Raw genomic sequence first — 72,089 nt, 5'->3', positions numbered from 1 at the left:
CCTCCGCGTGCAAAAGTTCTAGTTGGGAGTGTTTTTTTTAAGCCAAAGTTTTGGCGTTCACTTTTGAATAACCATGTTTCTCAAAATTCAGAAGGATTATGAGTTCGAAGCAATTTTTTTATTTTTTGGGTAATTTAGTGGGGAAGATAAATTTTTATCCGGTTTTTCAAATAGTTTAGGAGTTAGTTTTTTGAAGATTTTAGTGGAGTGGAGTCAGTAGAAATGGAAACTATAACGTGGTTATCCGGTTTTTCAAATAGTTTAGGAATTAGTTTTTTTAAAGATTTTAGTGAAGTGATGTTAGTAGGGAATGAAAACTACAACGTGGTTACCCGGTTTTTCAAATAGTTTAGGAGTTACTTTTTTTAAAGATTTTAGTGGAGTGATGGTAGTGGGAATGGAAACTACAACGTAGTTAACCGGTTTTTCAAATAGCTTAGGAGTTAGTTTTTTTAATATTTTAGTGGAGTGGTGTTAGTGGAAATAAAAAATGTTGGTGGGAGTGAAAACTACAACGTGGTTACCAGCGTTTTACCTATTTTTTTAAATAGTTTAGGAGTTAGTTTTTTGAAAATTTTAGTGGAATGGTGTCAGTGGAATGAAATGAAAACTATAATATGGTGATAAAAAATCATAAAAACTATAACGTAGTGACTAGTGTTTAAAAAATCATTCGATGCTGTTTCGGAGACTGTATTTAAAAAATCGTTCGATCCAGATTGTCGAGTACTATTCAGGCCGTTTTGGATTTGCTAATAAAGCGAGATTTGGCTGGCTCACTACACCTGATATATCAAACAGAACCGTCCGAGTCACACCGGTACTATTAGCCACGTGATTAACTTGATAAACAAATAAATGGGTGGCTAAGTCTTTTATAACCATTTTTTTTTTTTTTTTTTTATTTTTTTTTTGCAAACATCCGGTGTGGGATTGTACTTGGGGCTGTCCACCTCTCTCCCTCTCATCTCGGAGTCTCTCTTTTGGAAAACGTTTATATACGATTGCAACGTTATTCTATAGAGCTATGAATGCACCTCAAAAATCTATCGGAAAAGGTAGTTTTAATGTTGAAAAACTCTTTGATTGATCATCTCGACATCAAGATGTATGACCATGAAAAAAAAAAGATTTTAAGTCTCAAAAATAATACATTTTATAACATATTATCTACACCATTCATTTTTATATGTTTATAGATCTACTTGATTTTAACCATTTTTTAAATTTAAAATTTTATAATTTAATATAAAAATATATTTTAAGATGATCCTAATAACATTTTACATCAAAATTATATGCCATGATAAAATTTGAGGGTGCTCCGTAGCTCTACACCTACGGATGCATCCATATGCAAACCGCACCCCTCTCTTTTTGAAAGTTTAAAGAAATATAACTTTGGTTCTCAAGTATCATCACAAGCTTATCTAGGGACAATGTTTTTTGCTAAGTAAACATTAATATGACAATGTCACAATGAAATAGTCCCGGTGAGGCTCCAATTTTTCTCTCTCTCCCTAGCATCCATCACACTCTCTCTCTCTCCTTGGCATCCATCTCTCTTTATAATGTTTATATGGGTTTTATTTTTGTTTTTAATTATATGATATGAAAGTATTTTTTAATAATTTTTTAATCATATTTATTATAATATTATAATTAATAATTATATATTGACAACTAAATCTTATATGTAATTTATTAATTTATTTATATTAAAATTTATGTATTGTATTATTTTTTCTTATAGTTGTAAATTGTAAATAAGAATTTTTATATTAGGTAATATTATAAGATTTTTTTAGATTTTTTCTTATTTGTATAGTAAAATAATTATAAACTATATACCAACAATTTCAATTTCAATATACGATATTATAGTTAGTTAGGCTATGAAAATTTTTGTCATTAACAAATATTTGATAGTTTGATGTGATACTAATTCCACTTTATATGAAATATTATTATTTTTTAATCTTATAATATAGAAGTGTTTTTTAATATTTTAAATTATTTTGATATAATATTATAATACTATATTATAATTAACTAACTATATAGACATCCAGACAAGGAAATAATGTCATAGTATTCACTTAATTTTACAAAATAATGAAAGTACATAATGTATCACTCCTATTTTGTTTTAGAAACTAAAAAAACACTATTTTTAATAATGATTTTTTAAAAAACAAAATTTACCGATTTGGCCGATTTTTCGATCCGATCCATTGATTCTATGATCGGACACCGTGTGACCGCTTCGAGTCACCGATTTGTTTTTTTAAACCTTAGTGGTGACTAAAGTATCGGGATGTTTCCACCACAACCCTAACCCCTTGTTTAAAGCACTTGATATTAGGACATTACTTTTTTTGCCACAGACTTTAAGGCTTTTCTTTTTCTTTTGTCCTTTAAGGATTAATTGCTATCCTTAATTGATAGGTTGAGAAAGTTTCACCCCAAAATTTATGATGGTAAAAACAACAAGGACACTTTTTTCTTTTTTTTTTTTTTTTTTTTGGGTAATTTAGTGGGAAGACATGCTTCTACCTATGTTTTTTCAATAGATTGGAAGTTATATTTTTTAACATTTTAATTGGAGGTATCAACGGTAAGAATGGATACCACAATGTGGTAACTGGGTGTGCATTATGCTATGCAAGTGCATATAGTTTTTGGCATTCAAGTATAGTGTATTATAGCAGAATCACACTGTACAAGTACTCCCTCAAGATAAGACTAAATTAGGTGTATTTCCTTTAGACTTTATAATCCACTCGAGAATCACTAAAAAAATAATAAGATTTTGATTTCTAAACATTTAGATATGACTATAAAAAAAATTGGACATTTCGTAAAAATCTCTCTAGGTTTTACTTGAAGGAGTAAATGTAAATTTGTCTGCATCGTCCCCATAGATAATGTGTTACTTGATAAACTATATTTAGGGCTTCAATTCAAAATTTACTTTAAAATCCATAACTATCGAGAACTAAATAACCAATTTGATGATTTCCCTATTAAGGTGAGATGAGATGTGGTGATTTATGGTCTAACTCCAAATAGTCGACATAAGGCTCAGATAATGATGATTATGTCGGTAAACTTGTGGCTATACCTTGTATAAATAAAAAATTCCTTCATGAATTGATTTCATGAACACAAATGAGATGATATACCGCAATCCAAATGTTCATGGCCTGTAATGATGGATGCTGGGACATGTTTGTGGGTCTAGTGAGAGAAAGCAACTTAGACTTTGTACAATGTTGTTTAGTGAGAGAAAGCAATAGAGACTTTTGTACAAATTTGTTTAGTGGTAGAAAGCTCTCGACCCTTTCCCACATATTTTGTGGGTGGGAAAGAAGCTGAGAAAGTGAGAAATCCTCACCTTTTAATGTCCTGCTATCTAGGGATTTGTCAAAAGTACCATCTTTAATATCTGATACCACAATTTGATTTGTCTCACATTTTACTCCTTTTCGTGACCAAATTGTACGTAATTGGAGACAAGCAAAAGTGTGATTTACGTTCGGACCCATAAACTTTACCTAAAATGCGAAATGGGGCAATTTTAGATTAAAATTATACGGAAGGTTTTTTTTTTTTCAAAATTATCTCTCAATCCTAAGATGTCATCCTCGAACCACATTTAAAAAAAAAAAAAAAGAATGTTTTTTCATTAGTAGGACAACCACCCGAGCTTTATGGGCACTGCCCAAGCAATCTGAGGTTAGAATCCTCAGACTGCCCTTTGGATTGAGCGGTTTGAGATCCCCGTCCTCAAGCTGCTCTTTCTTTCTTATTTTTTGAGAAAAAACAACAGTTCGAGGAGAAGACCTGAGACTGCACTTTGGACTGAGCAAAACTTAGTTCCAAGGCAGTTTGAGGTCCCCATCCTCGTCCCATGCCTTATTTTTTTATTTTTTGAGAAAAACAACAATCCTAGGATGAAGACCTCAGTTCGTGCTCTCTGGAATAAGCATAACTCAGTTCCAGGGCGGTCCAAGGTCCCCATCCCAAGACTGCGCTTTAGTTTTTTTTTTTTTTTGAAAAAAACAACGGTCTAAGGATAGGGATCTTGGATTCCTCTACTGGGGTTTTGCTGTGCTCATAGGGAGGTTTGAGGATTCTAACTTCGAAGCTCCTAAGCATTGCCTTTAAAGCTCCGGGCGCTACCCTACTAACAAAAAAACTAATAAATAAATAAATTAAAATACAGTCTGAGATCCTCAGATCGAGAGGCAATTTCAAAAAAAAAAAAATGGATTGACCAACCTTCCTTATAATTTTTACATATAATCAAATCATTTAATATTGCAGGTAATTATTTCATATCCTTACTCAATTTACTCCAAAGCTACACAAGAGAGAAGAAAGAGGGGCATTTTCTCTTTCTCAAAGAGTTGAGACCTGAAAATTACACAAATTACAAGGGTTAGGAGAATGACATAGAGATGCATTTCTCTCTCTCAAAGATTGTTTGAGACTTCAAGGTACACGACAGTGTTTTAAAACTCGGATCGGTGGGGTGGATCATTCTCCTATAAATTTGAATGAGATCGGTGATTTGGATCAGTCTGAATTATAATCTAAAAAATATTATAAATAAATAAATAAAATAAAAAATAAAATAGAGTTTATGAAATGCAGATTTAAAGGGGTCCTAAAAAAATACTAAACAAGCTTAAAAAAGAAAAGATATATACAAGGGTTTTGAGAGGAACTTAGCCCGAACCCAGATCATCCCAGAATAAGTTATGTCTTGACTAATTTCTGTACATATCAACAATCCATAATAGAAATCAACAAATTTAAAACACTGGTACAAAAACTACAAGAGAGAAGAAAGGGAAGCTAATATCTCACTCTCTCTCTCGTCCTCTTTTTTTAGACCTTAGTGCCTAACATACAGCGCGGACACCTTTTCTCCAAACAAGATTAAAATCAAGTAGATTTATAACCATATGAAAATCTTGACAATGGACGGTCAAGATAATGTGTTGCAAGATGGACTATTTTTGGAACTCAAAATTTTTTTTTTTTTTTTTTATTTATATATCTCGATGTCGAGATGATCAATTAAAAGGTTTTTCAACATCAAAACAATGTTTTTCGATAGATTTTTTAGGTACATGTTTACTTCTACATTTTAAAGTTGCAACTTTATATAAATTTTTTCTTTTGTTGAATGTTTAAAACGTGGATTCTTATCGCCTTTTCGAGAAAAACAAAGTTCGAGAAAGAAGAAAGAGAGACCTTCCTCTTTCTCTCTCAAAAAGTATTGAGTTTTTTTTTTTTTGGGTGATTTAGGTACAGGTCTTAAACTTTTTTCTAAAATATAAAATGCTCTATTTATAGGTGAAAATTACAAAGAATATCGGTCAACCTTTTTTTTTTTTTTTTCCTTCAAAACTTCCTCTCGGTTTAATTTGCTTTTTTAGTTTTTTTTCATTAATAAGGCACTGCCCTACTACAGAAAAAATTAAAATTAAAATTTGGGCCAAAGATTCTATCCTCAAACTGCGGGGTAATTTTGGAAAAAATTTTAAAAAAGTGGTTTGACCAACCATTTTTGCAATTTCTACCTATAAATTGAGATTTCGTATTTTAGAAAAAATTTAGGGTCCATACATAAATCACTTTTTTTTTCTTTTTTTTTTTTTTTTTTGTAAATCAGTGGGAAGAAGTCTCCCTACGCATTTTTTATTAAATAATAATAAAAAGATACATCTCATAAATTTACAACCCCTCTATAAGACAATTGCAAAACATCATGACGTAAAAGAAAAAAAATACAATCAAATGGTCTAGTGTGCCAAATTGTGGCATCGAAAGAATTGAGACTTCCAAATAAAGAAGAAAAGGCTAATTTCAACCTTTATTTCTCGCCCTTTCCTTTTAGACCTTAATGCCCAAATTACAGCACGGATTGATTATTGCCTTTCTAGGTTTGGCAACAGGCCAACCCTGACTCAAAGGAGAGTTTGAGGTCAACCCTCTCGCTTACAACTACAGTAAAACGATCAACGGTCCATATTGAATCTACGCCGATCCAATGGTCATAATTGTATTTCATATTTAAATTTAAATTTTTTTTTTTACAAATCCAATCCAGTTAAAATTTAGAGCGTATACTCTTGAAAAATATGTGAACCTAATAAAAATATTATAAAATAATATATAAAAATTAAATTGACCAAAATATCTCTGAAAGTTACAAAGATACTTTGATCAAAACCTATGAAAACAAAAAAAAATGGGTCAACCTCTGGCTAGGCTAGTGTTGACCGTGCCTAGCTGTAAAGTGTAAACTATATCGGGCCTACCAAAGTCTCCTATTGATATGCAACCAAAACCCACCAACTAGGCCCATAAGGGTGGTGATGGGTCAAGTTGGGTCTCGGTCCGCCCGAATTTGAATTCACCGGACCTAGACCTGAACTCAAAAATATAGTGTGACCCCAACTTGGACCCATATAGTGTTTGGGTCCAAGATTTGGACCCAGACCCGACCCGTTGGTTCCAATTTTTGGACCCATATCTCGACCTAGATCGAGTCTACCCTCGGGGCCCGAGTCACGTTTGGGTCCATTGCCACCCCTACAGGCTCAAGCCCATTAACAGCCCAACCAACACCATAGAAAAAAAAAAAAAAAAAAGTGATTTACATACTGACTTTAAAATTTTTCCTAAAATAAAAAATACTCCATTTATCGATAGAAATTACAAAGAAGGCAAGTTAACTTATTTTTTCAAAAATGTTCCCCAATCTAAGAACAGTCCTCGGTCTGAATTTAATATTCTTTTTAGTTTTTTTTTGTTAATAGGGCCCCAAGCTTTAGGGTAGTACCCTACTAACGGAAAATTTTAAAAACAAATAAAATTAAATTAAAATTTGGTTTGAGGATGTTCTCATACTCAAAGGCAATTTAGAAAAAAATAAAAAAAATAGATTGGTTGACATTCTTTTGTAAATTCTACATACAAATAAAATATTTTATATTTTAAAAAAAACTTTAAGATTCGTATGTAAATCACACTAAAAAAGAGACTGGTTTTGACAAAAAAAAAAAAAGGCTCGCTTTCCAAAATATAGTATAATAAAGGGGGGACCAAAAGGCTTGAAGGTGTATATCCAAATTTTGCCTTAATTCATAAGAAGGCAAAGAATGAATAACACCGTTCACAGGTTATGGATGAGAGACAAATACGTTAAAAAAAAGTAAAAGTAATGGATGAGAGAGAAAGTGGGCCGATGAAGCACACGTGCGATCAACACAATAAACGTATTATTGAGTATGAAAATAAAGGAATACGACAGGGCTGACAAGCACGTGTGCGCAATGTACCTGGTCCAGAACCAGAGGCGGTTGGGCCGTACGTACGAGAAGTGCACGTGTGGAGGGTAAGACATTCTTCTTACTTTCGCTTTTGTCCCTCAACCATGTGCACCAAAAGACATTGGGTAGTTGGCATCACATCTTTCTCTCTCTCTCTCTCTAACAACCTCCTCTTTATGTTAGAGAGAGAATAAGGTGGGTCCCCAATCTAAGAGAAGATAAGCGTGTAAGCTATGGTCCCGCAGGATCACACTGTATTTCCTCCCTCGGGGAAAAGACTAAATTATGGGAAGATCTTTTTTAGGGGTTCTCTACAAAGGAGAGCATTTATCTTTTGACACGGTTTTTATGGGGCCAGCCCGCTTAAGGTAGAAATGAGGGCTTCGCAATAAATATATTTTTAAATATAATTTGATTTTAATTTTTTGAAAAATATATAATCTTTAACGTGGAGATCATGATTATGAAAAAAAAAATTAAAACTAAAAAAATTAAAAGCTAAAAATAATAATTATATTAAAAAAAAATTTGGACGGTTAGTTACAATTATTTTTTAATGGACCACCTATTTGCATCCATGTTTAAAATGGATGCTTTATACCTTTGGTCTTATTGTAGAAATACCGTCCAGCCGTAATTGTTTTTTATTTTTTATATATGAAGGGCATAATCATTCTCCCTCATGAGATGTCAAATTAGATGGCTTGGAGTGAGTCAACAAGTCCAACAATTGTTTTCTTTGGAACTGTGTCTATTCAATAACACTCTTACAACCACCCATTTAATAATTTAAGAGATAAGAATAATTGTGACATCCATGTATAAAGATAAGTGGTCTCTTTCTAGACAATCTATTTTTTTATTCAAAATGTTGGAAATCATCTAAAAATCACAAGAAGATTATACAAACGAAAACTTTTTGAATTGTGTGTTTTTTTAAACGTTTCAATCTCACCTTTCACAAAATGGATGGTTTCTATTCAATTTTGAGTTTTCTTTTCTTTTTTCCTTTTTTTTTAAGCATGTAGAGAATGCAACATAGTATAACAAATGGGTCGAAGATGTTACATCCCCAAAATTTGGGGTCTTAAAATTGCTTTTAGATTGGGTTTTGGACGAGTGGGTAAAGGGATACTATGATCCATCGGGAGCATAAAATATTTCAGCAGATTGAGAGATTTTGTAGAGGTTTTCACAATCTAGGAAGTTTTATCATGCGTATAAAGGGAATGTTTTTTTTTTTAAAAAAAAGAAAATTAAGTTTTTTATCATTTTAGGAAGCCCGGTAACTTGAGTGTGGATGAATTGCATGGAAGTTGAGAGTTTTTTTTTCTAATTAAGTAAAAATAAAAGTATATTTCTGATAATTTTTTAAAAAATAAAAATTTTAAAAAAATTTATTTTTATGTAGATATTTCTTTGCTTGAACCGAATCAGCTCCACGCTAGGTGAACCTTTAACGAAAACAGCCTGAAGCTAGGCGAAGCTAACCGAAACAGCCCAAAGCTGATCAAAACAAGAGCGTAAAGCTTTGCTTTACTTCGGTCTAAGCCTAAAGTCCGAAGGCTTCGGCCTCTTGGATAGAAATGATGCGAATCTGACAACACAAGTTGAACCAGTCCAGACTCTCTCTCTCCATCAGTTAAGTCTCAATAAGATATGCAACATAACCCAAGCCTCTTTTTTCATTAATTCATGAAGGACCCCATTGTTTACTCGAGCCCCGCCCCCCTCTGTCTCTCTCTCAAAAATAATCACAAAAAGTAAGTAAAAACAAGCTTTACGGTTGTCGGAATATAACCCTATGAGGTCCTCTTACTTTTTCATTGGAAAAGCACTCTTTAACGGAACTAAATTCTTGTTAGAACATTTAACATGGGCCCCTTGGGTCTATATCATTATTTAACTATAGATATTTGCCATATAACATAGTTATTTAAGTTGGATGAATATCTGCCATATAACATTGTTAATTAAGTGGGATGACTATTTTTCATATAGTGTTGCTGATTTGTTAGAGAAGGATAGGGCTTCCATCCCTTCTCTGGTTATCCCTGATGATATAATTTTCATTTCATAATTATCGATAAAAATTACCTTTGGTCAAAAAAAATTATTTATATAACATTTGTTATTTTAAGTTTGGTTTTGGGAAGGCTGCAGTTTTACAATATTTGATAGGGTTTACCTTCAGATCTCGGGCCCAAAAATCTGGAGAATACTTGCAAATCCATATTTACCCACCCAGAATTTGATGCACTAAAAATGCCTATCAACAAGGGCCTGAAACGAACCGTTCATAAAATACATTACAAGATAGACCATTTTCAGGGTTTAAAATCTCCAGCCTTTGTTTTTTTTTTTCCTCGTATCCACGGACGTGGAGGAGGAGATAATGGATTTGCAGGTTTTTCAGCACTCAGAAAAATTTTCAATGAGATTTGACGTGCAGCTTTATGAAGCCTCGGTTAATGCTTTAATTATACAAAATTCTTCCCAACTTTGAGCCAACAAGAGGCAGACAGAAGTGGAGAGGAATATACCCCTGGGCAATAAAGTCCTTGATTAAATATGATTAAGCATAAAAAAATACAGGTGCATATATAGAACAAAAACTTTTAAAAAGATACTTAGGAAAATGTTTTAACAGGCTTCTTTCCTGGTAACAAGGATGGGACATCTCTTAAGGGCTCTTGTTGTTGGGAAGAAAACCACTTTGTCCTCCTCTGAGGTCACAGAGCTGCCATTGAAGAAACAAAAATAAATGACAAATTGAAGGAATTATATTTTGTAAAATTATTGATTAAAAAAATAGCCTAACTCGGGAATTGCCTAAGCCATGTATAATTTGGAGGTTGGCAATTCTGGATAGAAAAACCCAGAATCACCGGAGCCTCCTAGTATTGTTAATATTATTTGTCAATTGTGGCCCAATCCGACTCGAGAATCGCCCAAGTTGGGCTAGATGAATCGGAGCCCAATTCTAATTGTACAAAACCTCTCAAGTGCTTACTGATAAATTTTGTTAGATAATTTCTCAGTAACGAATTTTTACCTGAAATTTGCGACAAGGTAGTGTAGGAAAACTGAGATTTCAACTCTTGCAAGCTCATAACCAGGGCAGAGGCGTGGGCCCCCGCCAAAGGGAGTGAAAACTGAGGGGGGATTAGTGGAAGGTAGAGTGCCCTGTGAGTTAATCACACAAGTAACAATATGTTAGGCATAAATTATATTGTAACCTCTTCTGAATCAGTGAATATAATGGCCTTTATGGCCATTTCTTCGAGGGTTAACATGAAAAAAGGGATGATATACTATAAGACCATTCTTATATTTGGTATAAGACCATTCATATTTGGTATAAGAAAGTCGCAACTACTCCTACTTGTTAGATGTGAAATGTGCCAATTTGGAATATCCAAAAAATCGAGAAATTTGTTTTGGGATTTTGAACCCGATCAATGGTACAACTCAATCTACCGGATTGATCATTTGATAGCTAAGAATAATTGTACAACTCAATCTACCAAATTTATCATTTGATAGCTAAGAATGATTGTGATCCCATGCATCAAAGATAAATGGTCTCATTGTCTACTTTCTTTTAAACATAAGTATAACAGAATCTCAAGTTTGTCGCGGAAGTCTGGAAGATAGCATAAATGAGTTTGATATATCGACCTGCCATCTCCAAGGATTGAAAGATCTGGCGTCTTTGTAAAAATCTTGGTCGAGATGAACTGCACGAAACGACACAAATACCTTCCAGTCCTTTGGGATTGTGCACCCTGTATACAACAAATCAACAGATGAACACTCAAAAGATTGAAACAGGAGAAACAGAAAATTAGTGTGGTACTTAAAGTGCAGTATATAGACAGTATATTGGGCAAATAGAGATAACCGAATCTACATACTACTAAAACACCTGGGTTGGTGTATAAACAATATGACACCAATCAATAATACAATGCGATACAGGCAAATAACCAAAATAAAAGGAGTCAAAGGAGAGTTGCAGGAAAAGGATCTGACATCCCTACCATGGCTTGGTACTGTAAACTAGACTATAAATCATAGTCTAAGTATGATGCAAATATTTTTCAAAATCGAAAAACCATAAATTGAAAAAGCTTCAGTGTGATAGACACATTCAGTAAATGAACACCCGAAAATTTAAAACAGGACAAAGAAAGAGTGAGAGTTTTCTATCTCCACCGGGGTAATGTCCAAACCTTTGATGTGAACATCACAAACAGCTCGACGAAAAACCCCACTGATGATATTTGCCACCCTCAGAGTTTCATTAATCACCTGAAAAAGTTAATGCGCATAAAGAGGATAAATTAGACATACAAATTACGCCGCATGAGGAATACTTAGGGCCTTTAAGATTTTATTAGATGTTAAGAATGAGGCTATAACAATTTTACACATTAATTGTAACCCAGCTATAATAATTATGACTAGTATGCAACTATTTTTAACTTTTTATCAGTCATCGAATCAAAATCAGATGACTGTCAACTCCAAACACTTACGGATCATGTTTGGGTCTAGAACAACAAAGAACTTACACATTGGGTAAAGGACATGGATTTATAATCAGCCCAATCCAAGGGTTCAGACCCTGCCTTCTTTCTTCGGATCTCCTCATGTTCTTCCTACAATCATCCAACCGTTCTCTTTTATTAGAAGTCATGAAATTTTAGGATCATAGGGAGAGATGACAGAGATTTAGTCTTGATTAGAGAGTCTCTTGGTGGAGAGAGCGAGTGAGCGAGTCTATGCCCCTAAAATCATCATAAAAACATCCCTTAATCTTAATCAGTGTTTCAAAATTAGTCGATCGACCGGTTGCAACTAGAGAGCGGTCCCGATTTTGATGGACTTTCCAATCCCACCAGAAAAGAATCGGGCGGGGGAATCAGTCTAGATCACAATCGCCCGATCCTCCACATTTTAAACTTCCATTATTATTATTTGTTTTTGAATCGCCCAATCTTCCACATTTTAAACTTCTATTATTATTATTTGTTTTTGCCCAGCCGATTCTTCTTTTTGGAAGACTAATTTTAGGAAAGTCATGAAATTTTGGGTCCACAAAGAAAGACGGATGGGCTTTCTCTCACGAGAAGAGAGAGAAAGAGAGTCACAAGAAGAGAGAGATGGTTCATTTCACAAAAATAAAGCAGCACAAAAATAGTAATAAAGAAGAAAAACATAAAGGATGAAAGAGAGAGAAAAGTAAGGGCATGACTTCGCATGCGTGTGCACAGACTTGGCAGGTCACAGAGGAGTAAATACCAAAGGACACCTCTTTCTCTCTCTCTTTACTCTCTACTATTCTCTTTCTCTCTCTACTCTCTCTCCTCACCCCAATACGACCATAATGCCTCTGAACCGATGAATACTAGAAAGCAGCAAGTAATATATAGAGCATACTGGGAATTATACAGAGAAGAAGAACCATTTGGATCACTCTGCGTCTCTAGAAAATCTAAACCAAAAGGCAAGTTGGATTAGACATCCATCCGACCAGGCCTTCTTTGTGCTCTCTTTTCTTGTATTTTCTCTGGCAATGTCAGGGAGGGAGAATGAACTACGAGGGGTATTTTGGTCATTATAAAAACTTTCTCTCTCTAGGTCACAGAGCTAGCTAGTGGAGAAGATTTGACCAGAAAGGGGATAGAGTCATTGTTTCTGTCTTCATTTTTCTGGATCTTTATTTTCACTTACAATTGTTGGCATTTTCGCATAGAAACTAGGGAGAAACAGAGGAGAGAGAGAGAGGGAGGAGAGAGAGAGAGGTACCTTTAGCGAGGCAAAAGCCTGAGGCGTCTCAGTGAGGAATTTGACTGCGAGGGTCATGATGGTGGATGTGGTCTCGTAACCAGCAACGAGCAGGGCAAGCAAGAAATCCACAATCTCTTCATCAGAGAGACCTTCTCTCACCAGACTTGCCACCATGTCTTTCTTCTCCTCGACATCCCCACTCTCTCTCTTTCTCTCTCTAACCATCTCCCTCAGAGCCTCTGCCACTTTGCCCCTGGCCTGCATCACCGTACAAAGGAAGAAACAACGTCACGGGTTTACTAGAGAGATGAAAGTTTTTAGAGAGAGAAAGAGTGAGATGAGAGAGTTTGATACTTTGATAGCTCTGGCATATGTGGTGCCTAAGAAGGGGAAAGGCACAGTGAAGAAGCCCTCAATCAAGAGCATGTATTCCTTTCTTAGATTCTCACTCCAATCCCCTGGATCAACGCTCATGAGCTGCTTGATTGTCAATTCGAAAGTTATCTGTAGAGAGAGAAAGTCACTCAAACATCAACACTTAGATTTGAAATCTGAAGCATAGGCGTGGAAATTGAAGTTTCAGAGCACCCCATTAACCGAAAACTACAATTCAAATGACCCATGTCGCTACTTTTAAAGAGAGAAAGAGAAAGTATACATAAGCTTTTATGCATGAAAAATGAATTTTCAGATCACCCCATTGATCGAAAACTTCGATTCAAGATTCAAGTCATTCATACCACTAGTCTCGAAGAGAGAGAAGGGGGAGTGAAATGAAATTCAGAGACCCCATTAACCAAATATCAGAATTCAAAGGATTCACAACACTTTTATAGAGAGAGAAAGTAATTTTGGCCTCCTCTTGCATAGAAACCTGACCCTTGCCCCCAAAATGAGGAATCAGAGCACCCCACTCAACAAAATTTCAAATTCAAGTGCCCCAAACACTTGTTTCCTAGATAAAGAAAGAAATTTAGAGAGAGAAAGAGAACCTTCTTGGCCTCCTCTTGCAGAAGAACACGGCCTCTCCATGAATCCAAGCTGAGGCGAACCAGTCGATCGATGTCGAGGAGAAGGTGGTCTTTGATTATTGAGGAATTGGCAAAGCTCATAGTGAGAGAATGCATTTTTTTGTGCAAGCTTCCTTTCATTAGAAGGAGAGAGTGCTTCCCTAAAAGGTTGGATATTGAACTTGGATAGCTGCTAACAAAAAGCTTGCCTTCATTTTGCAGTATGAACCTGTTCACCTCAGGGTCTGTTGAAAATATTGTTGGCTCTCCAAAAACATGTGTTGTGAACACATTCCCATACCTAGAAAGAAAGAGAGAGTTAGAGAGAGAAAGAGACAGATGCTGTCTAATTGCCAAAAAAAAGCACAAATACAAAAAAGTAAGAAAAGAAGAAATCAGTAACAAAAGGAAGAACACAGAAGAGAGAGAGGGAGAGTATATCAACACATACATATAGAGAGAGAGTAGATCATCACATATACATATCCAATGACCAATACAAATACATCAGTAAGAGAAGGAAGGAAGAGAGAGAGAGAGTAACATATGTTTAAATGAAAAAGAAAACCCACTTAGAAACTCAACAGAAAAACCATACTATGAATTGCAAATTTACTACAACCCAATGAATCTTCTTTCAAAAAACAGAGAGATTATAGAGTTGGAGAGAGAGGAAACAGAAAGAGCAATATATAATCTCAATAAAAATGGAAACCCACTAAAATTTTCAACAGAACAAGAGGAACCACATTGTGAATTGCAAGTTTACTACAATCCATCACTTCTTTCAAAAACAAGAGAGAGAGAGAGAGAGAGAGAGAGAGGTTTGTCTTTGAAAAGATTAGTGTTTTTTGTAAGACTTAGTATTGCAGAGAGTAGGTGCGCGAAGAGAGAGATAACTGTACCTGGATCTTCTGGAGTCGAGAAATGGCTCTGGATTGGTGGCTTTGTACGCCGAGATAAGTTGCAGAGTCTCTCCAACGAGAGGTAGCCCAAAGGAACCAGGAGGAAGGCCCCTTATTCTGTATTTTCTTGTTGAGAGATGAAGAAAGAAGAGAAAGAAAGAAACAAGGCCGAGCACCAGCATAAAGAGCACCATTTCTCAGTCTTGCTTCTTCTTCTTGGTGGGAGGTGGGTTTCAGAGAAAAGGCTCATTTGAAGAGAGAGAAAGAGAGGGGGTTCATTTATAGAGAGAGAAAGAGAGGGGCTGCTCCTCTGTTCACCATCAATGAAGCCCTTAATTTTGCAGAAGAATCAGCATTTGGAGTCAGAATTTATTTGGGATTTTGAACCTGGTCCTCTTCCTTAAATTGGGTGCTGCTCCTGTCTTGCGCGTGCATTTAATCTTTCTCCTAAGTCTTTGATCTCTCTCTCTCATTAAAAAAACAGCTCTATCTCTCATTCAAAGTAAAGAAGAGCTTCATCTCTCTCACAACAACTGCTCTCTCCCTTTCAACTGTCAGTAAACAACTCTCTCTCTCTCAATCACACTCTTAGAAATTTGCTCTCATTTACACACACTCTATCTCTCTCTCTCTCTTGAGATATATCCATGTATATATGGTCCATACATGTCTATTATATATATAATTTGGTGATGGAATTTATGCATAGAAATAGATAATGTCATAAACCTCTTTATAGCCAATCAATAATTCATAACGCAAGGAGAAAGAAAGGTAGAGAGAAAATAAAAAGACATCAGAGCCTGGTTACTCTGTGAGTTAGGAGTAGCTTTCCTCAAAAGGTCGTTTTCTCCCCTTAAAATGACAAAAATACCCTTGAAATCTCAGCGGAAGTAGCTGCAGTCCAATTGGTAGCAATTTTCAATAACTTTTTTAGATTTTTTTTTGTTGGTAGTTTCTTTCTCTCTTATGCACATTTAAAACGAGTAATTTATGTGGACAAAAAAAAAATAAAAAATAAAATACGAATGCGTGGAAAGTTATGCAGAAAGTCGATCAATCCTTATTTTTTTAATATTTTTTAAAATTATCTTTCGGTCCAAAAATGGCATTAACGAATTGGTTTTTAAATTTTGTTTCTTGAGTTTTTCCGTTTGTAGAGCTCCGTTTCAAGGCCCGGCTCAGTTCTAGAGGAGTCTGAGGTCCTCATTTTTTGACCGATTTTGTTTCTTTTTTGTGGAATAAATGAGTGGTCCAAAGATGGGACCTCGGACCGCTCTAGAATTGAGCCCTATCCATAGAGCGGTCCCAAGTCCCCATCCTCAAACCACCCTTTCTTTCTTTTTTGGGGAAGACAAGAGCGACAACTTTCTAGACTAAACCAGGTGAGCCGTACTAATGAAAAAAATTTAAAAATTTGTTCAAGGATGCCATCGTCAAACCGAGAGGCAATTTAAAAAAAATTTAAAAAACACGGGTTAATTGAATCTCAACATAATTTTTACTTAAAATTAGCCCATTTCATATTTTTTATATTTTGGCCGTACATAAATTTCTCCATTCAAAACTAGTGGGAGAAAACCTAGGCTTTTTCGGAGAGATCTCACTCTCTACACATCTTACACTTTTCTTAAAGAGGGGGAATGAAAAGGAGGAAAGAGTAAGGAGTAAAAATGTTTTTACGTTTGCTAAAGAAAGGAAAATGTCAATTTTTTATTCATTTCTTACACGCATGGAATACAAAAAAAAAAAACAGTTGGATGGCTAGTCCTCATCAAATTGAGAACCACGAGGTTCCACTCCTCCAATCAATGACTCTCTCTCTCTCATGAGTAGAGCAGAAATAGGAGTGTGGACTGGGCCCACCATAGCCCTAGCCCGGACTTTGTCCCTGTAGAGCTTGCCCAAGCCCGATTTGGCCCAGACCGGATGGAAGAGTCGCTGCCACGGCCCTAGCTCTATTTTGACTAGGCTAAGCCGACTAGAACCAAAGAAAACAAGGAAAACAATAAGAAAAAAGGGCCTGCTCGGGACAACCTGGCCTTGGCCAGCTTGGCTCTAAATCTGGCCAGGCTTTGGCTCCTAGGCTGGCCCTCAGCATGTGCTGGCTCAACCCGAGCCCCGCCTCGATCCACATTTTGTGCCCAACCACAAGTTCTTTGGTGCTAGGCTGCCTGGCCGGTTGCCAACCCTAAATAGCAACATGTCTCTCTTGTGAAAGGAAAATATATATTGTCTTTCGGGTTAATATGGAAGGTGTGCATTGTGATCAGTATATAGAAAATATAGGTACAATATATGTCTATGATTTATTTCTATTATTGTCATTTGTATTTGTCAATATAAGACAAGTTTTATATATTCATATTGATTAATTGACACTGAGTCCCTTCAGAGAAACCTGAAATTCTTCACATAATATTAGAGCCAGACTCATCTTTATTGTAGTCATTCCTGTAAGATTGCGTCTGTTATGTTGTTACTCGATAGTGTTCTTTTAGGTATGATCAAGTCTGTTATTTGTTAATTCATCATGTATGTCTGTTTGCGAACTACTTAATCTATTACGGATAGGAACCGAGTTATGTTGGCTCTTCCAAGTGTTATTTTGTTTTTTCGGTTGACTCGATTATTTTTCGATCTATGGAGAAGATTTGAAGTTTTTATACGTTGTTAAAGCCAATTTTATTCAAGCCTTCCGTTTTTTAGGCTTATTGATCTACCATTGCTTGAGCATGCCTTGTTTTGTTGTTCATATGTGCTTGTTGATAAAGCACCCTTAGCATGACAACCCCTGTTTCTACTAGTCATGCTGCGTACGTAAAGATTCAACTGCTCGTTTCCGTAACTTAGTGTTCAAACTCCAACTGCTCAGCGCATCTTGAGTTTTCTCTTTTTCTTTCTTTTTGGTTTTCTTTTCTTGTATAATTTTCATTACCTTAATGAAATGATAATCGTGTATATTCTTCAAAAAAAAATAAAAATAAATAAAGTATATGTTGTCTACCAAATTAATATAGAAATTGTATATTGTAATCCATATATATGAAAAATATAGGTAGAATATATTGTATTTTTATGGTACGTCTGAGTATAATACTAGTGTCTATGATTTATTTTTATCATTATCACCTGTATTTGTATATATAAGACAAACTTATATATTTATATTGATTAATGAACATTAAGACTCTTTAAAAAAATCTGGTAGCCTCTCTCTCTCTCTCAAGTCTCCAATACTAGTTGCAGCCTTTGGAGGTTCTTTGGTATTAGGTTCTCTCTACTACGAGTTGAGAAACATGTAAGTGGATTGTTTCACTCTATGCTCCCACAGGAGCATAGTATACACATCTTTTAATGACTACAACTTGAATCTCTCTTATACAATTAAAAATTAAGGTTTTGTTAGGCTACACCATTCGGTGGTGTATACTTTTAAAGTTTTCAATATTTTTTGACATTTAGATACCCTTATCCTATAGTGTAGTAACGTTTTGTTTGAGGATATTTTAAGTAATTAATTAAAGATAAAGTAGAAATTCTTAATAGAAACAAAACTATTTATTAACAATATGGGACAATGACATCACCTATACGGCATCACCCACAAAATGCATTAATTTATTTTTTAACTATTAATAAGATACCATTATTTTTTTTATAAAAATATCCATTCTACCACTCTAAATGACCAAAAATGCTCACATTTGAAAAATTTTATAATAAAATTCAAGGGCATTTAAGTGTTCAAAAATGGAAAAGACTTTAAGAGTATACACTACCAAATGATGTAGCCTAACAAAACCCTTAAAAAAAAAACTGTCTTAATTGTTATATGCAATTAGATCCCAAGTTCTTTTTAATTTTATGGTGTAGGGGCTTTGTTGGTTGAAATTTTAGGGTCATCATTTGGGTGTTTTTGACAGATTAGCATGCTTATTTGAGTAAATTATGGTTTGAGATGGGTGTCTTTTTACGTAGTGAGAAATTTCTCAAACGAATAAGTAAAAAACTATGAGAATTCATTCCGGTGTATGCATGCCCCTGGGAGGAGCAAATTGACTTGTTACCTGATATGCATCAGCTACAATTTATAGTCTCAAGAGAAGAGGGAAAGTAAGGAGATAAAGATGTGCAAGTATCTGCAGAGGCAATTGAGGGAGGGAAGAAATGGTGGGGTGGTGATGGTGATTTTGTGGGCACCTAGTCCTAGCTACATTTGTGTTCATTCTGGCACAGGAGAGGAGAATGCCAACCTGAGCCCGATAGCAAGGAAGGTGAGAGTTAGAGCAACTTCGGGTTAGGAAGAGAGTTTACTGTGCTGCTGCAATGGATATTGTGAGCCTCACTCCCACCGTCCGGAACCACCAGACTCGTTTCTCCGATTCACTTAACGGTGCCGCAGCAATCGAGATCACAACTGTCAAATGACTTTTATTGGTCTCGTAGTTCATTTTGGCCTTAGATTATATTTTTGGTCATCTTAAATTACATTTTTATATTTGATAAATCATATGAATGTCATTATTCATATATATATATAATATTTTTAATTCTGAAATGAATGCACAGCTCTAAATAAGCATCAGACTGCCAATATTTAGATTTTTTCGATACTATTGTCAAAATATGGAACATATGCGTCCATTTTCTTTCATAAATCAATATAAATCGAATTTTAGAAGTCTTCCAGTGATTTTCTTTTTACCAAATCAGACAAATTAGTCTGATCCAGTCACATCATTGGTCTAGAAAGTGACAGCTTGTGTTAGCATTCAGGAATACATGCAGGGAAATAGGAACGCTGAAAACTGGATCCTTCATAAGATTTAGTACTTGATCAGTTAGGAATAAAATAGATGGGAATACGAATCATAATATAAAAAATAAAACATAAAATACACATAGTACTATAAGACAACAAAGATTTATGTAGTTTACTTTAAATAATTACGTCCATAGACACGACAAACTGAAATCCATTATAGTAATGAAAGTTATATCAAAAACATAAAAGGTATCTTACTATTCATCGACAATACCCCATCAAACAACCCCCCTCGGAATCGCTCTGCTGACAAACATCACATGTCATTCTTCTTTCTCTTCATTTCTGGCAATTTTTATCAAACACATCGCATGGAGTTGCATGAAAAATAAAAAGCCAATTTTCTCTTTGCAACCGAGATACATCCAAAATCTCCATGAAAACTGTTTCTTTACAACAAATAAGCCTCTCTCTCCACACAAGGCCCAAACATACGTTTCTCTCAGTAGAATCTTGCTTCTCTCTGTAGAAGCTCCTTCAAAGGCACTTCCTTCTCTTTGCAGGAGGCCCAAGTGACCGAAATAAAACACACATTATTTTCTCTCTCATTACACGTACATAACATTATGAGTCCCATGTTAGATAAGAATCCCAAAGATACAACATATATCTCAAAAATTAAGATATAACCAAGTATCCTAATCTAATTAGATAAACTTATCAATCTCAATATCAACCCCATATAATATATATAATTTTTATGTGAATGAAAAATCACCATATCCTACCGTTTGGCCGACCGATCCATTTTTCTAAACACTAGATATGAAGAAACATGTAAAAAGGACACTCTTTTCATTGAATGAATATGAATATGAACCGTCTCTCTCTCTCTCACTCTCACTCTCTCTCTCTCTCTCTCTCTCTCTCTCTCTCTCTCTCTCTAGGATATTTTAAAAGCCAACTATGTATGAATTAAGACAGAATGTTGGACTGGAGAGAGTAAGAGCTTACATCGAGGCCACGTGGCTTGCTAAAAACAGTTTTGATGTGAATTATAAGAGAAGGTTATCATGCTTTCAAGTTGCCACCATTTTAAAATGAGGTGTTTTTCAAAACTCTCTCTCTCTAAACCATATGAATAAATCACCTCTTATTTGAATATTAAATGAATAAATCATCTCTCACTACATAGACAAGGAGCTCTCTCTCTCTACCTACATAGACTAAGATTCATCTCTCATCTCTCTACACAAGGACTTATTTCTCTAATCTCTCTCTGTCTCTCTCTCTCTACATAGACATGGGGTTCTCTCTCTTTCTCTCTCTCTACATAGACATGGGGTTCTCTCTCTCTCTCTAGATAGACAAGAAGTTTCATCATCTTTTGTTTTGAGTGTTGACAAGAAGTTTCATCATCGCTGAGGACATTAGCCCTTGTGAACCTCCACTCTTCTTTTTCAATCTATGCTTGGGAAAATGACACATCTGTTAATTAACATCAGTTGAAAACTTGATAGTGAGAGTGATTATATAATCTAAAATCATGAATCAAGAAGTCCATGGCAAGTAGGAAAAACCATCATGACCCCGCATTAGATAGGGATAGAGAGAGACTTTTGAAATTGTTAAAATGTTCATTAAATTTAGGGTGCGGTTTCTATAAGGTTGAGATTCTAAACAATCAAAGTACGGCGAATATCTAAATAGTATGGAACGATTATTTTTAAAAAATATATATATTTTTATCTCTAATTACGAAATTTAACGTTTTAAAAATAATATAGATCGAATAAATCTATAAATATTTGAAAATATTGAAAATTGACGGCCCAGATAATGCATCCGTGTATGTACTATTTTCCAAACATGAAATCTATTTTTTTTCATGTCTATACATCTCAAGGTCAAGATGATCGACTTGAAGGGTTTTCAACCTCAAAACAACATTTTAAAGTGGGTTTTTTAATTGCGCCTCAATTTGATTGTTTAGGGCCTCAATCATATAAACTTTTTCCTTAAATTTAGTATAATTGTTAAAAAGTTGGAAACTTTAGCACACAATGAAAAGTTTAGTATAATTGCTAAGAATTCAGGAATCTCGCTCTCTTGTTTTTCTCCTTCTTTCCTTGTGAATTGAGTACCCATGTGGTGGAAAAGGAAGAAAGATGTAGTGAGGAATCAAGGTAAATAGTAGAAAATGTCTGTGCTCTTTTGCAATGTGAAACTATCTATAATACCATACTTTTTTTTTTGCTTCGGTTGAGAGATATTTATATACCAAACATATCTCAAAAGAAAGGGGAATCAATGAAGGCTTGGGCCATTCCCCCCATTTTTAAACCAAGAGAAGAAATCATATCTCTAGACATTTGAAAAGGAGACCATGGAATCTTAGTCATATTCCTTAAAGAATAGAGAAGTATGCACTGCAATTTTCGGTTATAATATGAGAGAGAGAAGAGACTGGGCAATATTTTGAGTGAGTGAGAGAGAGAGAGAATGGCTTTCAAAGAGACTCGGGCCTTTTGGGTACACTTGAAGCCATGTTATTTGTCTAGGACTTGGGCTTAAGCCTCTTATCTGTTCTCTCTCTCTCTTTCTCTCCACAATATCTCTCCTTTTCTCTCTCCCATGTTCTCTCTGATCTCTCTCACTGTCCCTGTCGCTCTGATACACACTCTCTCTATCTCCACATTTTCTCTATTGCTCTCTCTCTCTCTCTCTCTCTCTCAAATTTGGCATATAGTTGGTTCTGCTTGAATCATTTGACCATTTGTTAAATGACTTCTGTGATTACGTGTCGATTTTTTGCTCAATGAATGATCTATCTCTAACAATTCTAGCTTGTGTTTGATTAGTGTATAATCTCTGGTTTTTTGGAGTTCTTTAGCTTTATATGAACATCTGGTTTGCAGTTTATTTTTTGCAATGCATTATAATAGAAGAATTTTTAAGTATTTCTATTTTGTAGTATCATTAAACTTTCTCAGTTCTTGGTTGTTATTTTTTGTTTAATTAAGATAGTTTGGAGTTGGTATTAGCAAGGAACTATTGTTGGTTGGATTCATCTTATCAATTTTCTAATACTCATTATTTGTTGAATCATTTTGGACTTTCATTGCCAAAATCTCTTTGATTGTTTGTAATAACAAATCAATAAGCGAATTGGCACATTGATTGCTTAGAAATTGAGCATCAGTTCATTTTTGTTTACTTTTTTCCTAATACATATTGTGACAGCAAACCTAATACAGCACCAAGTGCAAGTTAGTTCGAGGGGAAAGATAAAAAAGCACAGGGTAGGTTCAAAATGATAGGGGTGGAAACCATAAGAAAAGTTATGAGAACTTATTACTTCATTGAAAGTACAACCCTTCATAGAAAATATATGAGGACTTATAGCCTTTAGAAGAGCAAAATGGTAAATCAGGATTCGTATAACTGATTCAATTAATTATAAAAAAGATATAATGATGATACACTCGAAAATGAATGGACAACCATAAACATGAATATATGTTTTCCTTTCATGCATGTTATGGACATTGTTTTCCTAGATGGATTGTCCAATGGGAATCCTATTGAGAGAATCAACCAAACACGCATGACTGGGTTCTACTTGAGTTTTCAATTAGTTTATGTGGAAATATAGACGGTCCTATATGAGCCTTTTATTTCCATCACAATACCCTGGGTTTGTTCATAGAGTTATGAAATATACGTAACAGCCCCTTTGACTCTATAGTTCATCATCATCGTCAAAGCTTTTCTCAACTAATCGGGTCGATTACACGAATATTGATCTGCCACTCCACTCTATTAAGAATTATACTCTTAGTGAGGTTATAAGTCCTCTATATCTTTTCTCACTACTACAGTACTACTTGACTTTACAATACTATTGGAGCACTTCAATATTAGGGGTTTCTATCTCTAATCGTAAGCTCACTCATGTAGCTTGGGACCCTCTTATTCATAGGTATCAAGCTAAATTAGACCTATAGAAGACCAAGACTTTATCTTTTGGTGGATATATCACTTTAGTTAAATCCACCTATGCACATCTTCTTATTTATTTGATGTCAATCCTACAAATACTCAGTGAAGTAATCAAGCTTATTGAAAAACATATGCGAAACTTCATTTGGGGTAATATGGAGGATAACCAGAGAAAGTTTCATTTGGTGAACTGGGACCAAGTTTGTATGCTATCAAATCTAAGGGGTTTGGGTATCATAAAGCTTAAACTTGTAAACTTGGCACTTATATCCAAATGGTGGTGAACAATCTTTCAAAACTCTTCTCATCTCTAGAAGGATGTGCTAATTGCTAAATATAGTTTCAATCATCTCACCCATTTGATTAAAAAAGGTAGAGGAGGCAAATTCACCTCACTGATTTGGAATGATATTTATAGCTGCAGAAATACTGTTTTCAACAACATCAGATTCTCTTTTGGTTCAACAAATGGCTTGGTGATGCACCTCTCTCTTCTACTTATCCTAACCTCTTTGTCAGAGTTGCTCAACCTGATGTAAAACTTTCAGAGTTGATTTCTCTTTCCCCCTCTAACTGTATGATCTGGAACATCAGATGCCGCTACAATAAGCTACCTGACATAGTTATTTCGCAGCTTTATAATCTACTCCAACAACTTGAACAAGTTTACATCTCTTCTAATGCCAAAGACTTGGTTATATGGGAATAAAAAATTGGTGGACTTTTTTCTGTCAAATCAATGTATAGGCTCCTTTTTATGGATTGGATCCGTATTGTTAATACATCTTTGGGTTCTACTTGGAAATGGCCAGTATCAGTTACAATCCAAGCCTTCCTATGGGTCGCATGTCACAGGAAATGTTTAACAGTAGACAATCTTCAAAGGATGAGTAAAATTCTTCTAAACATTCGCTTGATGTGCAAAAATAATGAAGAATATTGCTCTCACTTTTTCCTTAATTGTCCTTTTTGCCTCTAGCTTATGTCTCTAGGCCTTCACTTTATTGGGTTTTTTCTTCATGACACCTTTGAATCTGATCAACATTATTAACCATCTTTCTGCCATTGGATTACCAAAAACAGGAGTTGTGATCTGGAAAATTTTCAGAAGTGCAATTTTATGGCAGATTTGGTTTGAACGTAACAGGAGAACCTTTGATGTGGTGTCACTGAATATTGAAAAGGTAAAAGATCTCATTTTACAATCTCTTTGGAATTGGTTTTCCTCTACGCCGGAAGGACGGGGTGCTCTTCAGATTGATATTTATATCAATCTGAAATTTTTGGCTCATTCTTCTTCTCACTCTAACCATCCCTTTAGAACTTGGATTGCACCTCTAGAAGCCTGCCTTAAACTTAATTTTGATGGAAGCTCATTTGGTAGGCTTCTTCGCAACAATTTTGGATCGGTTCTTTTTTCTTATTCTGGTGCTTGTAGGTCTACAACCAATCATGTTAAATTGGCTGCTCTCCTTCAAGGCCTTCATATTATCATTAACAGGGGTTTCATTGGTGATATTATAATTGAAAGCGATTCCTTTGTCATTGACAGAAGTTTCATTGGTGATATTATAATTGAAAAGGATTCCCTAAATGTTATCACGTGGTAGAAAAGAGCAAAAGATCCCCGATCCCTATTTACTCTTTGATTAATATATCAAGATCTATGTACTTGGTCTAATTTGAGGATAAACTTCAACCACACCATGCGCAAAGCCAATGATGTTGCTAATGAACTAACTAAACATGATGTTTCTCTTCCTTTTTTGCAAGTTTCTAATAATTTGATTCAATCTTTGTAATCTCATGCTCTTGAAGCATTTCTTTAATAAAAGTTCATACCATTTGTTTTAAAAAAAAAAAAAAGCACTCCAATATTGCTCGTCATTGTATGTGATGGCAACTCGGTTTGAAGAGCGGTTATTGTGTACGTGTAACATATGGAGAATTGCAAGCTCTAATGTTTCATTGGAGAGAGAGAGAGAGACCTGACTATAGAGAGGGGTAGCAACAGGTCCGGTCGGGGTCGAGTTGACCCAAAACCAGCTAGACCAAATAACCCAATATATATTTAACTACGTTTAATATATATTTCATATATCGAGACCTGAAAAGTATTACCAATCCTGGACTAGACCTGGACCCGAATAGCGTTCAGATCCAAGGTTTGGACCCAAACCCGACCTGCCGGATCCAATATTTGGACCCATACTTGGACCCAAATCATGCTACCCTCAGGCCCAAGCCAGGTCCAGGTCATTGCCACCCCCACCATAGAGACAGAATGCCCAACTTTTTGTATAGTTGATTAAAAATCCCTTTTATTGAAGATATATCAGCTTCATAGCACCCAAAAAAAAATTGAACACATGGCTCTAACTAGCTTATTCTGATTTGCTGACTCCCAAGCTCAATCAAGGTTCCCATACATTGTTAAAATTCCAAATAGATTATCAAACCAATTCCAAAGTGCTAATTTTCTTGTTCCCAAAAAAAAACTTCCAGTCTCCAAGAAAGTTCTACCTTCCAGTTATCAAACAGGCCCTAAAAGTATTTTGAATATCAGCAATCCATACCAAGCTCAGTAGGTAAAAGTCGTTCCAAACAACCGAAATATCCCAATTCCACTACTATTATTTTTTTGTTATTTAACAAGAGAGTAAAGATTAGCATTCCAAATCAAAATTGCTAATCCAAATTATACGGTTGACCGAATCGACCACCCATCCAGGTTTTGAAGAACACTGGTTCAAACCCTTGGAGGTTATCATAAACAAGCTGAGCTAACCCTTTCCTTTAGCCCCTTCTCTCACTTATTGAGAGGGCCATGGGGTACTTACCCTCATTGATGGAGCCATAGGCGTACTTACTCCCAGCTTAACCTTAGCAAGCAAAGCTAAGGTGGAAACTTTGACGAAGCTCTCTCTGCTTTGCACTTGGCTGAGGGCAAAAAAGATTGCGCTAAAACTCTCTTTTTCAATGGACCTTTTACGCTTCCAAAACAAGTTAAGTTCCCTTCTCAAAGCACGCAAAGTCTCTCTCTCTCATATATGTCAACTCACTCAACCAATGTTGTACTCTTCAACCCTCCTTCCTAGAAACAAACTTTTTTATAAAGCCTTTCGACCAACCATAATCACCAAGAAGACTATGTTATGTTTTTTGCATTGACCTCATTTTTAAGTTACATACAATGAATGTGCAATCTCTATCAAACCTACCTCTCTCCCTCTCTTTCTCTCACAACTGCCTAGGAAATATGCAACTCATATATACACAACTTTCTCTCAAAAAAGGACTTGACTGAGACCTTAACACCAAAAAAATAAGATAAAAAGAGAGCCTCACTCTCCCAGTCCAAGCCATCATTTTTTTTATACACTGTAGACATGAATATTTTGTAGAAGTTACACACCAGAACCAATTAAGCAACCAATCTACTGCACCAAGACAATCTCATCTCTCCTCTTTCTTGATTACTAAGCAAGCCACTATATGTACCTCTCTCCCCTGCTCAAAACAATCTCTCTCTCTCTCTCTCTCTCTCTCTCTCTCTCTCTCTCTCAAAACAATAATCACGAGCACATAACAAAAACATGCCCCAATAGAAATTTACAGCTTTCATTATAAAAGGATGCACTCTATACAGTGAGAGACTGCCTATACAGAAGCTTGGCAAGAATGAGTGACAAGAATCATTGGCATCATGCCCAGCAATAGAGAGAGAGAGAGAGAGAGAGAGAGAGAGAGAGAGATCTGCTTCTGCTTCTCTCTAAGAACTCATCTAACAAGAGAATCATAGGAGACATAGACAGTATCAGGAACGATAAGAGGCAACTTATCTATGTACATGAAGAGCCTCCTTAAGTTCTCCCTGGTGATGGCTTCCATGTCCATGATTTCATGGGTATCGATGACGATCCAAAGATCACCCGAGTTCACTCGCTTTAGGCTTTCTCGGCAGAAGGGGCACGACTGAGATCGTGCACGCCTGCAACAATGGAAATTATTCAAATCATCCACCACCCAAATCGCATTTTCATTATGTCCTCTATGGGAGTTACAAAAGCTTGTAGCTGTTCGTATCAAGCTCGTAACTGTTTGTATTGATCATTTGCTATTTTCAATCCATGTGTGTGTGTGTGGAGAAAGTATAACTGAAGGAGAGGCTTTCGATGCTTCCATCTTGGAGATTGATTTTGGGTCAAAAACTTAACAGAACTGAAAGTTGAGCCTTAAAAATAGACACTTACGTACCCCATACTTGAACCATTCATTTCAATTCTCCAAGAATTGCAGATCTACAATTTTTGGAGCTCCACATTCATGGATCTGAGGTGGAAATGAACTTGTGGTGATTTAGAATGCGTTTCGGGCCCTAAACCCTTCAAAACCATGGTGGACACGATCCACAAGACTCAGCATAAACATTTCGATAATTTAATATATCAAAAAAATTATCTGGATGCAAGTGAAGTTGCCAACCATGGTTGTTAATTAGGCGAATCTTAAGAGTCCAAATAATATGAATGATGAAGGCATCCAAGAATAGATTTTTCTTGGCAATGGAATGCCCAACATCCTAAACATTCTAAAAAATAAGCAACTATATTTAAATCGTAAAAACCAACCCAATGAAGAGTAGACTGCAATACCAAACATCAAAAAAAACAAAACACAATAGTCATAGAGAGCTCAAGGGATAAGAAAGAAGAGAAATAATGCATCAGAAATTAGAATTTGGTGATCCATGATCCTATCTTGCACCACAATTAGATTATTAACCTAGGTCAATTCTAGGTTTGACAATGCAAAAGGTAAGAAAGAGAACAAAAAAGCAAAACATGATTTGAGTGCATTACGCACAGCAAGCAAGGAACAGAAACCCTCTTGAAAAACTAAGGCTCACACAACAGCTAAGAAGAGTTAAGGAATATAAGATGAATGCATCATAGCATCCATAAACTATGCTGCCCATGATGGCTCCAGGCCTAAAATGTTAGAGCTAACTATATCATAAATAAAAGATTTGATGCTCCAGCAGAAGCAAACTAAGGCTCACACAACAGCTAAGAAGAGTTGAGGAAAATAAGATGAATGCATCATAGCATCCATAAACTATGCTGCCCATGATGGCTCCAGGCCTAAAATGTTAGAGCTAACTATATCATAAATAAAAGATTTGATACTCCAGCAGAAGTAAACTAAGGCTCACACAACAGCTAAGAAGAGTTGAGGAAAATAAGATGAATGCATCATAGCATCCATAAACTACGCTGCCCATGATGGCTCCAGGCCCAAAATGTTAGAGCTAACTATATCATAAATAAAAGATTTGATGCTCCCGCAGAAGCAAACTAAGGCTCACACAACAGCAAGAAGAGTTGAGGAAAATAAGATGAATGCATCATAGCATCCATAAACTATGCTGCCCATGATGGCTCCTGGCCTAAAATGTTAGAGCTAACCATATCATAAATAAAAGATTTGATGCTCCCGCAGAAGCAACCTAAGGCTCACACAACAGCTAAGAAGAGTTGAGGAAAATACGACGAATACATCACAGCATCCATAAACTATGCTGCCCGTTATGGCTCCATGCCTAAAATGTTAGAGCTAACTATATCATAAATAAAAGATTTGATGCTCCCGCAGAAATAAACTGTGGGCTTACTCCAAGCAAGTAAAAGACCTACTTCAGGGGTTCTTGTTTGACCCTAAAACACCCAAATCATAGTGTTCTTTGAACAATTTGGAAAATATAAAAAAATAAAAAAAGATTCCATGGCTTAAAAATAGTCCAAATAAACCTGCACCAACAGTGAACAGCAAGGTCTAAGCTTTTAAAAGCTCAAGATCAATTTTTTTTCCCTGGAATTGTTTGTCTGGTGCCTAGAATGTGCTTTGCAAGTTTTCAATCCAATAGGATCCTCCTAATAGGTGTTTGCCTGCCAGAGTATACTGCACGTGCCTAATAAATAATGCAATGGTCTAAGGAAAAACAAAATTTTCCTCCTATCCCAATGTTTGGCAAAGAATAGCAGGAAATTTGTGGAGATGCCTGACAAACCAGCTGGGCAACAAAGCAAACATCTTTGCCACAACCCAGGTGGCCATTTGTTGGCAAAAACCTTGACGGAAGACACCTTTGTTGCACCTTCAGTTAGGGGACTGCCTGTCAATTTTAGTAATTTATTTTTAATATTTCCCCAATCTCCACTGACCAAATGAATGGACAGTGGAGAAGACGGCATAAGAGGAAACTGTGACAATCCAAAAATTTTCCCATAGAGGAAAAACCAATTGTCTTATGCTCATTGCCGTTGGTTAAAATTACAGACGGTGACAATGACAGATGATTAGGAACACATCCTGTTTTGGCATGTCCAATTTCCATAACAATCCATCAATTCAATGGTATATTATGAGCCAATTGTGGACTGGCTTTTCCAGTCCATCATATAAAATTACACTATTTCAAGCTTTAGAATATCACAAAAAACAATGAGGTGACCATGTAGAAGGCATTTTTGTTTCATCGCCCTTGAGCTTCATCTATACGTGAAGATATAGAACAAGTCAAATCTATTATAATTAATAATGCGAACAAGTCAAATCTATTATAATTAATAATACTCACAAGAGAGTACGGAGAAGAAGAGCTTACCAATCTCGGTAGCATTTCATGCAGAATGCATGATTGCAATTAGGCAAAACAACCTTGCTGTTCACCTCCATGCATATCCCACATTCTTCTTCTCTCTCAATATCAATTTCAGAGAGTTGGGCACTTTCTCTGTCAGCTTTCTTCCTATATTTCATTATATATACATCTCTCTGTTTTCGATCGTCCATTTCAGTGATACCACTTTGAAGTTGCAGCAAAGAAGGGAATATCACAGCTGTTAATTCATAAACCACACATAAATAACCACAATTAATAGCTCTAGACTCAAATCATTTGACACCTAACCTTGATTAAGAGCTACAGTTCCCATAAATTTGCATGGGGTGCCATTTTATTAAGAGTTGAGAATGAGGTGCCATTTAAGTAACACATGTTCAAAGAAATGCATGTAATCACAAAATAGTAAAGTCTCACCCAATTCTATGCCTCAAATTTACATTAGCAATAGCATCAAAAATGACAAGTACAAAATCATATAGATTTGCAGCTGCACGTGTTTCGGCAAAAAAACTCTTACCATAGAACTCTCTTATACTTGCTTTTCTTTCATGGACTGACATGATAGTTTTGCCATCTACATAAACCTTTAGGAGACCAACACATCATATTAGAACATATGCAATATGAAGGAGATTAGGCATGAACACACACACACACAAACAAATATATATATATATATAGCAATAAAAGAAAATTAATCATATCAAATTATGTAAGATTTACAACATGAAGAATTGGATAGCATCAAATAGATAGGCAAAGGGAAATTGGCAAATTTGAACGAAGCGTTCTGCACGGATTTTAAAAAACATGTAGTCAAAGGAATCCAATCACAATGAGCCACACAAAATACATTACATGCATGAGGATAGCAAATTAGGGACACAGGGAAGGGAGCAAATGCGTAAATAGATAGGTAGAAGAGCAATAACAAAAATTCATGGGTATAGACCGAAGTTCATCTGAAGAAAGTCAATTACTTCAAATTAATCAAACAACGAAAGCAGTAAAAGAGTAGTCAAAATTAGATTGGAACAGAAGGGGGAAAAAAGAGTAATCTTGAAAATATGCATATTTAAAAAGCACACAGGGAAATGGGTACTAAGTACTTAAAAACAAATAGCAAAGTGGGCAATCTTTGTGGCCATCATCTAATGACCGTAAAGCCCATTTGAATAGAGGCCAGTAAGGAGATCGGATGTTTAGCTAAGGAGGGTTCTGAGTTTTAATCACTGAGTACCTGAGATATCTTCTTAACATCTCCCTGAGCTTTTTCGTTTGTTGTTGTTAGCCTTGTACTTTTTCCTTTATAAATGAATTTGTTATCCTTTCAAAGGAGAAAAGAAAAGGATATATAGCAAAAGAAAAAAAATCAAATCTTACATTGTAAAATATGCAAGAAAATAAAGACTAACAAATTCATGGAAAAAACATAAGATAAGAAAGCCAACCGTTGGAATGAGGGCGATGAAAGGAAAAAGTGAACTTCATGTGTGCTTTTATTTTTACAAGTGTAGCTCACCTTGTAGATGAGGATCCTCAGCAATCCAAGGGCACCTGCAAGGCTGCAATCCATCCATTGAACAAGGAATAGAAACACGTGAGCAGCCGGGCTATACGATAATCTCATTTGGAGACAAGCACCATCATACTCCCTTGGATAATCAGAAGCCCTGAATTTCCACAAGACAAGATTTAGTACATATTCAATAACAGAGACCCTTTCTAGTATCGATATGAATAGAGCTAAATGTAGTTGAGAAAACTTGCAATGCGTCACAGCTGTCAGCGAGCGAACAAGAATGTCATAGACAGTGCCACGAATTGATACTCGCTGACAATTGTTTGATCAAATATTAGACCGATGTTGGTGCCAAGACACATACAAATTATGTGTATGGGGACCCAAAGAATGCTCACTCTACTTTTTCAATCCAAAAGAAAAATAAATAATAACTGGAAAATAATTTGATGTCCTGATGAACAAGAGCATGACAATTTTGAATTTTCTGAATTCCATGTCTGCAGAATTGTGCTTAGTTGGAAAGGACTTTACAAGGCATTTACTAGAGAATAAAACAAAGAGGATCATGGTAGTCATAGACACTGAACACCCACCAGTTTCCAAAAGAAAAAAGGCCTGATTAAAATTTCTGAAGAAATCCGAAAGGTAAAATTTTGTCAATTTTGTCAAAAAAATTTACAAATCATGGGGCCAAAGAACACATAGTCAGATTGGTGTTTGGGCTATCAAGAATGCCATCAAAGTCCATTACAACAAAAATAAGAAGCCAAAATTGATTCTACTCAGTTTTTTCATACCCAACATCCTTAACCAGAGAAAATGCCTAAGCATGAGTAAAGATTAGATTTTTTTTTTTTTTGGGTGGAGAGAGAGAAAGAGAGAGACAGAGACGTCCGAGTTCATAAACCATAAATTCTGATAAATTTGGTATTAATACTTCTACAGGAAGTACCACAAAAAAATTGGTAAATAAAACCAAAACTATTATCAGTTTTTTTTCAAGAAAAATGCCATTTTGAGATCAGAGGTAAAGCAAATCACGATTGTTTTAACGTTAGGTTAATGGCGGGATCCCAAAAGGTATCAAACACCCAACAATTTGAAATTTTACTAGGCATCTATAAATAATTTATCTATCAATAAGAGGAGTCCCAAATTCCAGAATTTCTCAAAATACAATTTTTTGCATGAAATTTTAAAAACCAAATAATCCAAAAGTACCACTACTATTTTTAGATAAAATGCACCACCAAAATAAGAAATAGAATAAAAAAAAAGAGAGCCAGCAAAATAAAAATAGGAAAACTCTATCCAATAACACGATCCAAATAAATCATATTCCACAAGCTATAATCCCTATATTTAAATGAGAATGTAGAGAAAGAAAGTTGTGCAAACAAACTCATAACTCTCCCTCCTCCCTCTCTCTCTAAGCAGCCAAAAACCAGAGAGGAAACAGTGAAATTACAGAGTGTTGGCATGCTGAATATCCAATAACACGATCCAAATAAATCATATTCCACAAACTATAATCCCTATATTTAAATGAGAATGTAGAGAAAGAAAGATTGGCAAAACAAACTCATAACTCTCCCTCCTCCCTCTCTCTCTAAGAAGCCAAAAACCAATGAGGAAAGAGTGAAATTACAGAGTGTTGGCATGCTGAATATCAGCTTCGAGGGCCTTGAGAGAATCCTTAAAAGACTTGCGCATGGCGGCCACAGTCTATACTCCTCTGCAACTCAATCCCATCAAAAGGCGAAAAAAAAAAAACCCAAAATGAGAACCAAAAAAACCTCTATAAAACAGTTTATACAAGTTCCCTGCAACTTAATCCGATAGAGAAAACAGCCTAGGGCAAAGAGAGGAAGAAACCTAGAATCCAGAGAGAGAGAAAGAGCCCTAATTTATTTGCTAAGCCGTTTCCAGAAGCTGAAAGCTCGCACACGTGGAGAGAGAGAGAGAGAGAGAGAGAGAGAGAGAGAATTAGAGAGAATTAAAAAAAGAGCGGCATAGATCCGAGGCTCTAAACAATTAAAGTAGAGCCTGCCTTTAAATGGTGTCAAAAAAAAATATGGTTATATCTAAGATAGCCTTAAATTTTATCTCTAATTATAAAATTTAAATCTTAAATCATAGCGATGGATCAAAGAAATCTATAAAAATCTTGAAAATTAATTGTCTAAAAATATATTATAAGATGCACTATTTACAAAATTTGAAATACATTTTTTTTTCACGTCTATGATTTTGTGATCAATTTGAAGATATTTAAGCATCAAAATAACCTCTACTATAAGAAGTTTTGAAATAGGCTCTAATTTGATTGTTTAGAGCGTCAGCTCTATATAAACATTTCCCTTAAAAAATTACATAAAGTTTCAAAGCCAAACCCTAATTTAATGATGAGAGGCCAATATCCTGAGCTCCTTCAAAATGACTTAGCTTGAGGGCCACGCATATGATTTATTAGTACAATTATTTAATGAGGTAAATCAATTAAGTGATTAATTATTAATAATTAATTGAGATATATAGAGAAAGAGAAAGATATAATAATCAATTAATTGAGATATACATGGAGAGACAAATTAATAACTGTTAACAAAACCAGATCAGCTCTTAAGTAATTATGTAAATCAGTTAAGTGATTAATTATTAATAATTAATTGAGATATATAAAGAGAGAAAGAGACAATCATCAATTAATTGAGATATACATGAAGAGACAGATTAATAACTGGTTATCAAACAAAACCAGCTCTTAAGAAAACCAGGTGCTGCCTTGGTAAGACGGTGGTCTCTTAAATGCCCTGGGCTGGGGAGGAATTACGGGAAAGCCCTTATGTGCCTCTTTTATCGTTTTCCTTTAGCAACTTTAAATAATCCAATTAAGGCGCATTTATAAATTTTATCTTTAATTTTAGTATAAATTTTTTTTAGAATTATCTCAAAATCTATTTTCATATCTAATTGTAAAATTTTAAACTCCAAAAATGATTAAAATGGAGTTGATCTATAAACATATGAAAATCTTGAAAATAGACGGTATGGATAATGTGTTGTAAGATACACTATTTTTTAGACACAAATTTTTCTTCTTTTTTTCCATTTTCATATATCTCAACATCGAGATGATCAATTAGAGGGTTTTTCAACATTAAAACAACGTTTGCCGATGGATTTTTTAAGTGTATCTTGAATTCTACATTTTAAGGTTACAACCTTATATAAACTTTTTCCAAACTTAAAAGGTTAAAATAAGGCGCACGACAAGGGTGGCAATAGACCCAAACCCAAGCAGGGTCTCAGGTTGGGTCCAAAAATTGGACCCACCCGATCACTATTTGGGTCGGGGTCAGGGTCTAGTAGGTTCGGGTCTGGTAATATTTTTGGGTCTCAATATATTTAAATATAATTAAATACATAGATATTTTAGTTAAATACATAGATATTTTTGGGTCATATCCGTTCGGGTCTGGGTCCCACATTATATTTTTGGATCCGGGTCCAAGTCCGGGTATAGTGAATAACTGAATATGGATCCGGTCGGGTCCAGTTCAATGTCCCATATCATTTTTTCGGATTTGGGTTTGGGTCCGGCGGGACCCAGACCAGGACCCCGACCCGACATGTTGCCACACTTGTGTAGGCCTCATGAAAAAAACATAAAGCCTCCCCTTAAAACCTATAAAAAATAAATTAAAATTTACAAGCACTACCAATCATGTATATTATACAAATTATCTACACCACCCCTTTTTAAGTTTTCATAGATCCATTGGATTTATACCTCTTTTTTTTAGCCATAATTTTATAATTAATGCTGTAAATAGATTTTAGAGTCATCGTGGTGGCTTCGCATGTCCAAAATATTTTTCGGACAAGGTTTTGAGTTAAGGCTTTAATTTTCTTTCACAATACCTAGTCCTCCTAGAAATTGTATCCACTTTCATTTTTATTAATTAGATATATAAGATATTATAAATAAAAGGTATTTAATAATATATATAATATTTAAACATGTAATATTTTACCTTGGGTATATTTTGATAAATTTCAAAACCCATTTTGACATGTGATTTGATGAGCTATTTGAAATTTGATTAAAAAAGAAAGATAGGAATTTTGAAATTAGATAAAAAAATGGGTAAAATGTTAAATAATTCAAATTATTTGTGTAATTTGATAATTTTTCCTTATAATTATAATTAAGACTAGAGAAAAAAAAAACTTTTCTATTGTCCCTTGATCAATGCCCACCCTGTGTAATTTGCGTATTTTTTTAAAACGCTCTTTATTATTTGATTTAAGGCTGCAATTATAAAAAGGGAAAGTATATAAATATATTATATATCTTTGGTACAAGGTGGTCACAATTAATATTGACCATTAGATGTGAAATTGGGTGGCTGCATTATTTTATTAACCAAACTCAAAGTTCAAAATAAAATCTCTCGATCTTCATGTGTCACACCCCAAGTTTTATATATATATATATATGCATCTTCGTGTTAATTATAGGTTGTGAATAGACTTTTTATTAGAAAATTGAAATCACTTACTTTCATGATGCCGATATAGCCATAGGATGATCATATGTGAACCTTAAATAATACAAAAAGATAACATATGAACTGAGAGAGATGACTGTGAAATTTTATCTTACTAGAATGCCAAATATTTTTAATCCGCAGTGGGAGGAGAGAGTCTCATCTTCCTTTAATCGACTGGAAGCTCAATGTTCATCTATGAGAGAGTACGCCTTTTTAAGAGAGAATCTCACCCCCCTTTTTAAACTGAGCCAGAGCTTTTTATGAGAGAGACTATTGTAATACCTCAGTTAAGAAGTGTCAATACAAAATCAAAAGTAGTTGTTTAATTTGCCACTAAGAGATGGTAATAACTAACCTCTTCATAAAAATTAGAAACAAAAAATGGTAGACCTAAGGTCCACCCAAATAAAAATTGACCATCCAATTATTTAACAATTTGTTGTTTTGAAAAATTTTAAGAAAAACTATAAGTTATCGACCAATGAATATTTGGGAGTCAAAGTTGATATGAAGGGTACAAAAACAGCTATCTAGACATTCAAAAGTTACAGACCTATCGTCATCTTATAATGCTATCTTATGACACATCACTTCATGCTTATATTTATTTTTTATTTTTTATTTTATTACACTTTATTTTATTTATTAATATTTATTATTATTTTTTTTTTTTATTATTACTATTATTATTATTATGTTGGTGATTATTATTATTATTATTCAGTTTCAAAAAATTAAGGTCACATCGTGACACACCCAAACTATCAAATTTCACATCGGATGGTTTTACGCAATTGTAACCTCCTTATACCAAAAGTAAATGGTTACAGTGTATAGAATCCCTCATAAAAAAAGAGAATCATATATGAATTTCTCTCATGGCTGCAAACTGTAAAGCTTGAAAAATAGTGCAGATTTGAGCAATTTATTAACACTTGAAAATGATTTTCAAAGCTAGAACTCCTTATTGTTCGATCATAATTATCGAGACCGAGATGATCAATGTAGGGTTTTTCAGCACTAGGAAAGTCTTGCGATGATAAGAAAATTTATTGTCATTGCTAGTTATAAAACTTAAAGCTCTAAAAATTGTGTAGACTAAGCAGATTTAGAAATTACTAACCAAATTTTAAAATAAACAATCCAACTAATATGCTATAGGATATATTGTTTTTATGAGCTGAAATCCTATATATATATATATCAAGGTCGAGGTAATAAATTTGAGCATTTTAGAACAACTTTTTCTAGTGGATTTTTGAGAAGCACCTTATTTAATAGTTAGTTGTTGACATCTTATATAAACTTTTTTCCTCCTATTATGATACTCAGAAAAAACACATGATTTAAAAAATAATAAAAAAAAAAAAAATCATGCTCCATTTTGTTCTCCCTCGATCATAATAAAATACCTTTTTTCCCGTTAAACCCCACTTTCATAAGACGAATTGTATGCATTGAGATCATTATTTTTGGTGCGGTGTCTATAAGGTTGCAACCTTAAACAACCAAATTAAGGTGCACCTCCAAATTTTATCATAATATGTAATTTTGGTGTAAAAAATTATTAGAATTATCTCAAAATCTAGTTTCATATCTAATTATAAAATTTTAAACTCCAAAAATGGTTAAAATCAAGTAGACCTCTAAGCATATGAAAATCTTGCAAATGGACGATCTAGATAGTGTGTTGCAAGATGCACTATTTTTAAGACTAAAAATCTTTTTTTTTTCAAATTCATACATCTCGATGTTGAGATTATCATTTCGAGGGTTTTAAACCTGTAAGCATATGAAAATCTTGCAAATGGACGGTCTAGATAGCGTGTTGCAAGCTATTTTTAAGATGAAAAATCTTTTTTTTTCATATTCATACATCTCGATGTTGAGATTATCATTTAGAGGGTTTTTCAACATTAAAACAACATTCTCTTATGGATTTTGAGGTGTGTATGTAATTATACAGTTTAAGGTTGCAACCTTCTATAAACTTTTTTTTTTTTTTTTTTAGTGTTAAGAGGTCATAATTATTTATAACCATCTGATATGAAATCTGCTAGCTTGAACGTATCATAAAATTGAAAAAACATTTCATTTGAACTTAACATTTCATTTTAACTTTGAGCTTGATCAGTTTACTCCAACCTCATCTGATACGGTTAAGATAAATTGTTACCCCTTGTGCCAAAAGTAAACGGCCTGGTTGTATACTTTCCCATTTAATTTTCTATTCCTATGGTCAAAACTCAAGATGTGCCAGAAAAAGTCTACCGAAATTTGGAGCTTTTCGGCCCTCAGAACGGCAGGTTTTGGACTTTTTGGAGATAACAACTAATGGTATAAATATTAGAAAAATAAAAAAATAAAAATTAAACGTTTCAAGCTTATCCATTTGCCTTTTAATATTATTTGTTTTCTTTTCCAGCTCAGCCATGCATTGCTCTTGTCTTGGAATGTTTTATTTTTATTTGGATAAGGTGCATCATGCTTTCCATCCCACCTTTGCTTTTTAGTCAAATTTTGCTAATTTTATTTATTGATCTATTTAGTATTTCATTGAAGGACTATATTGTACAACAACTCCCAAGGATAAGAAAGCTAATAGTTTTTTCACGGAAAATTTTGGAAGCCTTCTAAATATAGCTAGATGATTATTTTCAAAAGAAAATTGAGATTTTGAAATTTTGAGCATTTAGATATTTCCTTCTTAAAATTGAATGGTTATTATATAACAAGGATTGTTTACAAAGAGATCTTATCTTTTGTACACAAAAGTTAAAATTATTTTTAATCACTCTTACTCATTAGATATCAAATTTGATGGCTTGAGGTGAGTTACGAAGTTCGAGATTTTTTTTTTGGACCTTTGTATAACACTCTTACCACCTTCCATTTTGAAATTTAAGAGAAAAATGATTGCGACCACCACGTACAAAAGATAAATAATTTTTTTTAAAGACAATCCCTATACATGAACATCATTTTTTTAAGGAAAAAATTTATATAAAGTTGCATCCTTAAAATATAGAAATACGGATGCATCTCAAAAATCCATCAGAGAAGATTACTTTAATGTTGAAAAACCCTCAAGTTGATCATCTCGACATAGAGATGTATGAATATAACAAAAAAAAGATTTTGAGTCCTGGAAATGCTGCATCTTACAACACATTATCTAGACTATCCACTTTCAAGATTTTCATATGTTTGTAGATCTACTTGATTTTAACTATTTTTTAAGCTTATAATTTTATATTTAAATATGAAAATAGATTTTCAGATAGTCGTAATAATTTCTTACACCAAAATTACATGTTATGATAAAATTTAGAAGTACACCTTAATTAGATTGTTTAAGGTTGCAACCTTATAGAAACCATACCTGTTTTTTAGATACATAGAAATTACGGTTTTATTTTTATATTACATTTTTTTCTTTTCTTTAAGGATGGTGGCTTGGCTCTAGAGATTACATCCCAAAATTTTGGGATCTCAAAAATAATCACGAGTTTTGCTCAAGGGAGTAGCTGAATAATATACTCCCTCATTAGTGTATTATATTTTGGCTTCATGCTGACATTTGTTCCTTCTCTTGGTCCTTTTCCACCTAAACTAATTTTTTTAATTACCGGAAAACCTCCTCAGGGCCTGGCTCCTCTAATGGGAAAATGAATTTATTTATTATTTCTTTAACATTCCCATATATATTATTTTTAAGCTTATTAAAAGCACCCAAAACCACGTGAAATTGTCAACCTCATTCCCATAATTCGCTCTGACATTTTGTTCTCTGTGAGAAAGGTTTAAAGTTTGACTCGTTGCAGCCAGAGCCCCTGTCAAAAGCAAATTATGCTGAGTTAGACCATCTACTTTGACTCTTTTTTTTCTTTTTTTTTCTATATTTGTGCATACCAAGGTTGAAATGATCATTTGGAGGGTTTGTTTGCATCATAACAACTTTTTTCGATGGATTTTTAGACGAATTTTAGTTTTATAGTACAAGGTTGACACCCTATAGTACTTTTTTTCTAACATATATAAACTATTGTTATTAGAAAAAGCTTTTTATACCCCCAATCACAATGTCATGCCTCTACACTATTACACTATTGTATTTTAATTTTTTTCTACAAGATATTTTGACACCAAAATTTGGGCTTCCACTCCTCTCTTCAACTCGCACTTGTAAAAAAAAATTGTATATTTTTTCAATACAATAAAATGACCAAAATTCCTTTGAAAGTCTTAGGAGTATTTTGGTTATTATATTTTATCGAAAATACTTTTTTAATAAATTTTTAAATGCACCCCATTGAGATGATGGCACGTGTTCATATAATTTCTATAAAAAAAATTAAAAATAAAATACTCTGAAGCATCAGTTCTAAATCAAATGGTTAGTAGCTCACTTGATCTAAAATTATACAGCTAGAGAGGGGAAAAGTATATATCTTCTATACAGTGGAGGAAGTATAGAAACCAAACCCTTGTCACTCGAGTCTCAAATAAAAAATACAGACTCTTCCAGCTCACATTAGACTTGCCTAACTTTTGCAGTTAGTCATCCTGATGCAGGACCCTGCAATCTACCAGTTAGTCATCCTGATGCAGGACCCTGCAATCTACCAGTGACTCGGGTGAGTCCAAGCCCAAGTATTTTTCTTACTAATTGATTCTAAGCTCAAAAGATAATGAACAAGTGAGTATCCAAATTATGGACCATAGGAACTAGTACACCAACCTAAACAGTCAAATCCCTCCCCTCTCCCTACCTATTTAATGTGAAATATACAGTACTCCATTAGACTATGGTAATGGGGACTACTCCACTTGATCCAGTTAATATCTTGCCCTCTACTAATGAGAACAGACAATGGATGTAGCTATGGAGTACCATAGTCCATTTAATTACAGTATAACTAAGAGAGAATTTAGATTATTTTGGGGTTTTTAACTTGAATATGTTGATATTCCTTTATTTTTATCTCTTTTTTTTTAGGGCGGGGGGAATTAACGGGTTTTTTTTTTTCTTTCTTTCATTTTTTTTTTTTCCTCTAGTGGTCAGCATGGACTTGATTTGGATTTTGGAACATAGATGATGTCTTGCAAAGTTGCTACCAAGACCATAGTAATATTATGGTATTTTCCCCGTCGTGTTTTTCCTACACTACTTTCAGTCATTTGCTAGCCAGCAAAAAGAAAATTCCTATTTCGATAAAAACAAAAGAAAAATAACTCCCAATATACTAAAGAAAATATATTATCCTTAGATACTTTTTATTTTATTTTCTTCTAATTTTTCGCCATGCATTCTCAAAATAAAAACACACACACATAAATATATAGGAGTGGGTGTGTGTAAGGCGCGAGTGATATTAAACTAAAATGATGATTAAAAGATGTACAAAAAATACATAATTATAACATACAAAAATTTTGAAGGAAATAGAATAGCTTTATTCTATTCTCCATTTAAAATTGATATACAGTTTTTGTGAATTTTTTTTAATATTGTAATCTGAAAATTGCTCTCCTTGTGTAGAGGACTAAATGCTGAAAAATCCAACATGACAATGAAATGGTTGAAACTTGAAAATGAAAGGTGCCAAATATTTAAATAGGATCGGTGCCAAACTCCTCGCACCCAATAACTTTCTTTTGAAAAGTGATGCTTTTGTAAGTTAAAATGAAAAGTGGGCCACGCGCAAAATACAAAATTAAAATGATTATATATATATATATATATATTCGATAACCACTTCCAAATAGTTGAGATCGGCTTCTTATAATGATGATGATATAGACAACAAATATAAAGTGATAAGAATTTTCATGAATTTTTATTTATTTATTTATTCATTCTTTTTTTTTTTCAGGCATTCATTCATTCATTTTGTGAATTGGTTCTCTAGATGGTAACATGAGAATGAGTTTTTTAGCCCCGGTTTTACTCAAGAGAGTATGTATATTATGCTCATGCAGGAGCATAAGCCTTTTAGAAATATTCATGGCCCTTATCCCACCCACATGAAAAAAAATTCCACCAAAGGATATTTAATCTGTCAAGGATTGTTTTTATTTTATTTTCTAATTGTATCAATGATGTCCTGGTTAAATGTGCGGATTATTTTTTTTTTACTTTCTAATTGTATCAATGATATCCTGATTAAATGTGCAAATGCATGATAAGGTATAAGTAATGTTCAAAAAATCGACTTGGCCAAAGTACTAGGCCCCGGCCAAGGCAATTACTCAGGCGAGTCCAAATAAATCGCTTAAAATCTGTTCATTTTTTTAAGAAAAAGAAGATAAATTCACTAATATATATTATACCTCTTACATTTTTATCATCGTTGGTTATTGCTTTCCGTGAAAATATGCCACCTGTCTAATTTTTTTTTTTAAATTCCAAAGAGAAGAACTAGGGCATTTTTTCAAAAAGTGGCTGCCCTGGGGAATCAAACCTGATATGTTTGAACTTTAGATGGTAGTACTAACAAAAATATCAAAAAAATAACAAAAACACCATCATACATATGACTTAGAATTGAGGTATTAATATACATAAACTAAAAAACATATGATGTACAGTTGACTTGCCCAAAACTCACCTTGTTTATATGGTGAAGCCGAGTTACTCGGCCAAGTCCGAGTTGCCTCGGTCGAGTTTTAAAACGCAGGGTATAAGATTGGTAAAGATTAGAAACATGTGTACGATGCAAAATCACAAGTTATGGGCAAGCTTTAGTGATTTTGTGGTTTTAAGTGAAAAAGGACCACCAAACAAAATTATATAGAATAAGATTAAACAAATCTTTAGTCAAAACTTGATTAAATTCAAATCGAATAGTTGGGAGAAACAATAATTGCTAATTGTCAAAGGAGTGATATGGACGTCAGATATTTTCATCACAAAAAGTATAATATTGTTTGTGTTTTACATAAAAAATTACAATCACCCCTAACTGTCAGAACAAATGTAGTTCCCTCAAATTTTAAGAAAATTATCCTCTTAAGTTTCATGTAAATAAATGAAAAACCCTAATTGTTCAACTTTAAGTATACATCGTAGGGTGTCTATCATCATAAAAGGTAACAGCCTCATTGTATACAATCCCTTGCAACAAAATCATGCAGGAAACTTTTCTTAAGATTTATTGAGGTAAAAATATATCACTATCCAGCTTTTATTTAGAATTATTCTTTAGGGAAGTATACCACGATGCACTGGATCAGGGTTATTATTCAGTACTCCTAAAATATCCAGACAATAGCTAGAGAGAGAACAGTGGTGGCTAGTTATACTTTTAAGGACACGGTTGCTATGAGTCCCTGGACTCATATGTAGAAATACGGCTACCCTTAATGATTTATTTTTGAAATATATTTTTAAACTAATTTTTAACACTGAAAATGACAAAAGAATGATAAATTGAACCAATAAATATCTTGAATGATAAATTGAACCAACATGTATCTTAGGTAAGAGCAGGTTTCTTTCTTTATTTAATCAAAAGAAAAGACTTGCGTACTAGTTTTTGTCTCTTCTTTATCAACTTATACTGGATTCCCTAGTCATTAGGATTTTCTTCCGACAAAGAGAGAGACAGAGGGGGCATAGACCCCGATCAAACGGAAATTTATGTATTTTTACCCTTTTTATAAATGTAGACAAGGACCAGGCTGCTTATGCAATACCCAAAAGAAACCAAAAAATGAAATCTTTCCCAAGTGTTTGGCTATGCATCAGTACAAGCAGGAATACAATAAACTTTCGGAAAATGATTAGATGTTATAGGGAAAAAAAATATACAAGTAGATCCCTCATAGAACCATGGATCATTAGGAAGGAAATATTTTTGCTAGGAATCAAAACTTAACAGTCTTCCTCATCAATTAAACAGTCTTCTGCAATCCTCTCATTCAGTACCCAACTACCTTTTTACTTTTTAGCTGTCAAAGCCACCAAGAAGACAACACTTAATCATCCTCTTTGGACAGAAGGGAGGCCAGACCTACCTTGGAGCCTTCATTGGATGATAAATTTTGCTGTGAACTAGCACTCTCAGAGATGCTGCAAGAAGCCAAATATACAAGTATTATATCTTCTTTCTTCTGCTATGTCACCTAGACGCTGACATGGGTATCCAAACTCAATGTGTCTAAGTGTCAGAAGCAGTGGCCTAAAATCAAGACACAGGAAGACATGTCCGCATGATAAAGTAGTACATTTTTAATGTACATATAATAAAGAGTTCATACTTATTATACTTAAATGTGGATGATGCAGGGGCAGACCGCATGAACATGGCACAAGACATCCTGGGTTCAGACCCCAGCCTTGTGCTCTGTAAACTTTTAAATGGCCCCTCATGTCTGGAAGTGTCGGAGTGCATAGAGAAGTGTAATAAATTAGAATAGTGCCAAAGTGGTCAGAATTTGTGTTGAGAGAACATAAAAGAATTTGCGTTGGAAGTGGTAAGAATTTGCATTGGGAGAACATTGGCTTAAAGTCCAAGGAAGTATTTATATCAAATTCAAAGGGAAGCGAAGGAAGTCACTAACTACTCTACTCGCTCTTGTCTATTTCACTTGTAACTTGTTCGTATCAGATCATTGTCTTATAACTATGTACCTGAAACGGAATTTAGGAACTGTTACGAGGCATTCTGATGCTTTACGTAAATCACTTAAGAATTTCAACATGGTATACTGGGCCCACATGGGAGACATAGTTTCTTGGTCTGAGAGCAATATTTGCTCTTGAATGCTGTTTTCCAGAATCAAATTATAAATCCTGAGCAATAGATAGCTCACAAATAACCATGCATATGATTATTCAAACCTTGAGATGATCGGCTATAAGACTTTTTTAGTTTTTCCGTTTTTGATGGGCCTGGCTATGGTACTCCTCATACTAAAAAATTTGATAGCTGCATTCAAGACTCTTAAACTCCAAATTTTGCCATCAACTTGCACAAATGATAAGTACCTTATGTACAAGGGCAGTGAAAGTCAAGACACTGAGGTACAAGTATTTCAGATGTGCCCCCAAGTTACTTCAATTACACCATTGAAAATCAAGGAAATGAAAAAAGAATCTTGGTGTTGCACTTTTGAGATGCCATTGAACACTTGTTTCTCTGAGGCTGACCTTGCGAACTAGAAACAAAGCCCAGTGATGATCTTATGAAATTATTAGAAGAGCCGAATGCTTGGGAAAATAGTTATATCCTTTGTTGTCAAAGTGTACCCCTAGTGGCCCTAGATCTGGTGGATCTCAGTGGCAAATGACTTGACTACAAAAAGAGTCAAGTGTGGACACCGCCCTAACCCCCGGAACCTATACGTTTCATCTTGTTTAAGAATTCCCTAAACCTAAATAAAAAGGAGGACCACTGAAATATGGGGGCCAGATCAAAACCAGACCGTGCAACTATCAACAAGAGAGCTCCCAAACATCTACTCACTGACCTAGCAAAGTCTTCTATAAATTTAAACCGTTTCTTGAAAGCTTGATCCCAAGTGCTTTAGCAACATCCTTCTAATCAAAATCAAACAACCTCCAAAGGCAAAGAAGAGAACAATGGGTTTTGGGTATGTAGGCATAGGCTTCAAGGGTGCCTAGAAGTCAAACCAAAGTTGTTGGAGGCGGAGCTGGTTCAAGAGCGGGATCAATTCAGGGAACGTTGAATCCCCATAGGGTGGAAGCTCCCTGGGTTTAAGGATCTAAGCTCAACTATACATAAAACAATATCAGTTAATAGTATATAATAAAATTAGGATCAAGCCAATGCCTGAATGATCCATTATCATACACCTTAGCTTATTGCTAATGCCACAGTTATAGTATTCCAATTTACTATAATAATACAGTTTAATAATATTACAGGCTTACTATGATATTAAATTGTAGTACCATAATTCTAGCATAACATGAAGTGATATGTACCACAGTTTAACATATTCTAAAGACAATCAAATAATCTATAATATTAAGGAGAGGAGCAGTAGTTCAATTAGTAGGATAGCTCCTCTCCTTGGAGGGATGCTTCAAGCATGCACACCGAGATCCCATCTTATTGAGCGAGATCCCTATTTCTCTAAATCCAGCTAGATCCCCTGGAGGAACAGCAGGATCGAGTTCCGAAGGTGGAACCACAGCCTTACCCCAAGGTTCCCACAATTATGAGTCAAACCCAAACCCAATCCAATTACCATATGCTTAGTCACTAGGTAAACAGCTTCAGAGATCCGTGGTCCCAACTTCTGCGCACCATCTCTCATACCCAGCGACCCACAAGCTAGACATGTCTTATAAGCTAGAAAATTTCTCTATATATTAATGATAATTTCCTCACAATCCCCAGCCCTGCCCACTGCGGCTTCAAAATGAATCGAAGATAAACTAGTAAAAGATGATCTGTAAAAATGTGGATATGTAAAGGACAAGTAAAATGGGAGGTAGAATGATCGAAAAGTAACAATTTACAGTTCTTATATTGACTTTAAAATGCTCATTACCTGTTCAAGCACTCATGCCCATAAGTTCCAAAAATATTTAAAAATCCCAAATCTGTGAATTTTAGCAGACTTAAGGTAGGCTTTAATTAGAACGCTTTCAAGAGTTTCTATTTAGGTAGTCAGATAGGCAGAGGATCGTAGAAGAACATCAAATTTAGTGGGAAGCTATCAAGTAATTTTTTGTTTATTGGGAACCAGAGCTCCAATACAGCTTTCAGCTCCATGAACTGTGCCCAATAAGGTTAGCTGCAGTAAACATGGTGAGAGAGATACAGCACACAGGGTTAGAGGGATGCGAATGTATTTAACAACAAATGTGCAAGCAGTGGAGATATTTGAGAAAAAACATGAGAAGAATGGGGCTTGGACAATATACTGCAAAACCGATATGTCGATAATATAAGAAACAGGCATTCTAAGGCCATGGAAAATCAAGAAAATGTCATAATTGATCAAGGAGGCTCCACAAATATGGAGTTGTTGATAATTCCAACATAATCAACACAACATGAAGGGATTGGATGCTGTAGATGTAATCTCAAAATCTTCCTTGCAACTTTTTGCTGTCGATGAAACTTTAGGACTTGCACTCTCACAGACAGACGCAAGAAGAGAAGTTGCAACGTAAAACTAAAGAGGGTCCTGGCTCTGATGCACTTATAGTTCAGAAATTGAGAAATAAAGAGAACAAAGTTAACTTTCATCAATTCCTGAGCTAAAGAGCAACCTGAAGCAATGAGTTTCAGACTCAGCAACTTGGGTCAATCATGATGGATGACCAGTCAAGAAAAGCAGATCATGGCGAAGCCTTTGACGTGACAAAAATATGTTGATCAAAGGGTTTCTGAATAAAACCTGAATAAAACCTGGTCAAAGGGATTTTATGACATTCACTGAACAAGGTTCTCCTTATTTTAAGGGTTTGATTGCCGCAGCTTTACACAAATAGTTACCTAGACAAAATGAAAAACATTAACTAATTCAAAAGTGTCATGCTCTCTCTTCAAATTAACATCCCTTCATTATCACATTGATGAGCTGGACATCTGCAAAGCATGTTATGCGTACGCCCTCCACCAAGAACCACTTAGTAATCCTTTCTAGAGAATGTCGAAAAGCATGCTTGTACTAACGATGTATGAAGACAACCATTCATGAATTAATTATTTTTGCGTAAAGAAGAGAATTCTAAGTACTTATATGCTAATGGAAACAAAAGATTCAGAAGCCAAATCAACTTAATGGAACAGTTACGAATTGAAAAAATATAAAAAAAAAAAACAGTGAAGCAAAAAAATACATACAGGGGAGGCAGAGGACCTTCATAAGCAAAGGTAGACATCCCTTGCCTTTGCTTATGCTTGGGATTAGCAGTGCACAGTACACGAACTATCCCTCGGCGACGGATAATCCTACAAAATTCACATAGCTTCTTAACTGAGGACCTCACCTTCATGGCTCCTACAACTCAATGGTGTGAGAAACAAGAAAATTCAAGGTGAGGAGTGAAACAAGATAAAAACAACTGGTAAACATAACAATCAGAGGGTCCATTGATTAAAATAACTAATGAATTCTATGGGATACACAGATCTATGCATGTATTTGAAAAGAATTCCATGAATTAACATTTTTTTTTTTGATCAATCCATCAATTAACATAATTAGTGAATTCAATGCAACAGCATATCAATGACACATGCTTTTCTCAAATGCTGCTGTGCTCAGGACAACATCGTGACATGAGAATTCCATCTATTTGGAAAAAGCAACAACAAAAAAGACTAGATTCAACAAGTTGACTTCATCAAAAAACAAAAATAAAAAAGACTAGATTCAAGCACATATTATTTCAAGCTTTGCAATTGAAGCCAGTGTATAGAAACTTTGAGAGTTTGACTCAGGAATTGCCCAAGTCACCTTGCGTAAATGAGACTCTCTGAGCCCAGCCATTTTCAGGTCTTTTAGGTCGGTTTTTAACCACAGAAATGGCCAATCCAAACTCAGCTGAGTCTATTCACTTTGATACTGCTTGGAACCCTAGCAAGTCCCGACCCAAGGTTAAACTTTAAAACATTAGTTCAAGCTAAGATACCTAGATAATTCTGCATGCTTAATGTGCACATAATACAACACCAGTACCAAAAATGATAATCCTAGGATACGTGTAATAATATATGATATCTTTGACATATAATATGAACATAAACATTAATATAAATAAAAATACATGATAGATTGTTAGGTCCTATATATTTAGCAAAATGCCAAATAAATGCTTGTATCTCTATTCATGTCCTGCATTTTGGGACATGCAAAGTCATGTTCTCACCCCCGTATCCACATCAGTATCTGTATCCATATCTTGGCATTTCAGAAATCAAGCGTCAAATCTCCACTATGAACAGATATTCCTAAATGTATCACCAACTCGATGCACGAAACCAAACCATTCTACTTGGGATAAGGGTGGAAAAGCTTTTTGTAGTTCTGATTTATCCCCAAAAATATCCATTTTTTATATGCAAGTGGCACAACATTCTGTGGCTATCGACCCCGCACCAAATGCCCCATAGAGTGGGCTGTGTATGAAGTTGTGTTGTTCACAACTTATAAACCTAGACTAATTAAAAGGACTCTTTATCACTCTTAAAGTAAGTAAACATCCAGTTCACAAGACATTACACAACAATGAATCTCATAAATATATTCATGTTAAATTGAAATTGGTGTTCGTAAGGTTTAAAGTAAAAGATGATACATAAACTAATTATACATTGACATATGTAAACAAGTCAAATAAAACTGACAATTGAACATTCATATACAGCATCCAAGTAATTATATATTGACATATATAAACAAGTCAAATAAAACTGACAATTGAACATTCATATACAGCATCCAAGTATAATGAATATCTCTTTCAAAGAGGTTTTCTGGCTATATACATCTAATTGTGTCCACGAGCACACACAAACACACATAGACATGCCTGAACAACAACATATGCACATAAACATGTACATGTGCTCTTGTAGATGCCAACCTACACAACCCTCCTCCTTTCTCGTCCAGGCTTGGGACCGGCAATGGTGGAGTTGGTTGACTATGCGGTTCATATTAGGAATTTACGCTGATTTGCTTCGTGGATAGTCCATGCAAGTAACTAGTTCATTGCCATGATTCTATTAGTGAGGAATAGGGAAATCATACAACAGTCTCTACCCAAAAAAAACATCATACAAAGGTCTCTCTTGGAGTTTTATGAAGGATTAGTGTATCTTGGATGGGTTCCTTGTGGCTGAAAAATTTTTGGAATCTCATTTTGAATAAGGTTCTTGTTGTAAGCATCTATATAGCATTTACAATCTTGATCCAACAAATAGCAGCACAGGATTTGTGTAGCCAACCCCAAATAGTTGGGATAATGCTCGGACAATGATGATGATGAACTGCATATTCAACCTAAAGAGACATAGAGGTGGCATCATATTTCCAATATGACCTGCACAATAAAGAACTTAGAGGTGGCCTTGATCTCAAATTACTAACAATCACCATCAAATTTTTTTCCTTAGCATTTTGTGAATGGAATAAAAACCTAGAAGACATGACGGATATTTGTTAGCTAACTGCCTCTCATTAAAGTCCCTCATATTCTTTGAAATACTAACAACAAACTTTAGAAGAGTAATTCTATGTCTCTCTATCAAATGCCGTGTTGTTGCCAACAAGTTAGGGATTTGTTATGGTAAGGGAACACTGAGATGAAAGAGTTCAGTTTAGTTAAGTGGGCGTGTGTGTCTGTAATTTCAGGGCTGGTTGGAGACTTGGAGGTCTTGGAACTAGAAGGCTGCAAACTAAAAATCATGCCCTTCTAAGCAAGCGGCATTGGTGGCCTCCATGAAGTGGGGCATATGGAAGAGAGAGGATTTGGTGGAGAGTAAGGGTGTCAAGTAGGTCGAGTTCGCTGGGGGTGGAGAGAGATTACTTGGGGTCCGTTCCAGGTAGGCTAAGATAGTGAGATTCTCGCGGAGCACATAGATTCGCAGCGGACCCTCATATTCTTTGAAATACTAACTATGGTTTCCTAAGGTTGTGAGTTTAGCAACTATGGTTTCCTAAGGTTGTGAGTTTAGCAAGCCCTTTTTCAGGATGTGAGTTTAGCAAGCCCCTTTTCAGGATGTGAGTTTAGCAACTATGGTTTCCTAAGGTTTCCTAAGGTTGTGAGTTTAGCAACTATGGTTCCTAAGGTTGTGAGTTTAGCAACTATGGTTCCCTAGGGTTGTGAGTTTGGCAACTATGGTTTAGTAACTAGGGTATCATAAGGTTTAGCAACTAGGGTTTCCTAAGGTTGTGAGCTTAGCAACTATGGTTTCCTAAGGTTGTGAGTTTAGCAAGCCCTTTTTCAGGATGAATGGAGTGGTCAAAGGATAGTGTTACATCCTAATTTCAAAGGACACAGGGACTAGGAATGTCAAACCTTGTTTGCATAGCTACCAAGCCTGACTGGGTGTTTAGGACACATAGATAGGGGCTTTCTGTGAATCCTCTCGCACATATTATAGCAGAGATCAGTCTGTGAGCCTCATTCGCTGAGATATATTAGATCTATATACCAGGCCTCTGAGAGCTACAGCATTTGGTTTGCTAGCCACTTTCGGTAGAGCCCTTATAAATGACCACGCAAAATATCGTGGCATTTCCCAACATGTGTTCCCCTGTGTTTGATTGATGAGAAAAAGATGGAGCTCAATTTCGATCAGACCTCAAAAGGTAACCCAACTCTTACGATATGGGGCGCATCATGTGTGCAGCGAATGAAGAAAACAACCCCCATCTGTTTATTCACTGCCCCTTTGCGAGTATCCTTTGGGAGCAGTTGCTCCAGCTCTTTGGATGGTGGTGGGTGACTCCACCTTCGGTACCCTCTCTTGTCCAACTAGCTTCTCATCTCCCGTGGCCCAAATCTGGCGCACTGCTATGGAAGGCCTCAATATAGCCACCTAGTGGTCTATCTATAAAGAAAGAAACAATAGGATCTTCAAGGGGCAGTATCGTCAACCTTTTCAAGTGTTGGAGTCTATCAAATCGCTGGTCATTTTCTGGGCTACCAACGGCAAACTCTTCAACTCCTTCTCTACATCCGACGTCCCCTGAAATTGGCACACTATTCTCTTCCCCTGTCCGAGACAGGTCTGTCGTTCCTCTTTGGAGACCTCCTGTACTAGGCCAAACCAAACTTAACTTTGACGATTGTTCCCTTGGCAACCCGGGTCCGGGAGGTATTGGGGGAATCTAAATAAATAACTTGGGTATATCGCTCTTCCAATAAACTTCCCACATCAGAATAGAAGATGCTACTATGGCAGAAGCCCATAACCTTTTGGAAGGCCTTAGAAATTTCAACCCTGTTTGGAGCTCCGTCCTTGACGTAGAAGGGGATTTCCAAAATGTCATTGCTTGGGCTTCCAATGAGACCCCCCTGCCTTGGAGACTCCGGTCCATCTTTGACGAGATTTTCAACATTTGTAGGTCTATTCAAGTTTCATGGATATATACATGGAGGGAGGCCAATCAAGTGGCCGACACTCTAGCTAAACAAGGAGCTCTGCTGCCTGCACCCTAACTTTGCTTACTGGAACTTTTTGGTTTTTGTTTCTCTAAAGATTTTGTAATGGCTACACTTGTATCTTTTCTGGTTTTTCTTTTCTCATTTTTAGAATCAATGCACATAGGTGACAGAGTTTTTGTATATTGTAATCTCTTCTCTTAATACAAAGTTAACGGATTCCAAAAAAAATCTTACGATATGGACGGCGTCTCGGAGAGCATATTGGTGCGTCGAGCTATCCTTTTTGGCCTATTGGATTCACTATGCCACAGCAGCTGAGGCAACTGGTTTATTTACAGGGTTGAGGCTCTTTTTGACATCATTGTCTGCACCATTAATTGTTGAGGGAGACTCCCAAAATTATCATTGCGCTTCAAGAGGGGGCTCCCTCACCTTGCTAGCAAACATTTAAAAGAGAATTTGGTTATGTGATACCACTAGATGCCACTACTACCTTGACATTCCAATTTATGGCTAGTGTCGCATGTCAACACCTGACGACATTGAAGTATATCAAAAAATTAAAGTGCTTGCGATATTGTTGGAAGAACTCAGACAGTTTTGGGCAAGAACTGTCAGCTCTATCACCTCCCCAACCACTTCATATGTGAAAAAATATAGAATATTATATTATACATACTAGTAATATAATTTAATTACATAAATGATTGTAAGGACATGACCAACCATGTCGACCTTTCAGGTTGAATCTCTAGACACCTATGTACTTGTTGGACAACACTGCTAGATGCGTCTTTCAGCATGACTTTGGAGAGGCCAATAGCTTGGCAGATAAGGCTTGCAAAGGATGAAGTGGATCTGAGTTCCGTGTGGATTGTTAGCCATGACCTCACTTGAGATTCATGTTCCATCCTTACCCTTTGCTAGTTCAATCCACTTTTCGCCACATACTAAAGAAGCTGAAGGGCAAATTTTATAGGACAACTATGAGAACAACTTTACTTTATGGGGTGGAATGTTGGGTAGTTAAAAAACAACATACCTGTAGAATGAGTGTAGCTGAGTTGAGGCTGTTGAGATGGATGAGTGACAAGACAATATAGAATTCGAAATGAATACATTCGAGAGAATTTAGGTATAGTACCAATAGGCGATAAGATAAGAGAAAGTAGATTTAGGTGGGCTGGCCATGTATGGTACAGACACAATACAACACTTGTTAGGAGATGGGAGTTAGTTCAAGTGGTAGGCTCAAAGAGAGCAAGGGGTAGGCCCGAAATGCATTGGTTGGAAGTAGTGAAAAAATATATTGGGACTTATGGTCTCATTGAGGGTATGACCCTTAATAGAACAGAATGGCGGATCAGGGTTCATGTACCCGACCCCAATTAGTGGGGAAAAGGCTTTGATGATGATGTTTCTTTCCTTATTTAAGCACAAGTCTTCGTTTGTAAAGACCTTCCAGTAGATCTTGATGAATGTATAAGTCCTCCAATCAACATAGTAACAACTAACAAAAAAGAAAAGAAAAAAAAAGGTTATTTCTCCCTAAAGAGAAGCTAATTCATCAAATGTGCCACCTTCTCTCAAGTTTTAATGAGGACAATCCAAGGTTCCAAATAGATAATTGTTCAATGTACTGATCTCAAGACAAGGCTTCAATGATAACTCCTAGATGATTCTTAATGGAAAATATCTCTCTAATCTAACCCTACTCCGACTCCCAAAGACATTCCACAGGTCATACCATCATGTATAACACTAACACTATATGGAAAAATCCTCAATGGTTTCAAGAAACTCCCATGATTTCCACAAAAAATACATGCTTGCCAACTTTTTGCCTATTCTCCTCTTAACGTCAAGAGAGGTGCATTACAATTCTGCATGTTGTTTTATGCTCTTTTGTTGTACACTGGTTTGAAGCCAAATGGCTGCTTGTTTATTCTTTATTCAGTTTTTTCATCAATTCCTTGAAGAAATATTAGAGAAACATAAATATACTTAAAAAGTAGACGTAACAGTAGTTAGAAAAGGCCAGAATCATTAGTTAGAAGTTGAAATGTACAAACTTTGGCGACCATTTATCCTACACTAGAACCTCCCCATTTATCCTACACTAGAACCTCCATTCTCTTTCACAATGGAGAGATTAAAATGCATCCACCTCAGATCCTAAACTCTGAACCCTCTATGCCCACAAATGATGTAAATGATTCCAAAAGTGAACTGTTCAAGGACACTCGCATTCCAAGACAGCAATGCTCTACTAACTCTTGTAATGGCATCATGAATAATGTTTGTTTAAATACTTTTCAGTAATTTTTTAGGGGAATTTACTCTATCATCCATTACACCAAAGGTATTAAATCCACGCAATTCAGTGAGTTTGGAAATAGTGGGGGATATCAACTTTTTCCCAAGAACAAAGGGGGGAAACAAAAAAGAAAAAAGACAACAAAGCAGACTGAAACAATTTGAATAGAATAATGTAGAAAGTTCTTTAATGATGTTTTTGGTTGAATAAATCAGTGATAATGTAAACACCGCAATCAATAGAGAAGGAAAAATACGATAAATAATTGGTAAGTATGATATACATAAGATTACAAAATAGCAAAATTTATTACCTAGATTTTACCCCTTTCCTGCCCAGCAATTTAAAAGACAGCTTAACGAGAGAAACCCTTAAAAAGCAACAATCAGAAAGCCTCAAGCCAACTGAGATGACAGCACATAAATATTCTACAATATATATATTAATTTCACAAAAATGTGCAGAAAATTAGATGAAACAGATACCCAAATGCTACATGTACAAAGAAAGAAGCACAGAGCAAAAAACATATTCACTTATCACAAATTAAAAAAGAAAAAAAAAATCAACAATCTGTATTGGTTTCAAGCCCATTTAAATTTAAATTTTATCGATATTTTATAAGATCATATTGGATAACCAACTCTTAGCCCTACTCAAGTGATAAATGGTACTGCACTTAGAGCTAAAGTCCCCAGCATCATAGAGATTATTTCTAGCGAGAGAAAGAGAGTACCTTTATGGGCAAAAAGGACAGAGAATAGAAGTGACCTTCCTCTAAGCTCTGATTATTTTGTAACTGAGCTCTATTTTTTTTGTAACTGAGCTCTGATCTATTGGACTGTTGCGAAAAATCTGCAAAATCGCCAAATACACACAAAAAAAAAAGACTCATATTTTATTACAAACTGTTCGAATAATCAGTTTGTAAATGAGCTCTATTTTTTTTGTAACTGAGCTCTGATCGCACTGTTGCGAAAAATCTGTAAAATCAGAAATAAAAGGTATGCTATTCACTTTGATTTTATTAAATAAAACACATCAATACTATTCGTTGTGGTTAGGGCAGTCGGGGGAAAATACCACGAGAAAGATGAAGAACACATATCAGAGCTCGATAGGAAGGATGAGAGCTCAAATAAGAGATAGAGAGAGAACGATGAAGAAAATCAGAGTCAATAGCATACCTCAAGATCAATAACACAGAGAGAATAAGAGCTCTTTGCTTCAAGAGCTCAAGAACAAACACAGAGGTCAATAACACAGAGAGAATAACAGTCACTAGCATACCTCAAAATCAATAGCAAGAATCAGAGCTCAAGAACAGCCGAGTAAACCCTACCGAGGGCAACGTGTGAAGAGAGTGGTCTGCCACAGATAGTGGCGTGCTGCGAAGAGAGGGGTGCTCAGCGGCCGAAGTTGGGCAGATGGGAACGAAGAAAAGAGAAGAAGAAGAAGAAGTAGGGTTCGGGGGTGAAGTTCCAAAACGAAGTTCCAATTTTAAGTTCCGAACTTTTGGTCGGATCTTTTTTTACACGCGAAATAGAAAGATGAACGGTACGTGGAGTTCCCATTTAAACTCTCATTTTTTTTATCAAACACGAAACATGAAGAGTAGTAATAAGTTCCAACTTCCAGGAAAACGTTATCAAACACGCCCTAGAGATTGGCAGTGGAAGGGACTCTCTACGTGAACTATTAACATCATTAAGATCGTCGCGCACCTCAAAGCCACTAAGGTGGGTCGAATTACCTAAAATATATATATAGGGAAAAGTTTATTTAGAGCCGAGGTTTTAAACTATAAAATTAGAATTTATCTCAAAAATTTCAAATATCTTCAAATTTATCACCTCGATGTCAACATGTATGAACATGAGAAAAAAATGGATTTGAATTTTTTGAAATAGTGTATTTTGTAACGTATTTTTTTATGATTAATTTTCAAGTTTTTATAGATCTACTCGATCTACATTATTTTTAAAGCTTTGAATTTTATAATTAAATATCAAAATATCTTTTAAAGCTATCACAAAGATTTTCAATATTGGAACTACATTTCTCAATACTATTTAAAGGTGGGTTCCAATTTGATTGTTTTGAGCCTGGCTCTATACAAACGGCATCCCTTATAAATGAGTGGGGTTTGCATAAGGGTGAGGCTCTAAACAAATAAAGTAAGGCACACCTTCAAATAATATCCAAAAATATCATATTAGTGCGATAAATCTTTGTGATAGCCTGACAATTTATTTTTATATGTAATTACAAAAGTTAAAGCTTGAAAATAGTGTATATGTAATATATCTATTAACACCGAAAAATCTTGAAAATTGACCTTCAAACAAATGCTAATATGATGCACTATTTCTAAGATTTTAAGTCATTTTTTTTTATATCTATACATCTTGAGGTCGAAATTATCCATTTGAGATTTTTGAGCATCATAACAACCTCTTGCAGTGAATTTTTAAGGCGTGCCTTAATTTGATTGTCCAGGACTCACCCTTGTATAATAATTCCCCTATATATTGGATATAAAGGGTGGCGTTTGTATAAAGAGGCACTCCTTCCTCTAAGTTGTTCCGTAAGTCAAATTTTTGGTGCTGAAAATATTGTTAAAATCTACTTTTTTATACTAATTGTGAAAATTAGAGCTTTAAAAATTGTGCATCGAGCATATCTTTAAATATTTAAAAATCTTAGAATTAAACGGTCTAAAAAAACATTCAACATTTAAAGCTTTATATATATATATATATTGAAGTCAATATGCTAAATTTGAATAGTTTCCTTAATCAAAACAACTTTTTTTTTCCGCATATTTATGAATTGCACCTTACCGTAGCATAAAGGTGACACCTTGTATAAACTTTTTTTATTGTATAAAATAAAAGATTTATAAAAGATGTTAGCTTTATTTTATTGAATTACATCACACCTTAAAAAATCAATCAAAAAATATTGTTTTAACCTTAAAAACCCAATTGGAAAATATTATTCGCGTACTGAAAAAAAATTCAAATTGATGATCTCAACCTTGAAATGCTTTGATATAAAATTTAAATATTTGAAGTTACGAAAAAAATGTATTTTGTAACATATTATATGAACTATTTATTTTCAAATTTTTGAATTATTTATAGATATGCTCGATTAACATCATTTTTTGAACTTTAAATTTCATAATTATATATGACAATAGATTTATATGTCATTGTATGACAATAGATTTATATGTCATTGTAAAGTCTTTCCAATACCAAAACCGTATATATTTTTCGGCATCATTTTGAGATGCACCTTGCTTTAATAGTACAAGGTGGACACCATCAACAAACATCACTCACATAAATATCGGGTCCTGGACAATCAAAAGCTCTAATTTTGTGCAGGACCCCGAAACTGCATTTTCAACGTGGTTTTGAGGTGCACCTTACTTCAATAGTATAAAATTGACACCTCATACAAACCTCACCCAATAACAAAAGTTACAAACAAAAGCCTCTAACTCATAAGTTTTATTGGGTGCAGTTTTTACATAAGGTTGCAACCTTAAACAATTATCTCACCTCAAAAATTTATTATAAATGTAATTTTGGTAACAAGCTTTTTTAGAAAGAAAAAATTTATATAAAGATGCAATCTTATAATGTAGAACTATGGATGCACCTAAACAATCTATCGAAAAATATAGTTTATTTGTTGAAAAATCATTTGATTGATCATCTCGACATCAAGATGTATGACCATGAAAAATAAAAAGATTTAAAATTTAAAAAACGATGCATTTTACAACATATTATCTACACCGTCCGTTTTCAAGATTTTCATATGTTTATAGAACGACTTGATTTTAACCATTTTTAAAATTTAAAATTTTATAATTAGATATAAAAATAGATTTTGAGATAATCCTAAGAACATTTGACATCAAAATTATATACTATGATCAAATTTAAAGGTGCACCTTACCTATACAGCTACAGATGCATCCATATGCCAACTACACTTTTTTTTAGAATGACTTGAGAATATTTTTTCATCTTTAATTATATAATTTTTAAATCTAAAAATAGTTCAAATCAAGTAGATCTATAAAAACGTAAAAAATCTTAAAAATAAATAATTCAAATAATTTATTGCAAGATACCAAATATTGATTTTTTATTTTTTTTATATTCATACATATAAATATCAAGATGATCAATTAGAGAGCTTTCCAACGTGAACAACCTTTTATCATAGATTTTTTAGGTCCACCTTAAATCTAAACTTTTTTTATTTTGTTTAATTATCCACCCACTAATTTGGTTCTGCCATCCCATAACTTGATTTGGCCACCATATAAAAGCTATTAAGAATGAGAGTGACCATATGTGTTGGTACACTTTTAAGCTGTTAATTTTGTATAAATCTCCAAATTAAGATGGGTTTAATCACATTTTATTCGTCCCTGCTTCTTTTAGCAGCTCAATTTCAGAGAAGCAGATGACGAAGAAGACGAATGATCAATTATTTTTCACAGTTTTTGTCAAATCCATGCCACATCCCTTCCTTTTCTGTTAGGTCTCATTCCTCTTCATACCTGGTTTTCTCTCTCTGAAAAGAGGGAAACTCTCTTTCTCTCTTTCTGAAAAGGGGGTTTCTGTTATAATGTGTTTTCATTCAATTGAAAAACCCAAGAAGATTCTCTCTCTCTCTCTCTCTCTCTCTCTCTCTCTCTCTATATATATATATATATATATATATCTATCTAAACTGCAAGAAACTCCGTAAAGAAATCACCAACAGAAGTCTTAATTCCTGGTGCTCTCCCTCTCCCTCTCCCTCTCTCTCTCTCTCTCTCTCTCTCTCTGTCTCTCTCTCTACCTGAACTGGAAGAAGCCCCATAGAGAAAACCCCACAATAGTTCCCTCTCTCACTCTCTCTATCCTTCAGTCGTGGGAAAGGAGGGTTGCTGTTCTACTACTCTTATCTTCCTTCATTTCCAAAAACCCGAAATCTCTCTCTCTCAAAATTGGAAAAAGCCCCATAAAGGAGTCACCGCACAAAAGTTAAGGACTGTGCTGTGTTTGTTCCCATAGTTAGATTCCACCACCCTGTGACTATGATGGATGTTCAAAGCCAAGATGAGGTTGTTGATGAGTTCAATAACAGTGACAGTGAGTGCAATAACAGTGATAGTAACAAAATGCTTCCACCCCCTGAGGAGAAATTCCAGTATCGAGATGAGCTCCTGAATTATGTTCGGAATTTTGCCATGACCCAAGGTTACATGATCACCATTAAGAGATCAGAGAAGGATAGAAGAGTGGTTCTTGGTTGTGATAGAGGGGGCACCTACAAAAGCAATGGTTACATTTCTCTGCAAAAGAGGAAGACGAAGTCTCGCCTCATAAGTTGCCCATTTCAAATGCTTGGTGTAAAGAAGAGTGATGGGTTATGGGTACTCAAGCTTAAGAATCCAGATCACAACCATGGTCCTTGGAAAGATATTTCGAGCCACCCATTTTGTCGAAGATTTTCAGAAGAGGAAATACTGAGAATTAAGGAAATGAATGTGGCCGGTTTCCAGCCCCGTCAAATTCTTGATGCCTTAAAACAAAGTAATCCTAATCTTCAAGCTGTTCTAACTGATGTTTACAATGTAAAAGGAAAGATTCGGTTGGAAAATAGATACCCCATTTATGCACCGGACCTGTCTGCTTCGAATTATGGGGATCTTTCAATTGAAGAGTTCGAATCGAAGAAAGTGGGCGACCATGAAAGGGCCACAATTGAGTCTTTATCCAATGAGTTGAAGGGAAAAGAGGTGTGGGTTCGAGCTCGTGTACATAGCATTCGAGAAGTGAGTAAGAATATGGTCTTCTTAATTTTGAAGGAGAAGTGGTATACACTACAGTGTGTGGTGACTGTAACTCAAGGTTTTGTAAGTCAACAGATGGTTAAATATGTCTCTGCATTGGGTGTCGACTCTTTTGTCGATGTTTATGGGGTAGTTGTGGTCCCTGGGATCCTGATCAAAGGTGCTTCTCAACAGGTAAATTAAGTATAGTTCTCCCCCATTTATTCAATTATTCATTTTGAATGCATTGGTTTGATTTGGTTTCTATTGATTTGATTTGGTTTCAATTGATTTGATTTGGGATGGATTTTGTATTTCTAGTTGGAATTAGGATGGGTGAATTTGGTTGGTTGGTTGGTTGGTTTTCTTGTATGTCATGTTTGGAGCTAATATGCATGTGAACCAAATTCGTTGAATTGATATGCCGATTGCATATATGTAATCAATGTTAGTTGTTGGTTGCTCTTAATGTGGACCACAAAGAACCTAGGATTGTCTCTTGCAGTATTTTATCGATAATAATTACAGGGTGCATTCTTCCATATTTCCAGCAATGCATTTCTCTTGCATATTTTTGAGAGTATCTCCCAGTGCAACCATATAAGCATACACCCTCAGGATGCCTCTAATTCCTAGAACCCCATTGCATTGATATGTTTCCTACTGTTTTTATGCATTAAGGTAGTATTTAACATGTTTTGATGCCAGCTTCTCCCCTGACTATTAAATCAACAAGCATTTCCTTGTGTGTGTGTGATGCTTATGTGAGTGACAGTTTTATGCATGCATTTGATTGATAATCTCTTTTGTAATTTTTGCCTGTTTTGAGAACTTCATTGGGCAAACAGATGCTTGTTGCTATTTTACTGGTTTGAATGTGTTTCTTGTTGAAAATGCTAATTGTTTCATATCTCTAGGGTATTCGTTTTATTGTACATAATATTTTTTGCTTCTATCTTTATGAATTAGGAACCTTCACGGCATGTATCCTTCCACCCTTGGTATGTGGTTCTGCTCAATCCTCCAACTTTCTCAACTCGTGCATTTTACATGATGTGTGATTTGGGCATCTTGAGTAAAACTTGTACATTTCATCATTCGTCTTTATTGAACTTCACTGGGGAATTTCTTTTGCCACTACTAGGTTAGATATTATCTCCTCCTCTTATCTACATATACTGTTTTGTTTTCTTGCAGGTTGAAATTCAAGCAAAGAAAGTTTACTGTGTCAATAGAGCTGTTCAGTATTTGCCCTTTAATTTAGAGGATGCTGCTCAAAGTGAAAGTGAATTCTTAAGTGTAGAGCAGGTATAGTTTTATATGTTTCCCAAAGGTTGTTTTCTAGCCCTCCAGGATTGTAGCTACCATACTTTCAGGCACTTTTCATTTTATTTTCCTGGGAAAGGCATGACTGTTTCTTAAGCTTCAAATTTTGATCTATAAAAATGAGTTCAACTTGGTTGCATGTTGTCTTTGATGTTTAAAGCTGTTATAGTATCATAGACACGGTTGAAAATTTGTGATAAAATGTTTACATGTTGATTAATAGGGAGGTCTACATTGTTTATGAACTAAATGTTAAGATATTTTCCTTCAGCAATCTTTGTTTTGGATGGTGCTATCCTTTGTGTAATATTTTTCTTCTGTTTGCATTAGAATGGTTTGTTACTTTTTCCACCCTAAAAATAATTAGCTGTCAACAATGCAGGCTGGAGAACAGATAGCCCGTGTGATTCAAGAAACACGTCCAAAGCATAGATTTCTTGAGCTGGGTACCCCAGCTAATCAAGGAATTTTTCACTTCAAGTATCAAATCGAAGAAGTAAGTATGTTGATCTATAACAAAAGGAAAAAAGAAAGAGAAGTATGTTGGTTTGACTGTTGTTATGTTTGGGCTTTGATAAACAGGACAATGCTTAATGGCAGGAATTGTAAATGTAAACTGTCTGTGTAATTGTTTTTTAACAGCTTAGTCTGGTAACTCTTATTAATTTTCCTTTATTTCGAATGGAAATGTCATTAAAGCATTTGTGGAAGACTCTCTTCGAGCTGCCATCCCCTGTTGGGATAGTTATTCTGAATTGGCGAATTGATTTGTGTAGGGAAACCATTCACTTCACTTGAGAATGTGTTCCCTTTTTCTCAAGAACACATTTCTATCAGTTTAGGGACCGTGATATCTTAAGTGAGTGAACTGTGACATTAACAACAGTTTTGAAGATCTGTGGCATTTCATAATTCCCTAATAAGAAGTGGTACTTCTAAGTTTCTAACAGAGAATGCTACGTTAAAATTAAATCACCAACAACAGAGAGATGATTTACATTCAAACAAGGTTAACAACCAGTATTACACAGGAGATAATATTTGAAGCATGAGTAATTCAAGTAACATTTGGCTGATATTATTAGGCCATGGCAAAGGATGTGTTGTGAGTCGTCATTAGGCCATTGCAGAGGATGTGTTGTGATGTCTTGCTCTCTTTTTTCCTTTGTTTATTGATTAATTTCCTTTTACTCCCTTTCATCTTCTTACCACTCCCATTCGTTTGCTGTTTATGTAGAGGGGGTAGAGGGTTGAGGAAAAATGGGTTTTTTTGTTTTCGTGTTTCTTTTTTTTTCCATTCAAAAGGTTTTTGCTTTTGCTTTTTGGCGTACAATAGGCAGGTGGGGTGCATTTACTTCCCCCATCCATGTGGGAGCTGTGACCCCATGAAAGGGAGAAGCCTGTGTTGGAAGCCTCTGTACCCTTTAAAAATGAATAAAAAACAGATAATTTGGAAAAGGAAGATAAAAAACTCTTTTAATGTTGAAATATTTATTTTTTCATAAACATTCAATTTTTTCCCCTTTTTTTTAATTCATAAATAGAAAGGTAAGAAGGGTTGGCTTTCTCTCGTAAAGAAAGCCAAAGGCGCCCCAAGACAAGGTACAACTTTTGGACCGGGCGCCCTTTTCCATATTTTAGGGGCAGGAGCACCTTATTTTTTTTGTATTTTCTTATTTCTTATATGTTTCTTGTGATTAATATGTGGTCGAGTGGAATTGCACTGGTAGTTCATTTCTCTAGCCATAAAAGTTAAAGTGGTCGTTTATGAAAGGTTCTCTACCTCATAATTCTTTAGATAAGTTCGGTGTATGTTACCTACTTTAAAGAATCAATGGCACTTCTGCTTTAGTACAGTGAGGAGGTTATGCTTATGCCATGACTACATTAACAACGCTATCTTTGTCTTAGCCCTTGTCTAAACTAATTTTTCTATATTAATATAGACTACCTTCTAGTTGTCTTGTGTGTGTCTTACAAGACAAAACCCTTTAATTCATAAATAGAAAGGTAAGGAGGGTCATACTGTTTTTATTTTCTTCTATGTTTTTTTTTTTTGAAAGTTAACTGTTTATTTTCTTCTATGTTTCTTGTGATTAATATGTGGACGAGTGGAATTGCACTGGTAGTTCATTTCTCTAGCTATAAAAGTTAAAGTGGTCGTTTATGAAAGGTTCTGTACCTCATAATTCTTTAGATAAGTTCGGTGTATTTTACCTACTTTAAAGAATCAATGGCACTTCTGCTTTAGTACAGTGAGGAGGTTATGCTTATGCCATGACTACATTAACAATGTTATCTTTGTCTTAGCCGTCGTCTAAACTAATTTTTCTATATTAATCTAGACTACCTTCTAATTGTCTTGTTTGCGTCTTACAAGACAAACCCAGCCATTCACATGAGGCTATCATAGCTGTTGATTCTGTCTCCTAAATATTATATCTATCATTGGATCTTCTTTCACATAGTTAAGTCTTTCTTATTGAATTCTATTGTATATCCATTGTCTCACTTTTCCTACATAATCACTCTCATGGGAAGTTTTATTGCACATTTCAATCCATATTTTCTATTGCATATTGATTTGGTCGTATAATCGAAGCTTATCCTACTTTCCAATTGGGGGCCAATTCCATATGGTATATCTTTAATCAACTGTCACTCATTGTGGCAATCATAGGAATCTCTATTTGGTGATAGTTATGAGACATTCTCTTGTATGCTAATACATAAATTACCTACCCAAAAAATCTTATTAATTACATTTTAGGCCATGCAAGCACAGGCTGTGCCCGTGCCCTACTCTTCTTTCTAATTAACTAATCAATTCTTTTCTATATATGTGTGCACTCAGGCATTTGCACATGTGCATATGCATGCAGGTGCTCTTACCTTTGTCTTGAGGATGTTGTGCTTTTCTAATTGTATTATTATAAATAGGTTATTTTGTATCTTTTGTGTATCATTATGTTTTGAAATCTATCCTTAGTTTTGTCTATTGGAAGTCTTTGCCACTTATAGTAACAGTCCATCTGGCTTTGAACAATGCCATATGACTTTCCTTAAGGGTCAATGGTGTAAAATCGACGTATACGTTGCTTAGAATCCTGATTGGATTTGAGAGTTATACAGAGTAGCTGTGTTCTACATGCATCTAGAAATTTGTGGTCTTCTATAGCAAATGGTTATCTTTATTTTAATTAGTGTGAAAATTTGGTGACCCTATCCGGAATCGGGTGATCCGGATCGGGTATTGTCCAGACTGTCTCGAATTTGTCTATAAAATGGGATTCAGCCGGATCCCTTTCCGTCCCAACCGGTTCTTGGACTTTTCTTGTTAAAAGGTACATGTGGTGGCCCCCATCGTCACGTTTTAACTTTTCCATTAAAAGGCACATATGGTGGCCAACCATGACGTCAGTGTCAGAATTTGCATTACAACTAGCTACAACTCTTTGCACCATGACGTGTCCCAACCTGCCTTCACACGATGCAATTTCAAAGCGGGTGCATCTTTTTTATAGGCCAATTTCTTCCCACATCTCTTCAATGTGGGATATACCAATTTCTTCCTACATCTCTTCAATGTGGGATAAGGTTTCGTCGTCGATGGTAGCAAAAACTCGCTCGAAGATTTCACAACTTTATTGGCTCATGGGATTATATAACTAATATTAGTTAATTAGGATTAAAAATAAAAAATATTACTTGCTCATAGGCTATTAAAAGGCAAAAAAAAATATTAAGATTAGTTTATTGACCATTAAAAGTCTAATTTATGGGATATTTTAAGAGAAATAAATAACACTAGCTCATTCCATTTTAAATTTTATTTTCAAGTTGCTTTATCAATTATCCCACATTGCAAGTATAAATTTACTTATTTGTTTTTGTAATTTATTAAATTATGATTGCAAATTTATATTTCTAAATTATATATTTTTGTCCACATTAATAACTACATATTAGATTTATTTATTTTTTAGAGTCATACCCTTGTTTTTTGAATGACATTTATTATAATATCACAATTAATAATTATACTAATTACATTGATAACCAAATCTTATATTTTATGCATTAATTTATTTATATTATAAATTATATAATGTACTATTTTTTGTTATAATTGTAAATTAGATTTTTTTTAAAAATAGAAAATATTATAAGACAAATTTCAAAATTTAATCTTATTTGTCTAGTAAAATGATTATAAAATTTAAATTATTAATTCCAATTTCTATGTATAATATTATAGTTTGTTAAGTTGTGATAATTTTGGACGAGTAAAAAGAATTTTAATTTTAATGTATAATATTATAGTTAGTTAGGTTGTGATAATTTTGGACGAGAAAGGAGAATTAATAAATATTTGATGTGATACTAATTTCACTTTATATGGAAAATTATTTTTTTAATCTTATAATATAGAAGTATTTTCTAATATTTTTAAACTATTTTGATACAATATTATAATACTGTATTACAATTAATAATTATACAGACATCCAAACAGGAAAACGACGTCTCAGTATTCACCTATTTTTACAAAGTAATGAAAGTACATAATGCACCACTCCTAAATTACTTTAGAAACTGAAAGAACACTATTTTAGAGATTTTTTAAAGATTTTTTTGGGACAAAATTTGCCGATTCTGCCGATTCTCCGATCCAATCCACTAATTCCCCGATTCAACACGGGGATGGGTGTGACTGATTCGAGTCACTGATCCGTCTTTTTAAACCTTGCTTAAAACTAATTCCATTTGGCCTTACAGTGGGCTAACTACATGTTACAACCAATGCACAATAATATAATGTCCCTACCCTTATACACACTATCACGTACAATTAGTGGCATTATTAGATAGCCTGAGAACCTATATGCCAGTTATATACAAATTATGAGATAGTAAAATCCTGATATCAACAATGTTTATTGATGATTCTGTCCAGGCACTAATTCACATTCTCTTAACACTTCTGCACTTATTTTCTTTCTGAGATGTTCTAGGATTTTTTTCTTTTTTTTGTAAATAAATTCTAGTCTCGTCTTATTATCCCTTTTGTACCATACTTGTCTTACCTGTGGTATTTCCTGATTCACTTTTCTGTTTTCTTGTTTCATTGCTTCTTTTTTTTATGTTTATTTTGTAAGTTTTGAGCTGATGTCATTGTTATGTGTACTTTCTTTTTTTATTAAAAATTTGGCTTTGTGCCCAGGTATTTAGGCATTTCTTGTCTTCCAAAGGTTTTATTGGGGTCCATACTCCAAAGCTGGTAGCAGGTGCAAGTGAAGGTGGTTCATCTGTATTCAAATTAGAATACAAAGGTCAACCTGCATGCCTAGCACAGTCTCCACAATTACACAAACAAATGTTGGCCGGGCAATTTAGTCGAGTTTTTGAGATTGGTCCTGCTTTCAGGGCAGAGGACTCCTATACACATAGGCACCTTTGTGAGTTTATAAGCCTTGATGTGGAGATGGAGGTTGAGAAAGGCTACTTCGAGGTACTTTAACTCCTTTGTTGGTATGGTGGTAAATCTCAGAGCTTTGGTCTGTTGATTAACAAGGTTTTTTGTTTATGCAGCTACTGGATTTTGTGGACTGGCTTTTTGTTTCAATTTTTGATGAACTGAATGAGAGGTGCAAAAAGGAGCTTGCTGCGATAAATGAGCAGTACCCATTTGAACCTTTGAAGGTGTAGCTCCTATTTTTAAGTTTTAAATTTTCCATTTTAATAATTTTGGAGTCATAACCAAATGTTTTTCTGTTTACTTATTTATCTTTCTTTGTGTTGATAATTTTATTGAAATGGGGTGCTATCTTATAATAAGCTAATATAGTGCTTCATAAGATTAAGAAAAACTATGAAAAACTATGGAGATAAATGGGAATAAATCTGGTTTTGAGTTATAACAGCATGGATGACGAGCACTACAAGACTATAAGAAAATGAGATTTTTGTGCTGCGGACAAAAGGAGCTGATACTGTCTGCGTACATGCACATGCGTGGCTAGTATATCCAAATGACCAATATCGAATCAACCAAATGATGCACCCTTCTGGAGCAGTGAGACTCTGCATATTGTTGAATTTTTTTTTTTTTTTTGTTGGGGGGGTGGGGGTGGGAGTGTTCTTAGTAGTGCTTTTCAGCATTGAGATGTATCTACCACTTTAACCATTTACCTCTGCATTATTTTGATCATATTGGATTGTGACGATAACTCTATTGGGTGTCCCCAGTACTTGAGGAAAACTTTGCGACTTACTTTTGAGGAGGGGATTCAAATGCTCAGGGTATGTAATTGTTAAACTTAAAACCAATTGTGCTCAGGTTATTTTTGCCCCATGAACATCTAGTTATATATAGGGACCAATGTTGACTTCTCCTGATGTTTTGGCTTTTTGTAAAAATGTGTATCTAGGAAGCTGGCATTGAGGCAGATCTCTTGGGCGATCTAAATATAGAAACAGAGAGAAAATTGGGTCAGATTGTTAGGGATAAGTAAGTTTGCATTTCTTTCCTACTTTTGCAGCTTTGCTTATTTCTTAATTTCAGTTTTTTTATTCGGATTTGGTTTCTTGATTACTGTTTGTGCAATTATTTCTGCTAATGTAGGTTCAATACCGACTTTTATATACTTCATCGCTATCCTCTAGCTCTGCGACCATTTTACACCTTGCCATGTTCTGATAATACTTCATTTGGTAGATCATTTGATGTGTTTATGCGAGGTAAGAATGTTATATTGCACATTTGAGTTTAGTTTATCAATTAGTACACCTTGGCTAACAATAGATTTTTCCGTTTTTTAAGTAAAACAGTTTTATGATATAATCATCTGCTACTTTACATTAGAGAGATTGTATAAGAAATTTATAACATTGAATTAAGGGGAAGGATCCAACTCCTTGAAGCCCATTCTAGAGAATGGCTAGCCCAGGGGCGAAATCCTGACTTGACCAATTGGTCCTACAAGTTGGCAAGTCAAGTAGTGAGCTGAATCATGATTGGACGATTGATTTTTCTAATGTTCTTTACATTTGCATCAAGTAGGACAACAGTCAGAAATCTGCCCATATTATAATGCTAGTAAGGTTGTTTCTGTTTTTCTTTTTCTTTTTGAAATGTATCTGGTAATAGTCATCCAATAAAAGAAATGCAACTTGCATTTCCATTATTATGACTAGAAGGCATATGCTTTTATAGAAAGGAATGGTTCTGTTTTTATATAACAGTATTTCCCAACATATTTTAAAACTTCTATTATGTGAAAAATCCCTAGCTCTGCTGCAAATCAGGTTTGGTTTCAGGTGAATTTATGACAGTGTTTTAAAACCCAGACTTGCATCTGGACTCGCTGGGGTCACAAGCCCAAGTTGCCCTATTTGACTAGGCTGAGTCTGAACAAGGCTCGTCTGAGGCTGTAAGAATTAATAAATAAAAGCCAAAATGAGGTGGTACTCGGGCAGTCCCTAGTTTTGTGATTGGGACTCGTCAGGGTCCTGAGCCGAGTGAACTCAGGCGAGTCCTGGGTTGTCTCTGCTTGTTTCAAAACACCGTTTTACCGTCATTTCATTCAAGAAAATGAATATCTATCGAGTTGTACTCCAGGGTAGAGACAAACAAAGATATCCAGTTCCCAAAAGTACAACAGGAGGAAAGAAATATCAGCAGCTCACGTTCATGTGATGTATAGACGCCTTTGACATGGCTAATTCTTCTATCTACACTCTTGTTTCACTTTTTGAGCAGAATCTAGACCTAGTGTTGTTAGAGAGTGACTGAAGGATTTTTTCCTCGAGTTTTCTCCTAGTTTCTCTGGAATTGGGGCTGGGGACCCCTATTTATAGTTTCAGATTGTAGGTCTTGAAAGTAAATGGATCATTGGGATCCAACTATTATTCTTCTGAAATTGTGTGAGTAGTTTACAGGATTTGTGTAACCTTTAAATAATTAAACTTACGAGATGGTGGGCCCCAGATGTGGGGCTCACTTAGGTTACGATAGCTATACATGTAGATCTTTGTTACCTGGACACCAAAACGGGGTATTCTGTTTCATATGTGTCAAAACTGTCTAGAACTCCAAACTAAAAAAGCCAATATAACAAGACTTATAAAAAAGACCAGATTTTTAATGTATATATAAGAAGTTCGTATTATTACACTTAATGTGGTTGGTCTAGTAGTAGACTATATAAACTTGGCACAGGAAGTCTTGGGAACAAACTTCCAGTGTTGTGCTGCATACACCATTTTAATGTCTCCAAGTCTGGAAGTGTTGACATGCAGAGTGGCAGCAAATATGATGTGTCTCAATAACATAGGTGTAGGATGGCTCCATTTCTATCTATAAATTACTTATGAGATGTTCATGAGGAGGAACACCATCTCCTTTCTTACACACAATTCATAATAGAATAGAAGTTCCATGAGATTGGGATTGAATGGGCTTGAGGAACATGTAAAGGAATAACCTCAAACAGAAAAATAAACATTGAAGAAGACTTCAACCCTTTTGAAAAATGACTCCTGTATGTTCTGGAATTTTTGAGGTCATGTGGCTTTGTCCATCTTTGTTTTCTCTCTTAAAAGAATCTAGTATATTTGTTCAGTTCTGGATTTTGTATTTGCTTGTCTTTTCATTTTTTGCAGGTGAGGAGATAATTTCAGGAGGTCAGCGCATTCACATTCCTCAGCTCTTGGTGTACCGAGCAAAGGCATGTGGAATTGACACGAATGCATTCTCTGATTATCTCGATTCCTTTTGGTGAGACAACCATCACTTCTTCCTTTCTAACATCTTTTATAATTTCACCGGTCCTTATGAATGCAGCTGATGAACCTCAGTTGGATATTATTTTTTACACAACTAAACCATGAAGTTGCAAACTAGGGCAACAAGTGGATTAACTTGTACGGTTGGGATGCGACCTGCTCTGTCTGGGGCTCCGGGCCCCACACCCAACCTGGACAGGTCCTGGCTGGACCTTACTCAGTCAGGGCGAGGTCCTGCCCCAGATCAGGTGCCATATATATGTATGATCCGGCTGGGCCAAGTCTGGTCTGACCCAGCCCTGGACCCAACCCGGATAGGCCCTGGCTGGACCTGTACCTAGTCGGTTCTGGATCTGTTGGACCTAGATTTGACCTGCCAGGTTCAAATCATGTGCCCAGCCCCAGACCCAGGTTGGGTCCACCCAGCCCGGTTGCGGCCCCTGTTGTTTACTCAAACAATCAAACTGCCCCGACCCCAATCGCGCTCTCTCTCTCTCTCTCTACAAGGTGGTTTGGGTTTTGAGTTCAGGTATGGGATGCCTGCTCATGGTGGATTTGGGTGCGGCTTGGAACGTCTTGTTATGCTTTTCTGCGGCCTTGATGACATTCGGAAGGTTTCCGCCTTTCCTCGTGACCCTTACAGGCTTACCCCCTGATATTTTCTCTTATTTTCTCTTTGTACCCTTTTCCTTTCTTCTTATCTTTTGATATTTTTTGGACTAGGGAGACACAATTCTTGCTTCTCTTACCATTCTTCATTACTAAATATCGATGGGCGATCTTGGGGATCATTTATTTTGTGAATATTGTAAGAAAATTTTACTTATTTTGTAAAATCATTTCCTCAAATGAGGCCAATTTGAGAAAATGTTTTAGTTCTCATCAGCTTTGTGAGAGATTTTTTTTTTTGGGTAATTAAATTTTCTTTGAGAGAAATTTGAATGATGAAGAAATGATAATTTGGTGGGCTTTAGAGACTGTTTAGGTGATTTGACATGAATGAGTTTCAGGCATTGGTGGGAAACTGGATCTCCTAATCTATGGGCAATTGAATTATGTAGAATTTGAAGTGTTGGGTCTATGGGAAAGTGATAAGATTTATTTTTAAAA

General features: G+C 35.0%; 3 protein-coding genes and 1 long non-coding RNA gene across 9 annotated transcripts; 1 reads left to right on the top strand and 3 right to left on the bottom strand.

The window, feature by feature from the left end:
• Positions 1 to 9,877: 9,877 nt before the first annotated feature.
• On the bottom strand, positions 9,878 to 15,674 carry CPD (Cytochrome P450 superfamily protein). Its single transcript, XM_006848138.4, has 9 exons — positions 15,061 to 15,674; positions 14,138 to 14,456; positions 13,500 to 13,649; positions 13,164 to 13,403; positions 11,927 to 12,013; positions 11,585 to 11,663; positions 11,031 to 11,137; positions 10,405 to 10,535; positions 9,878 to 10,089 (listed from the first exon to the last, which is right to left on the bottom strand). Exons 1-9 carry the CDS (start codon positions 15,252 to 15,254, stop codon positions 9,993 to 9,995), a joined length of 1,404 nt encoding a protein of 467 aa, XP_006848201.1. The 5' UTR covers positions 15,255 to 15,674; the 3' UTR covers positions 9,878 to 9,992.
• Positions 15,675 to 27,427: 11,753 nt separating this feature from the next.
• Positions 27,428 to 34,421, bottom strand: LOC18437943 (E3 ubiquitin-protein ligase AIRP2). Of its 4 annotated transcripts, XM_011626455.3 has the most exons (7): positions 33,919 to 34,421; positions 33,692 to 33,778; positions 32,041 to 32,191; positions 31,759 to 31,845; positions 31,036 to 31,102; positions 30,498 to 30,732; positions 27,428 to 27,821 (listed from the first exon to the last, which is right to left on the bottom strand). In XM_011626455.3, exons 2-7 carry the CDS (start codon positions 33,754 to 33,756, stop codon positions 27,611 to 27,613), a joined length of 816 nt encoding a protein of 271 aa, XP_011624757.1. In that variant the 5' UTR covers positions 33,757 to 33,778; positions 33,919 to 34,421; the 3' UTR covers positions 27,428 to 27,610. The 4 variants fall into 4 exon arrangements, with proteins under 4 accessions (XP_011624757.1, XP_088729210.1, XP_020525291.1 ...); XM_088873084.1 differs by lacking the exon at positions 31,759 to 31,845 and having other exon boundaries at positions 33,919 to 34,418; XM_020669632.2 differs by having other exon boundaries at positions 33,512 to 34,052.
• A 10,225-nt stretch (positions 34,422 to 44,646) lies between these two features.
• On the bottom strand, positions 44,647 to 56,755 carry LOC18437944 (uncharacterized). Its single transcript, XR_966792.3, has 4 exons — positions 56,309 to 56,755; positions 55,755 to 55,873; positions 48,428 to 48,535; positions 44,647 to 44,673 (listed from the first exon to the last, which is right to left on the bottom strand). It is a non-coding gene; the product is annotated as an uncharacterized LOC18437944 (long non-coding RNA).
• Positions 56,756 to 59,364: 2,609 nt separating this feature from the next.
• Positions 59,365 to 71,859, top strand: LOC18437945 (aspartate--tRNA ligase 2, cytoplasmic). 3 transcript variants are annotated; one of them, XR_016060190.1, is made up of 11 exons: positions 59,400 to 61,061; positions 61,836 to 61,867; positions 62,064 to 62,174; positions 62,575 to 62,688; positions 67,417 to 67,704; positions 67,785 to 67,895; positions 68,442 to 68,495; positions 68,624 to 68,703; positions 68,818 to 68,933; positions 70,857 to 70,971; positions 71,509 to 71,859. XR_016060190.1 is itself a non-coding variant. In XM_006848141.4 (10 exons), exons 1-10 carry the CDS (start codon positions 60,129 to 60,131, stop codon positions 71,633 to 71,635), a joined length of 2,049 nt encoding a protein of 682 aa, XP_006848204.2. In that variant the 5' UTR covers positions 59,365 to 60,128; the 3' UTR covers positions 71,636 to 71,859. The 3 variants fall into 3 exon arrangements, 2 of the variants coding, with proteins under 2 accessions (XP_006848204.2, XP_088729209.1); XM_006848141.4 differs by lacking the exon at positions 61,836 to 61,867 and having other exon boundaries at positions 59,365 to 61,061; XM_088873083.1 differs by lacking the exon at positions 61,836 to 61,867 and having other exon boundaries at positions 59,374 to 61,061; positions 71,487 to 71,859.
• Positions 71,860 to 72,089: the final 230 nt, after the last annotated feature.

The sequence above is a fragment of the Amborella trichopoda genome, chromosome 8 (genome assembly GCF_054954075.1).
Source record: "Amborella trichopoda isolate Santa Cruz 75 chromosome 8, AtrichopodaSantaCruz75HAP2 v2.0, whole genome shotgun sequence".
Lineage (NCBI taxonomy): Eukaryota > Viridiplantae > Streptophyta > Magnoliopsida > Amborellales > Amborellaceae > Amborella > Amborella trichopoda.
This window is presented reverse-complemented; position numbering and strand designations above follow the sequence as displayed.

Coding starts and splice junctions, on each gene's coding strand:
- LOC18437943 (XM_011626455.3), bottom strand. CDS start 33,756: ATGCGCAAGTCTTTTAAGGATTCTCTCAAGGCCCTCGAAGCTGATATT. Junction 32,192..33,691: donor ATTCAGCATGCCAACACTCT/GTAATTTCACTC, acceptor GTGGAAATTCAG/GGCTTCTGATTATCCAAGGG. Junction 27,822..30,497: donor ATGAAATGCTACCGAGATTG/GTAAGCTCTTCT, acceptor CCATTGTTGCAG/GCGTGCACGATCTCAGTCGT.
- LOC18437945 (XM_006848141.4), top strand. CDS start 60,129: ATGATGGATGTTCAAAGCCAAGATGAGGTTGTTGATGAGTTCAATAAC. Junction 62,175..62,574: donor AATTCTTAAGTGTAGAGCAG/GTATAGTTTTAT, acceptor TCAACAATGCAG/GCTGGAGAACAGATAGCCCG. Junction 70,972..71,508: donor GATTATCTCGATTCCTTTTG/GTGAGACAACCA, acceptor TTTTGAGTTCAG/GTATGGGATGCCTGCTCATG.
- CPD (XM_006848138.4), bottom strand. CDS start 15,254: ATGGTGCTCTTTATGCTGGTGCTCGGCCTTGTTTCTTTCTTTCTCTTC. Junction 13,404..13,499: donor CATATGCCAGAGCTATCAAA/GTATCAAACTCT, acceptor ACGGTGATGCAG/GCCAGGGGCAAAGTGGCAGA. Junction 11,138..11,584: donor TTGTGATGTTCACATCAAAG/GTTTGGACATTA, acceptor TGTTGTATACAG/GGTGCACAATCCCAAAGGAC.